A 72,089-nucleotide genomic window follows, 5' to 3' on the forward strand; every position below is an offset into this window, starting at 1 on the left:
AAGCTCACGACGGTTATGCATAATTTAGATGAAGGTAATCATTATTTCAAATGTAGCATAACTTTTGTCGTTGGAAATTATAAAAATCAATGGTACAATGTCTTAAAAATGCAGATTAAATTACAGCAGTTAGGGGAGTTGTCAGACAATCACATTTGACTTGAAATAATAAAAACTATTTTACGGATTTCGTTCTTTTAAACATAACACAAATGGAATATTTTTTTCAAAGAATCTCAATGTCATCTTATCATGAAACATGAAGATAATTTTCTGTACACCTTCCAATTACTGCTTCATAAGTACCATATAATATCAACAAATGGTCTTTAGTCCGTAAGCTTTAACGATGTGCTGTAACGTAATATGTACTCTCGAGGATATTAAACATATTCTACAAGCTTCGCCATTATCTGAAGAACAAAAATCGCTAGCTACAACTTCCAGTATGTCATAAAAAGCTTTCTCTTTCTTTATGATTAACATGGTTTGGAGTACTGTTATTTTCCTGAAAAATATATAATGTACATGATGTCTAATATAGCTACTACTAGCAGTAATTGTTCATAGGAGGCATGATAAAATGTGATTATGAAATCCATTATGATCATGGGGAAATACATTATATTTATGACTTCGATGCGTATATCTTTTATCATTCTGTTTTTTTTTATGATGACAATGTTTCCTTTGCCTTTTTAAATTTGTGTATATACTCTTGAATGATCATACTGGTAATAAATTTTAGCCATTTGAAAAGGTTTTCCTATTAATTTGGCTTTCACAAAAAGCATTTTCGGTTAACAAAATTTTGAATATTTGAAACACTAAGGATTTTCTACCCAGGAATAGATTACTGTAGATATATTTGGAAAATCTTTTACAAATATTTGGTCCTCAATGCTCTTCAACCTTGAACTTTATTTGGCATTTTTAACATTTTTTTTTAAAATTCGAGCGTCACTGATGAGTCTTTTGAAGACGAAACGCGCGTCTAACGTATAAATAAAATTTCAATCCTGGTATCTATGATGTTATTGAGTTTATTTGCAACCCAAAAATCTGAAGATGAATTTTCATTAAAACCCACCCGACACAATCGAGTAAAACACTATGTTTTAGCTCAACTCAATGATTATTAGAACGAAAACAAACTAGGCGTTATCTAAAAACATTATTTAAATTAACTGTATAAAAAGAATTTACTATCAAGTTCCCTGTTTTGTTCATATATGTATACAAGTTCATATACATCATTTGCTTTCACATTTTTGGGTTTGAGCATTTCTATAATAGTAAATCTAGAAAAGCGCCACGGACCCATCAAGTTAACAGAATTATATTTTCAGTTATAACCATACATTAATATACATAGATATGTATACTAATGAAGCCTTGGCTGTATCTCATTTTTGTTAAATCAATTTAATGAATGGTTTTATTCATGTACATAAACACTCACACCACATCTTCCTATATCTACATAAACGCCAGATGGTATTAATAAGCTCAGTTTCCATTCAACAAACCAATTCATTAGTGCAAATATGAATTAATACTTCATTTTATATTTTTCTGACATTTCAAGTTAAGCTAAGTTGTATATTTATATGTCTGTGTATGAAGTTTCGGTGATAATAAGACGAACCCACATTCTGTCCCAAAGCGGAAACTAATGAAGGTAAATTTGTGTTTTATTGCGGTCAGTCACATCAGAAGGAACGACAAATGACACTTGAGTAATGAATTGTCTGATTGTCTTTGTTTATTGATTGTATGAAATGCGACACTTCATTTGTTTTTCATTGTTTTGTCTTATTTACTCTATTGTCCAGTCTTATATCAGGAATTTAAGGTCAATTTTTACTGTCGCCGTATCATATTAGTTGTTTATTGTTCATTTGTAAAGTCAATTACTAATGGGATATTGGTTCTATCAAAATGGAACGATATTTCCAGCAGGACTTTCCCCCATGTGTTTTACAAAGCATCATATTGAACTTAGCGAAGACAGGAATTTTTAAAAGAGTTTGCATTGAATGCGAATGTAGATGTTTTATTTTAGATATATAAAAAAGGTCGTCTTTTCCTTTTAGTTTTCAAGCATGAATCTATCTTTTAGAAGGTACACACATGGAAATTCACTTAAAAAAAGTCTGCAGCATGCTGTCTGAATTAAAAATGTTCAAATTATGTGAATGACTTTAAATCGAAGCGGTCGTTTTGTTGTGAACGCATACTATGCAATTCTTGCATAAAAAACCCTCAAGGAATATTGAAATCAATCTGGACATATTCACTAGTTAAAGTGTGAACTTTGGGAAAAATAAAGTTTATTACTGTTCATAGTATTGTTTTTGCATGTCTCTTTGTACACTCTGATATTTTTCTACATTAAAAATAGTTATTAAAAAAATAGTTCTTCAATAATATGTTTGAATGCATTTTTGTAAATTTTCAACTGAACAATATTCCTATGTTCTGATAGCACAGTGCGTAATTTGTCTTTACTGTATCAGTTTAAGTTAGAGAAGAGATATTGGTCGAATAAACTGGGTATACATATATGGAACGCGATGTATTTAGTTTTCATTATTTCATATTGTGTACATTATCTATAATGTAAATCTCACCTTTCGTTTTTGGACTTCTCGTTCTCGATTTTTACAACGTTTTGAGAAGTATTCAAAAACACAAGCTATTGCTGCACAAACAATACCTCCCGATAAAATAAAGAAAACTCCTGCCACATTTTCAATTTGAAGTTCTGATGTTTCTTCTGCAGAGGGTTTAGTTACATCTGGACACGTTCGTCGTGGCCACCACCTGCAAAATCAAGTTGCTGTCAACAAGAATAATCTTTTTGCAACATAATCTTATCCTTTACTTTTTTGTCGAGGAGAAATTATACATATAACGAACAAATCGAGATTTAGCGAAAAGACATCATACGTTCGAAAATCAATGATAACAAAAGGACAAAGAAATTAGTTCCTTAATTTAACACTTTGCAATTTTATATAAAATAATAATAAAAATGTTGTCGAATATAATAATTGAACATGATAAATGGCATTTGATATGTCATCCTAGATTTTAATGGTTGCCTATGATAAGAAAAAATATGAAAATTAAATGTAAAATTAAAAGGCAAATTTTCCGATATCTTTAAACTGTTCTTCCTCTATGAACATGCCTCAAAAATTTAACATTTCGATGAGTTACAATATTGCATTTTGACTAATCTAATAATCCATACCTTCTCATTAACATTTGGTACGCAAGTTTAAGATTTTCCGAGTAAAACGATATTTTCGCGCAAACACATAAAGAATAAATAAGAAGGCGGAAATGGACATTTCTACTTTTCTGTTGTCATCAAAGCTGCACTTAGTGACTGAGGTATACTTAATGTTTCTCCAATGTTTGTGTTCTCAAGATTGTGCAATTTGATATTCTGCATGGACCAATCTTCAAAATTCCTGCTAATATCCAGTTGTCTTGCTTTTCTATTTGTTACCAGCAAGTGAACTAGATAAGCTTACGACTTTGTAAGTAAGCATGATTTTTTTCCTAACATAAATACAACCGCAGTAAAAAAGGACTTACTTGTTTTCAAGTTGATGCAATATACTTGCATCTCCTAATTTTAAAATTGCCATCGATAACTCTTCCCTGTATGTTGCTCCTGGTGGAACTCCAATTCCAAATCCTTTTGGATCAAAATGAGGTCCAATTTCCATAAATTCACAGTCTTTAATTGTCATATACTTATTAACAGCTGTATCCCAAAAGAATGCGTAATTCCCTTTTTTGACTTTGTTAAAACCAACACTTGTATTCGCAACCATTGATTCTTGAGGGTCTATTTCACTCATCTGTGCCCACATTTTTGCAAAATGTTCTATATCTGTATTTTTGAAAAATTGCATAATGCCACTATCTACAACAGTACCATATCTTATAGTAGTTTGTGATGCTAAATCTGTCACTGACTTTATGGGAGTATTTATTTTTTTCACAGTTAAAAAAGCTGCCAAATTGGCTGTATAAGAAGAAATTAAAATCAAAGCAAAAAACCACCAAGCACTTGTTAGTATTCGTCCTGGAAGTGTTGAGGGTGAAGCTTCTGTGCTACCCTGAAGTAAAGATCCAAACACAAACCAAAAACTTTCTTTAAATGATATGCCTGGCAAGTCTTTACTATGTGATGCTCCTACCTTTTCAAACATATATAATACAAGACTCACAACAACGAACGCACCGAATGTGCAGAACCACACTAAGGGATGTAAAGGATTTAAAAATTCAAAATAGGATCTCTCTGACATTGGTACTTTCATTAACACACTGATGTATCTAGTCATGAATGGTTTTGTAAAATCTACAGCTTCTTCCCTCAGAGAGTTTATACTAAGAGGAGCCACAGACATTGTTGCATTCTGAAATATAATAAACAATTTACTTGTTATGGCATTTCACGGTAAACCTAAATGTTATGTAAATTAACCCATCATGTAAACCAGCATGTAAAATGTATTCGCGTCGGACGCACGTTTCGTCTTTAAATGACTCATCAGTGACACTCGAATGAAAAAAATAAAAAAGCAAAATAAAGTACGAAGTTGAAGACCATTGAGGACTAAAACTTTCTGTTTTCTTTTGATGTAATCTACATCTGAGATAGAAAAGCCTAAGTATCTTTAAAATTCTAACGTTTGTAAACTGTTGATATACAATTATGACCATATAAACGATCATTCATGTCAACACTGAAATGATGACTACTAGGCTTGTGTAAATTATTGTCTATTCATTTTATGTCATATTTATTGACCCAGCATTTTTGACGTTAGCTTTTCCGCATTGATTTTGCATGAGTTATAGCAAATTCTTTGTGTTTTTTTCTCAATTATAATTTTGGAAACCGTGAATAATACTGCTGACATTTATAAAGTTCAATTGATTAAAAAAAAACAATACTAGCATATTCAACAGATGCATCAAAAGTTAAGTTTAAAGTTTGTATGACTGTTTAAGCCATGCAGAAGTGTAAAGTAAGTATTAGCTTTATTTTTTGTTGTTGAAATTGTTAACCAAGAAAAAGGAAAAAAAACACCACACAATTAGGATGCAGCACATTTGTATTTCCCTTTAAGAGAAACATTTGAAAAATAGTAGAAATAATAACATTGACGGTACCAATTTGACTGTTCGAGATACACATTTTGACACTTATTGTATCTTCAGTGATGTACGAGACAAATAAAACACTATCTATATTTAATGCAGAATTGGGAATTAACAGCAAAGGTATTGAAACAGTAGTTCAAATTACATTCTTTCAAACTCAATATCAGTAATCTATAATACATACCCCTTTTAAAAGTTCTCCAAGCATTCCATTCCATTCTCCATTTTTCTCTTTTGTCCCAAACTTGCCATCATGAACAAGGTAAATTTCAAATTCAAAGTGTAGCATATTGGCTATTTCTGTGATAAGGTCAACCGAATAGCCCTCAAATCTTTCATTGCCGCTATATTTTGCATGATCTTTTTTGTGCATGGTGAAAGGTTTTTCCTGTTAATATTATAAATATCAACTGTACAATTGTTATTTTGTGTTTAATATATCTACAACAGTTCTACGAATAACTAATTTTTATAAGAATTAAGATAGAATAGTTGTCTTTCTACAAAACTATTATATTAAGAAGATGTGATATGGCGATTACTTCTATACACTTTAAACTAAAAGACACAGAAATACATTTGAGTATTTATTTATCAGAGCCATTACGAGTTTGAACATTATCAACTTTCACATTCAATTCATTGTAAACAATTTGGAATATGCATATACAAATGTAGTCATTCAGCGTCAATAGTCTTGCATCAAAATATGCCTCTGTCCAGAAAGGGTTGATATTCTAATCAAATGATTAACGTCTTGCTAAAGCAATGTTTTTGTTAAAATTTAAACTATTTCGATTGCTTTTTTTACACGTTTAATATCTATTTGTAAGTTTTACATTAAATTTGAATAAATTGATTTTGCGAACTTAAAATAAATATATAAATTACATGTTTAGGGAATATGAACTCCAACTCAGACTATGGCAGTTGTTATCTAATATTTCGTTTCTATGTATGTTTCATTTTTGTTTGTTTTGTTGTTGCATTTCTTCTAAATCGTATTCCTCTTATAGTTGATATGTTTCCCTCGGTTTTAGTATGTAACCCGGATTTTAATTTCTCTCAATGAATTTATGAAATAATAACTCATTTGATGTTTCTAAAAATGACCTTTGATGTAATGTTTTTGAAATAAATAACTTCAAGAATATTTAGAGGAGATTAAAACTTTGATCTATAGAAACTTTATAATGATATTCACATTCAATCCGGTTCCCTCCACTCCTCATGCTTCTTTTTTTACAGTGGTCATTAATATTAGCTTTCGACATGACTATAATTGTAATAACAAGCATACTTTCTATCTTATTGTTATCAAAGGTACCAGGATTATAATTTAGTACGCCAGACGCGCGTTTCGTCTACATAAAATACTTATACATAACAAGTGCAATTTTAGTATACATTTAATTGCCATCATTCATATTTTACAAGTATTGGATACTGTAGACTTAGTCGATAAATGCTGATATAGATCTTAAAACAACATTCCTGTGGGAAGTTTATGTGCAAATACTAATTTCAATTTCCATTCATAAGTTACATTCTCTTGTTAGTAGTTCATATAATCAGTATGCAAATAGAATACATGACTCAAGACAATTCCCACTCACCTCAATCATGACTATTCTTGCTTTTCTTCCCCTCAAAGGAAATTGTGTCGTTTTATTTCCTCTTTCAATGTTTTCAGTCATTTGAAGTCTCGGAATAAACATTCCATCCTTGTAAGAAACCCAGCGACCAATCTGGAAATAAAATAGACAGATACTTTTGCACCAACTTTGACTTGTGATGTATGATGTTTATTCATGTTTGTTAAGATCATTATCATTATGCCAACTTACTTTACATATAAAATGAAGATGTCGGTTATACCGTATAGCGGGTTATTTTCGCGGGTGTAAAATTTCGCGATTTTCATTGAATAAGGTATACGAAAAATGTTGGCGGTTATTATTTTGGCGGATTCAACATTTTTAACATAACCCTTGCATGTACACTTTTAAATTGGCGGAATTTATTTTGGCGATTTTGTTCTATCCGCGAAAATAAGCGAAAATTTACACCCCGCGAAAATAATCCGCTATACGGTATACCAATTAGACCTCAAACCACGATACAAGCACACAGTTAGAATGCGCTTTTGTTAACATTTTGATAATGTGGCACCAGGTTTTGGTATCAGGATTATTGGGTTATCGAGGCTCTTACTTTGAACTAGTTTGGCTTTTTAACTATTTTGATCTGAGCGTCACTGACGAGTCTTATGTAGACGAAACACATGTCTGGCGTATCAAAGTATTAGTCATGTTCCCTTGATAACTATCAAAAACACTTGGGCGATGCCACTGCTGGTGGGCGTGTGGTCCCCGTTCGTATCACCATTCCAGTAGTCAGTCCTTTCTTATACCAGGCATATTTTACCTTAACCGTATTTGGCACCAATTTTTGGATTTTTAGATCCTCAATGCTTTCAAACTTTGTATTTATTTGACCTTCTAACTATATCTTAGCGTCACTGATGAGTCTTATGTTGACGAAACGTGCGTCTGGCGTATTAAATTATACGCCTGGTACCTTTGAGAACTATTATGCGTGCCAGCTAATCGGTGATAATGTTTTGTTGTCGAGGATAGAATATGTTCCTACCTCTTTGTTTCTTTAATCCATTGTAGTTATATTTCTTATAACTATGAATGTTCTATGGATATACAGCCAATACTATTTTCAATATCAACACTTTTCGCTGATTTTTAAATAACAGAACGCCATTAAAGTATATAGTTAAAAGAAGATGGTATGAGTGCCATTGAGACAACTCTAGATCCAAGTCACAATTTGTAAAAGTAAACTATTCTACGTCAAAGTACGGTCTTTAGCTACATATATATTATATAAATTTATTAACTGAATACTGACATTGTAGGATTAAGAAAGCATGATTACTTTTCAACGATTGATAAATTTCCGTACTCTAAATTTAAAAATACGTGAGAACAATGTATATAGTAATTGTGTGCCTCCATTGAGTGGATATATTGTTAATTTCTCAATTTTCTTAAGTGGAGATATTGGAATAAAAAAAAGCCAAAAAAACCAAAATCATATCAAATAATTTATAAATTTCGTGCACTTTAATGCCCTTTTTAACGATTTATTTGCTTCAGGAAAATATAAAACCCAAACAACAATGGACAAATAATGTAGTAATATCCAGCGAGTATTTAAACTAAATTGGAAATTGAAAGATATGCATAATATGACTTTGTTTTTTGGGGAGTTGGATCTTAGTTTTTAAAAAAGTTTCTATAAATACAGTTTTTGTCAAAAAGTACAAAATTAAAAAAAACAGTTATAAATCATTTAAGTGTCCAAACAATTAGTTTTTACCTTAAGCGTCTCAAACATCAAGTCTTTCTTTCGATAATCTGGCATAGTAGTATCTTCAGTTGTATATACATTGACTTCTTCTGCATCTCCAAATATAGACTTTAAATAAATCATATTAATAAATATATATTACGTTTGTATTTGTTCACCCTTGTCATGAAAACCCATCATCAAATGAAAATGAATAAACACCCTATTATCATTGTGTAAAAGTGATATTAAACCTTTTGAAAAACTTCATGGATTTATTGGTTCATTTTGTCAGGTCGGGGCCTTTTAAAGCCGACTATGGACATTCTCATGATTGAAGACCGTAAGTCCTATAATTGCTTACATCCACTTAATTTAAACGTTGGACCAAGGTTGATTCAATCATTCCGCATCTCCTTATATTTCTGTTACACTAAACGGTTGTAAATGCATATAAGTGTATCTAATTAGTTGAAGCCATAATGTCATCATTCTTTCCTTGATAACGAATTGGCAACAAAAGTAATGTTTTCTTGGTATAAGCAACTATTGTCAGACTGTTGAGCAAAAACTGCATACTGTTTAAGAGCACCACGAGTTAACCCATGAGTTCCTACTTTACACCTTTGCCACAGTTATGTTAATAACTTATTAACTATGCATCATATACTGCAAAACGTTGTGTAAAATTCAGAAATTTTCTAATTCAAATCGAGCTAATGAAGTTAAACCATTAACGTTTCTCCATTGCTTATTGATAAATCATGATCACTTCATTTCTTGTTGTATGCAGTTGCTTATACTGCATGTTGTTGAAAATCCTTGACGCTATAAGTAGAATATCAGAATTCTTTATTGACACACGAAAACACATATGAATGGGCATTGTAAAGCTCGTCAACCCGTAATATTGCAAATTACAATTTGAACTCTTACTATTGCAACAATTTGCAGGTGAAACGATATTTCTGTTACATACAATCGTGTTTTCTTGATACGGAGATTTGTTATAATCGTTAGTCTTCTAATGATGTTGAACCAATTGCACAATCCATTTTTACAATAGATTTTTTCTAAATTTTAACGGTATAACACACCACAGCAATTCAAAATATGCTTAGCCACAAAATATAATAAGCAAAACTAATAATACACATAATGGCTTAAAAACAAGAACTAAAGACGACTGAACACACAACCGATAACTTATATAAAAGAAATATTTTTGTTAGAATTAAATATAGGTAAATGTGCGAAGATAGACTATTGTGATACCTCTTAAACAGTATCGGTTTCTGTGTAATTCGAACAACAATTTTTTTTTATCATACCTATTATTTGAATCGGTAAGCTTTATATTATCTACTTATACATAGTTTTCATTTCCTTTATTTAAATTTGTGTTTTTGAAGATTCATTCTGTAATCTGTGTATTAGGCAAGTTATACAATTTTATGTCAAAACCAAAAATATGTTCAATCTAAAGTTTTCACTGTTAGGCGTTTTTACTGACAAAGCTCAAATTGTGTTGACGTTGTTGTCTTCAAATATTTTTTTTAACTTCCTCGCTGTTTTTTGAATGTTCAGTTTTTCGGGTAAACCATACGACATAAACTATGTATACATTATAACATACTAAAATAATTATCAAAGTTATGAGTATCTACTCTAGTTAGAAACAATTTATACAGACAACCAAAGCTATATAAACAAATAAGAGAAACAAATAATAATGCAAACTGCAAATAAAATGAAGTGCAACTAGTTATAGTTACCCGATGTTGAATGGACCCGTATCTGTTAAATACCTTTGTTTATTTTGAAAATATACGAGATTAACCTTTGAAAGACCAGAGAGATTGTAGGAGATCCGTTATTCGAGATTTAAAAACAAATGTCGAGCCCGCTGTGTACAATTATTGATTTGAAGTTCTTTTCTTTAAGTTTGAAATAGAAAATAATATATTACACAGGTAATCAGTCAACAATCTTTGTTTTAATCAAAATTTTAATAATCAATGAAGCTGTTCCATGAAAGAATGTTCATAAGACTGTCATATTTGTTATTACACAAATCATTCATCAAATTAACAACAAGATGTGTGGTATGTATACATTCGTCTTCGAAGAAACCACACTAAACAACATAACAAAAGGCTGAACATCTATTAGTTGCTACAATGGCACATGTAAAAAGTACCATGATAGTATGAAGACGTAGAGATCAAATCAATTTTTTATTATCATTATTAATTATTTTCGACTTGGAACATTAAATAACAAGAATTGTAATTTATAAATAAACATACATTAAGTTTAAACGAATCTTGAATCTTGAATATCGGATCTCAAATTGTTTTCTTGATCTTTTATATTTATATGCAAAATACATTAACATGTACTTATTCATAAAGACCTTTGTTGATTTGCACATGGTTTTTAATTTGTCTACTTAGTTTTTGCTTGAACATTATATCACATCTGCAACATTTTTCTGTACAAAATGATTACGTCGATTCGAAACTTTCAAAAAACTAACAGGAATTGTATTCCGTAAAACTAAAACAAAATACGTGCAAATCATGATAACGGAAACAATATTTGGCGTTAGCAAAACATCTAAATTAAGTAACATTTACCACTTGCTCAATGATGTTAGCTTTATTTCTATTAGTAACTCATTGAGTATAATAAGATGCAGCAATCTTGTAAAAGACAAAGTAAGCAAACTGAAGTCAGTATTCGAAAAGTAGCATGCCTTATTTAGTTTATCATATTCTGATATAAGATGAACACACGAAACATATCGACATCATATACAAGTATAAACATATGATCGTCCAATAAACAATTCCATAGAATTATACTATCAGGATAATAGCTATTCAAATAATGATATTTTAAACTATCGTAGTATATCGTCATACAATACCCATATTATATTCATCATACTTTATATAAATATATTCTGAAATAACAAACTGAGTTTTGTATTCAAGATTTATGCACACCCACGATCTACGGTTGTTTTACTTTGGAGTTGAAGACGTATTACAAAATATAAATGTTCAGAAAAAAGTGTTTTTGTCTTTCAAATTAGTGTTAGAATGGGTTGTCATTCTACTACACCATAACAATAAACATCTTTATACCAATAGAAAAGACAATACTTTGTTACGTTCCTTTTGATATGATCAATTAATCAAACACATTCTTATATAAACTTCAAGGAATTTTTTTTCTTTCTGGTAGTTAAATTTCAACTGATATGTACAATGTTCAAAAGAATGAACTTTTGAAAAGTGCAATAACATGGGCTAATTCTTTTTTTTTCACCCTTTGCTTGTCAGTGTCAAACTAAGAAGGTACCAAAAATATTTCTTATTCATTGAAACTCATTTGAAAAGTAATATTAAAGTTAGTGAACATATATGTTGGTGCGCCATTTTTTTTTAAGGTTTGAGTATATATGAAAATTTGGTAGGACACATGAGTTGATTTTTTAAGTACTCTTTTTATAAAGATGCTTTCCTGTTCAGAAAATGTAAAGCGTAACTTGATTTTATAAGGACGTAAATTCCGTCGTTTTCTACAAAATTATGAAGAAATCAAAAAGTACATAGTATTTGAATGTTATCAAATCGACATAATATGGTCAAAATAAATGTAAACATCACCTTATAAAGTTTGTGTTTATATACCCGTGTATCTTTCAAAGTTTTAATTCGAAAGTCAATATATTCTGCACTAACCAAATTACATACCTCTTTTAAACGATTCTTATACACAGAAACCTCTGTTAGTAATATAGTAAAATTGAAACGTTGTCCATCATTATCAAATGCAATGTGTCCGGTCATTCCTTCAAATGTTTCCTTAAACAAAACAAAAAAGTAATAAGTACTACATATATTATAATTAAATATGGCATATCTTTGATCATGTCAAATATATCGTGCTTTGATAGTATCTGTGTTATTACAAATTATTAACTTTTGCATGGCTTCGAAATTAAAATTGCGTGTGTAGCACAACTGGTAATGACTTAATAAGACAGCATTTCTTGTGTAGATCTCAGCTAGTCCACTATTTTAGATAATATCTCGAATTGAAGTACATTCTGCTTATCAGAATGTGTCTTCTTTTCTGAAGGTGCACGTAGCTTTCTATCAAGTGTAATTTAGTTTTGTAATTATCGTCATCAGCAACAGCACAAATTTTAATGCAGAACGCACTTCTGATAATATGTGTAATTAAATTATTACTGAAATTGATATCTTTATTAGATTTGTTCGTTTTATCTCTGTAAATTGTCTGCTTCTATTGCATCACTATGGTGTGTTCTTTAATGGGAGTTAATTTGAAAATCTTCACAACATGTCTTTACAGTTTCCAGGACATTACATAATTGAAATTCTGTTCTTTATTGCGTATTAGGAAAACTAGTTTCATTGAAATAAATTCCCGCTCATTTGGAGTATCGAGACTTGTATATGCAATAAGTACAGAAAACATGATATAAACATATACTAGTAAAAGCGAGTTATGATAAGATTGTTGTGTATGAATGCAAATTGATTGATGCCTTTTAAAAAAAGATAACTTGTGATGAATTTTCTTTTAAATGATAATATATCGTGGTTATTTGTTATAATTCCACCTTATGTAATAATGCTGTATTTTGATTGGATGAGAAACATGGTATTTTTCACCAATTTCTATATATTGCGATTTTCTTTTTTCTGCCGGGGTATTTGCCATTAGGGAATTCCATGTGCCGGGGTATTTGCTAGCAAATACCATGACAGATGGGAAATACCCTAGCAAATACCATGGCAGATGGGAATACCATGTCTAAAAATAAGTCAATGAATTTATGTCTATTCTAATATGACAAATTCATCGTCATTCTAAATATATGGTTCCAGATGACATATTTAGGATAAAAAGCATCATTATTGAATTTGGAGCGAATGACGTACAAATTCCGGGAATGACGTCATAATTAAAACTCAACGGAAAATAATTGTCAACCGGTTACATAAAACCGGAATCCACTTGTATTAAGCTTCACTGAAACTGATGAACAAAGTGTAGAAGTCAGCCGAGAATCAGGCTTATTATCATATAAAGGGAGATATATATACAGTCAGTGACTGTACATAAAAAAAAAATATGATAAGAAATAATATACGGTCTATGCAATTTGACTGCGCAAATAGCACAGCTGCAGTATATACAAAATTTACACATTCAAGTCGAAATTTTATATGATACCGGATTATAATAAACTTTCTGAAGTGGAACATTCAGTGGAATTAAACAATTATATCATGCTAACAAGGGGTATTTTCCAAAAATACCGGTTTCGAGGTAATCAAATTTCCCTCGCCTAACGGCTCTGGAAATTTGTACCTCTCAACCGGTATTTTTGGCAAATACCTCTTGTAAGCATGATATATTTGTATACTAGAATGGGCGAGATTTGTATACCAACTCGTGGTCATTAGCCATCAATATTTCAATGAGCATATAACAGAAATGTTTAAAAAGGATTAATAAAACACCTATTTGTTATTTATATATTTTTTAGAATAAAACCAACTCCGTATCTTTTCAGGTAAAATCACCACTTGATTGTAATGATGCAGTGCAAAATTATTATTGTGGAGTCGATTACTTCAACCTAAATTATATGATAAAATACGTTTTTTGCAATTGTCATTCATTTACCTGTTTGAGGATATTTATCATATCCTTTCTGATTCCTTGCACAGTGTTATTATCTAACCTTGGCACAGTTTGGTTAATGATATATAAAGCGTCAGTGGTTAAGGCAACGTTTAACTTTTCTTCCGGATGCTTTACACCATACACATGGCTGTTAAATTCCATCAAGCTAAATACTGTGTAATTAAATGTTATATCCTCAAATCCTTTGAAAATATGTACTAGCTGGTCGCCCTGAAATACGATTGATAATTTTTAAGTCATGTTAATGAAATTATCAGGTCTTAAAACACAAAGTTTAATAATGGAGGAATCCTGTCTATAATTTGTTACCTATATGATTGTTTCGCTTACATGAATCAATCAATTTAGTTTATTACATTACAATAAATGACAAAAAACATTTTTTTTTAAAAAGAAGTTTGCTAATTTTTTTAGCATCTAGTTCACTTGTCTCACAGTTTTCGTATTATTTCTAATAAAATGAATACAAATATATGACATAGATAGGTACCCCGTAAACGATATACAGAAATATAAGCAATTACGAGCAACACGATGCATACAAGAACACAAGTTCCTGTCCAACTGCTGGAATTCGTCATGTTTCCTATATTTTCAATGTTCAAAAGAGCTTTTAAAAATATAAACAAATCTTAATTAAGTATTTTAAAATATCACTTACAGGATCGTAAAAGAACCACTCATAAGGTATTGACATCATAGCAAGACTTCTCGCCTAAAGAGTAGAAAATAAATGCATTGTCATTATTTGTACGTAGTCATATTTTTTTGACATCATAGCAAGACTTCTCGCCTTTAAAATGAAACATAAAGACATTGCCATAATATGTATATCGTCTAATGAAAAAGCAGAATAATCAGAAAGCATATTAATGAATGTCTGTCAGAAAAGAAAACAATATTAAGCTATCTGCAATGTGACCTTTAAACGCTTTCAAAGATAAATTAGACAAAGTGCAATTCATTTCTTCACAAGATTATACATAATACATCACATTTTAAGTGACACATTCCAGGAAATACCTTAAGTAGTACAAATAATCAGCTGATGTAATTTCTTTAAGGATCTTTCTAGAGGACGCTAAAATGAAAGTAAATTGGCTGCTGTTGCTGGAAACAATTCTCATATGGACGTATTGTGCCATATTAGTGAGACTAATCATACAGTGATGTATGGTTACACTCTACAAAAGTCTCCAAAGGAATAAGGACTGTGTTGTTTTTATTTAATTGTAAGGATTGGAGACATAAATAACAAGGTTAAAACTTCACCAACATATATCTTTTTATTGTTATCACATTGAAAAGCCTGTGCCTATTATCCAATTATATTTTACGTTTTCTGTAGATATATAAAATTTACTTAGGATTAACTGTTATTTGCTTCGTCTTAACTAGGATTTTTATAAATAAAATATATTCATATATGCAGCCTCATTTAAAAAAAAATAATTAAGCTTCCTGTTTTTATGGTTTTAAGGATTTCCTAGTATGTCGTATCTTTAATCTAGTTTAAGCATACAAGCATACAACATGTGTTTTTCTGGGTAACATTATTTTTTATTAAATTGAAACTTTCGCTATATTTACTCCTTGAAGTACACACAAGAGTAAACATTTTGATATCATTTCCTTTCGTTTCATTTTCTTGAATGAATTTCCTTTCGTTTCATTTTCTTGAATAATTGTATAATTAAACAAAATAGACGCCAATAAACAATGTACTAAGAAACCATCTGAAACATTCTGAATGATACTAGATGATGTCTCCAGTTAATGGCCAGAAGGCTATTGATTGTCCTTGTTATTGTACTTCAGAAGGCTTAGTCTTCGTACATACTGGCAGAATATTAGGAAAGTACCATGTGGCCAATAAAATATAGCAATCCATTTACCCAAATTACAGAAATTTTCTGCGTTAATATAGGGCTTCAAACTTAATTTAAGAAATAAATGAGACAGGCAAGATTTGTTCAAGACACATAAACACACTTAAATGCTAACGCTTGTGTTGTTAGTATGGTAATCTACCAATCTACGCTCGTCAATAAAATTAATAAGACATAAAAGCAATTTGTTCTTACATCTGAAAGAAAGGATTTGACGTCTTGTACATTTTTATCTATTGCATTTTACCAATAATTTCAAGCAATCTGATCAAAGTTTCTAAGTTTGAAATTAAAATGAACATTAACGAGTTTTTCAGACTTCTGTGAGGTAAGTTTGGGCTAATTTGAAACTAAGACTAATGTGAGACAATCAGTTGTTGTGTGCCTGGTAACGGTTTTAATAATATATTTTTTTCAAGGACGTTTCAAGGACGTTTGAAGAAACTATTGAGAAAAAATGTTGACCATTTAATTAAATACTTTTAAGATAGGATAACGGGTACGGTTAACCGCAAATAGAATAAACGAAGTTGAAAATTGTGATCTGAAATATGACGAAAAATCTAATTTGAAGCTAAGAATAAATATTTCAAGGACGTTTCAATGACGTTTGAAGAAAAACAATTGAGTGTTAAACTAAACATGGAAATTTTGACCATTTAATTAATTACGGTTAAGATAGGATAACGTCTACGGTTAATTGAAAAATGAATAAATCAAGTTAAAAATCTTTAATATAACGAAAAAATATTTTTAATAATGACTATAATAGGAATTCGATAATTATAATGATAGATTGGTGAATAGGTATCTTTTCAGAACTAGTAAACATTAGGTTCAACTTTTCATAAGGTTTAAGCTACATCTGACAAGCTAAGAAAAAAATAATTTGGTACTAAAAATATAAATACTTTTCTGAGAAGTATCTTTTAATTTTGGTTAAATAAAAATATTTGAGAACAAGATTTGATATTATAGGAAAAAAATAAAACAATTGCTTTCAAGTATGAAATAAATATTTTAGGTAGTTAAAAAACCCTTTTCTGATGACTATATATTCTAAGCAATTATTTATGTATTTAAGTACTGACGCTGGTAGTTTACCTGCTCTAAAATCTGATATGTGTTATTTCTATTACAAAATATAATGCTGGTTTGAACAAATGCAATCCTCATATGTACAAGATGGTCTCGGATCTGTTCGTCTGTACCTACAGAATCAACACGCCAGGATTTTACCATCAAGTCATGATTTGAAAGTAATTTTTCAAGCATATCTACCCCTGAAAATATACAAAATTATTGTTATGACAGATATCTCATGGAATATAGAAAGACACATAATGCAAGATAAAGGAAATACGTTTACAGAGGCGTAGTTGCCAGAAAAAATGAAAATGAATATCCTCGCAAATCATTCTTATGATGTATCTGATACACATTGAAATGCCACACTTTAAGGCATAACTATGGAAATTCAATGTCTTATTAACAGCTGCAATGACATTCAGCAACAAAACTGTAAAAACAATGTTTTTTCATTGTAAGTACAATCAATAAGGTTATCTAGTATAATGTGGAATATATGTGAATGAGACGTCAACACAGAGAGCGCAAATGAATTTAATCATCAAACTGGAATCAATAATTTATAGGCCTTCATACCTGTAGCATTCTTTGTGACAACATCATCAGACAAAACTTCATGCATTTTGTAGTTGTTGATATCGTTATCATCACTAGATATTTACTTTCTGACATCATACACTAACTATCAATATTTATTTGTTTGCACTTCATGCGTTAGAAAATAAACCATTTGATAATTGGTCGTATTCTAATTATCACAGCTTCATCACAACTTACTGCAAAGTCGTAATGACATTTGTGACCCTTACAAATGAGGTGCAAAGTATAATTCATCATAATAAATTATACCTAGATAATTGAATACCTTATCATCATCGTTTTAATATGTCTATGGGTTAACAAAAACAAATCTAGTATTTTGAAAGAGGGTTCACCAAAACAACATTTGGATAAGTACTCGTAAAAAGACTGTACCTTATTTACATATGTATATTGTTCCACGAGTCACCCTATCACCCATGCATGTTACTGTGAAGATGATAGTTTCAGACATTCGGATGTTATTTGCAATTGTCATTTTCTATTTTGACGGTTAATGTTATCAAATTATTCATAAATAACACCTCTCTTAATAAGATTATAAGATTTTAATTTTAAATAGAAAGAAAAAAGAATAACCATTTCAAAGCGCACGAAAAGTTCGCAAAAACTAAAACATTAGTACACTATCATTCCCGTATTTCCATCCAAAGCTTGTTTAACCATACCTTTTCATTAAATTAAATTGGCATGGTGTGTTCATCTTTAAGAATTTAACTAATTGTAGGATTCTATCTGTTTAAACTATGTATCAAATATAGATATTAGATTATCCTTAAATGTTGTTGTTTTTGGGAGAAAAAAAAACCCGAACCATTGATATATTTGTAGGGAATGAACAGTGACGGAATAGAATAAAGCATTTTTTCGTTTACTCTTTATTCAAATCCCTAGCAATTTTAGAATAGTCAATGTGTTTTCTGTGCATGTGAACATCTTACCTCGGTCATCATCATAGAACAGACTAACTTTATCCCACTGATAATACCCTATCAAATCTAACATGGCTGAACTAAAGTCTGATAACGTAGGTAGTAACTGGAATGTTGAACGGAGTCGTCGCCCATGTTGGTCAGAGGTCAAGGCTAAATAAGGAATTTCTAATTTTTCTGTTACAACAGCGATAGAATCATCAAAGGGTCCTATCACTATGTGGATATCGTTCTTAATTAACAGTTCCATTACTGAAAATAGTAATTTCAAATACAATAAAACATATGATAGATAAAATTATTTCAAGATATACAAACACAACTAGGAATATAGCAAAATTTAATTGAAATTCATAAAAAAAGAATCAATAGTATATTTGTATGTACAAGACTTGTGCCTGGAGTAATATTCATTAGTTGAATGCCAAATAAGATACTAAGTATGATAGCCTTGCAAACGAAACATTTCAATACATTTTGCCAAATACGACTAAAGCCATCTATGTGGATAGATAAATATCGATTACATAAAGTTTTTTAACAGGAAAAAAAATACATAAAAGAGAAGTATCAGTAATAATGCATGTCAATAAAGAAGAGTTGACTACTAGGCTGGTGATATCCTGGCAACGAAACGAAACGTCAAATTTCAATAAACTGTATTTACTGTTTACAAATTTTAGAATTTTTTGAAATACTAAGGCTTTTCTACCTCAGGCATAGATAACCTTAGCTGTATATGGCAAAACTTTTAGGAAATTTGGTCCTCAATGCTCTTCAACTTCGTACTTTAATTGGCCTTTTTAACTGGTTTTGGATTCGAGCGTCACTGATGAGTCTTTTGTAGACGAAACGCGCGTCTGGCGTATAAACTAAATTTAGCCCTGATATATATGATGAGTTTATATTCAGTAAACGCATGATCGGAAAACACATGTTAAAGATAAACTTCATCAGGTTTACTTTAAACAAAAAGTATCAACAGTTAAAATGATAAAATGTTGGATAGTTTTAAAAAATTAACCAAACGGAAGGTATCAGAAAACTATTTGAAAGTTTAGTTTTGCTGTGCAATCTTAAATTTATCATAGTAATATAATTTTAATAGAAATTTTATACACACAAAAACAAAGATATGATAATGCAAACTCTTCTTTTCACTTTAAAATCTTTGTTTTGGTTAATCTGAAAAATATGTAGGTTAAAACATCGTTCAGATGTGCACATGACATGTGAATATGTAAGATGCTATGATGCTTATCTGCATACTTTCCAAAAATGCAAACAACAAAATTTATCTGAGTCCACGGACAATTCAAAAAGCAAATTCAAATGGCAAAATCAAAAGCGCAAACACATTAAAAGCAAACGGAAAACAACTGTCAATTTCCAGACTTATATAGGCAGTTCCTTATGTAGAAAATGGTGGATTAAACCTGTTTTATAGCTAGCGTAACCTCTCACTTATATGACAGTTGCATAAAATTCCATTACATTGACAACACTTTTTGCAGAAATATTGTCATGTATGTTGCCTTAAGGCTTTAATCCTTCTGCAATAATGCAAAAAATATTTCATTGTAACCTATAATTAGAAACAACTTTGAATTATCTGTTATAATAGAAAAGGATAATCTTGGTGCATCTTTTGTTAGTGCAAAGGGAAACTGCATATTTTTTCTATAAATTAGTATGCATCTACAGCCCATATCTAATCCCGTCGAACTAAGATGCTAAGCTACACGTAACACGACATAGCTTATCTTCAGCTAATATATGGATCCTCTTACGAATTAATGATAAAGCAGGCATTTTCAAAAACATCCTTATTTTCATAACCATGCTTTTCTAATAACAATCATCGACAGGATTCATATGTGAATTTTTAAAACTAAAAAGAATAATTCCTATTGATATTTATCATCTTGAGCCTTACACATAAAGTAAGGACTACATTTTTGACTAAACATGGCTGTTGGGTAAATCTCATTATGACAAAAACAAAAAGACATGATTAGGAAACCATACATCGACGTTTTTGAAAGACTCCAAATATTCATAAATACCCACAGAAAGCCTTAAATTGCTTATTAACGGTCTTGACAAAATTGTTATTAAATCCAAAGAATGCGACCAAATACAAGTACAAAATAACACCAAAATATCAAATATATGTTTGTTTTGTTTCTTATGAAACCACGGACATTCGTAAAATCATGGTTGCCACCATGAGGAGGTATTGCTTAATGTGGCTTAGGTGTCACAAAATTCCTTGTAGCAATAAGAAACATAAAGAATTGTCAAAAGCCACAGCATCAACTACTTACGAAATCCATAAAATACAAGGCGATGAATACTATTAAAACTATCAAATCAATGAAAAACAAACAAAGCCTTGGCAAAATAAAACGAAACTTGGTGATTTTAATTAGTTTTGGAAGTAGTCAATCCTTTTATTACCTAAACCTTTACTAAATTTTGAATTATTTATTGAATATCATAACAATGTTCAAATCCAGGTTTCAAGGATGATAAAGATAATCTGCAGATTAATATAAGAAAAAGAAAGCAAAATTCTTTGGATCACTTACATTTTGTCATTTTATCGTACTGTGATCTGTATGTCTTCACTTTAAGGGGTAAAACTGTATAAGAGACTGTAAGAGGGTAGTATGCTGTAACGTTGTCTATGGAATTGTCCTTTGATGGTACGATACCTGTAATAATATATAACAAAAAGATGCAGATAAAATTTCAAAGACAATTTATATATACTGTGTCGATGTATAAAAAGGGGGGATATTAAACCAATGCGGAATCGTATGTTTTGAAGGTCTATCTTAAAAAATGCCTGTACCAAATCAAGAATATAACAGTTGTTTTTCATTCGTTTGATTCTGTACTCTTTTGATTTTGCAATTTGATTATGGACTTTCCTTTTTGAGTGTTCCTCTAAGCTCAGTATTTTTGTGATTTTACTTTTTGAATCGATATAAGTTTGATGAATCGTTATATTACACCAATCATTATTAGGTAAACATCTGTCTGCTTCAATGTTTGTAGACTATACACATATAAATATAATATGTTGATGTGTAAGAGGGAAGAGAAGATAGCAACGGGATAGCATATGGATTATATCCACACAATTTTAGTAAAACGTTGTATAAAAACAACTCTTCATTGTGTTAACATCTGCATTCTTGAAATTTTCCAAAGCGGTATAGATGTGCTTTTTAAATGGGTTCTAATGATAAAACATCAATTTCGTTAGATAAAGATTTTAAAGATTAATTAATATCCCTTCACGACATTTTATACCTTTTTTAAAAGCATTACGGAATGATAGTCCAAACAAAAGATTATTTATATATATAATATGAGGATACATGTATAATGCTTCATCAAGATAAAGAGTGTTTTTTACGTATCTCATTTTTTTTTATCCCAAATTCATGTATTTGGTTTTGATTTTATATTTGTTATTCTCATCGAATTTTTTCTAATGCTTCGTTTCCGTGTGTGTTACATTTTTTTGTTGTGTCGTTGCTCTCCTCTTATATTTAATGCGTTTCCCTCAGTTTTAGTTTGTTACCCCCATTTTCTTTTTTGCCCATAGATTTACGAGTTTTGAACAGCAGTATACTACTGTTGCCTTTACTTTACAGCATACCTTGTAATTGATTATACTACATACGTATGATTGATTCAAACACTTGATTTTTGTTACTATAAGATTGTTAAGTTTAATTTGGGAATTGTAAAAAAAAGAATGTTGATGGAATTCAAATACGTTTTGAACATGTTGAACTGTTATTCTTCAGTTTTGACAGAACAGAGCTGTTAGGATGTCCTATAGATATAAAAACTGAGTTATGGTTGAACCAACGACTATGATCGCATGAAATACGTGGGATTCTATACTTGAAAGGTTTATCATATCAATCTTTCAGAATCACTACACCCGGATACATTTCTTCGATGTGTAACTGTGTGAAATATTGAATAGTCATTTATGTGCCTCTGGGGTTTCTTTTGTAAATTACAAAAGGAACGAATCATTAGAAATTCATTGAAATGCAACTAATTTAAAGTTATCTTATGGGAGATTTAGGTAAATCTATTGAATTTCAAAACTCATAATAATACAACACATTGAACCGCTAATATGAAATATGCAAATTTCGAATTATAATAATTATTTTATATGATCTGTTATCTCAAGTTCTATAAATTATAGGCAACACTAGTTTACTGATGTACAGCTCTCGTGCATATACAATCAAATACAACCAAACAAACTCAGGGACTCGCGTGCCTTTCAAATAAACTAACTATAGATATCAGGATTGAAATTTTACGTTTACACCAGAGGCTGGTTTCGTCTACAAAAGATTAGTGACGCTCGTAAAGATCTAACTCGAAAGCGTTTCAACTTTGTCTTTTACTTCACGTGTATAACCTGTAGTTTAAAATCAGTCAAAATGTAACAACCGGGAATAAGAAAGGAACTCAATCGTAAATTGATTACTTATTCTGTCATCTATAAATTTGAGACACATTTTTTTAATACAGATTAAGGTTACTTGATAAACATGATTTTCAATCCGTGACATCTATTAGGAATAACATACTTTTAGATCTATACGAATTATTCCAGAAGCATTAATTCCAGGATAGCTTAAAAAGGTTTTTATTATAGATGATTTTTACTCGATTTGATTTTTAACTTCTAGTACTAATTTTTTAGAATGTAGATAAATTTAGATTCATCGGTTTATTATTATTCTTATCAGAAAAATCACATATAAAAGCTGCCTCTTAACAAATTCATTGTTTATTTCAAGGCATGCACTTATAAATTTCTTTGTCCGAAAACTCCGCAGAGCGAAAGGGTCAGATAATTAGTATTGTTATACATTTCGACACACAAAATATAAAATACGGATAGGATTTGAGAACTGAAATGTATTCAGAAAATACATGATGCATCATAATTATATTCTCATTTTTGTTTATGTAAAAAACAATGTTTATTTATCTTTGTTTTTCAATTTTACATTTAATAAAGTAATTATTGATATCAGCTATGCTCTTAAAATATCCCGTTAGAACTGATCAGAAACAGCCATATCAACTGTTGATATAAAACTCGAGCATTCAGATATCCGAGATAAATTTACAAAATAATAACTTGATTTTGTATGATCAAACATACTGTCAATAACATATGTTCCGCTATAGTTACAAATTAAACATATAACCAGTAATTTGTATAACAAAACAACTTAAGATAGAAATGCAAGTAGGCGAGTTGCATGTCAAACCATCCTTGTTTAATATTAACATGCATCACCATATGTTTCATCAGTTTAATTAAATGTAACCAGCAGTGTTGTATAGAAAATGCATTCAAAATAACATGTGGTTTTATTTTTGCAATGAGACAACTATGCACCAGGGACCAAATGACGTTAATGATAGAAATTCAATGTCATCGTATGGCCCTCAAAATTAGCAAATCCCATACCACTTGTTTGTTTTCCGCAACGGCACTAGTCAAGAGTACAGTCATTACATTATATAAGTTAAACTTGCACTGTCAAATAGCTGAATAACATGATCAAAAGACTAATAAATATAGCAATACTCAATACTGAAATAAGGTGATATGGCATGATTAGTTATGAAACAACCATATATTAGGGTCCAAATGAAGTGGATGTATGAGCAATGCTTAAGGTCAACTTACCGCCTTTAACAAGAGGAAATCGGATGCCATTTAGTCGACCAAAAAAGGCCCCGAAATTAAAAAATGTGAACCATTTCAAGCAAGAAAACCAATTACCTAATTTATGACAAAAAAAATCCATCAAAAAACAAATATGACAGACAGAAACCACCAACAAACACTGATTTACAGGCTCAATAAAAGTCTTCGATTTAAGTGGTGACTGCTTTCCAGTTTATCATTAAAAAGAGAAATAAAAATCATTTGTAAATTTATTTATTCTACCAGTACGGTAATATAATGTTTTGATTATTCAATCAAATGTGATTTTCATTTGCCATTTAATCAAATACAGAATATATATATAAAATTATTCGGAAAATGTTTAGACTATTTGACTTAGATAAAGTTGAAACGCATACAAGCAGAAATGATTTTAAACAGTACAAAACATATGACTTCCATGTCCACATCATTTCGTGCCATAAACAAATTTGAAAGAATTAGTAATGTCGATCATACTCATCTTCAACATCAATCCTTATTCCTTCATTGAATCTTCATAAAATAGAAAATAAATAACGCAATTTTTTGACTCCATAGCTTATAAAATTGAGAAACGAAATGGGGAATGTGTCAAAGAGACAACAACCCGACCAAATAAAAAAAAAAAAAAAACCAACAACAGCTGAAGTTCACCAACAGGTCTTCAATGTAGCGAGAAATTCCCGCACCCGGAGGCGTCTTTCAGCTGGCCCCTAAACAAATATATACTAGTTCAGTGATAATGAACGCCATACTAATTTCCAAATTGTACACAAGAAACTAAAATTAAAATAATACAAGACTAACAAAGGGCAGAGGCTCCTGACTTGGAACAGGCGCAAAAATGCTTAAACTCTTTGACAAAAAGAACAAAACTTAATATAAATGCGGATGGACCAACATAGATGAAAAGAATGATTACATGACAACTTAGATCACTACAGACACTTCAAATACATCGTGATGGTATGAGCCATATTTGACGAAAGCAATACCCCCCTTGTACAGAGAGTGCTTTTGTAAACTACAGTTTAACAATTTGCAATCAATACACTAAAAATGTAACCTTAAATATGATAGTTGTTGTCCATTCCATTGGTTTGTTTAAACTTCTGATTTTGGCAATCAATTATGGACTTTCCATTATGAATTTTCCTTGGAGTTCTGTATTTGTGTGATTTTACTTTTTTTAGACTGCACCAAAAGAATTCTATGTACTCAATATCAAATTTTAGTGTCACAGGATAGAGATAGATCAATACTTCTGCTCTACAAAATAAACTATTAATTAGCGGATGGTTTTAAATTGTTTCATCGTCATTTATATTTCTGCAATCATCATCCTTTTATGTTTTCTAATATAAATGTTATTACGTAATAGTAAACATGACTGAATACAAATAAGCCTGATGCCAAATGAAAGTTTGTTTAAACTTATGTCTAGTTCAAACTGTTCATATTACAATATTAAGGATGATCTACATTGAAGCTTTGATAATTAGAAGTAGAGATAATTTCTATAAAATTCTGTTTCATCACAGAGATATTATACACTTTTGTATGTGAACGAAACAAAAATATTTTCAAAAATGAAATCAATGTCATACAAAGAAACAAAAGCAGTTAATATCTTTATATGCCATGAGTTAATTAAAGGAAAATTAAACGCATGCTCAACCATTTATTGTTAAAAAGGTATGGCTGATTTCCTCTGTATTTATTTCACCTTGCGTCATATTCAAAAAGCATTCGCATGTTTCTTTTTTTTAACGGTATAATGCGTTTAAAAACAAAAATGGATTATTTTTAGATATGCAGAATGAGGATTAAAACACTTTTCATCGATACCTGACTTATAATTTAGTACGTTAGACTAGTATTTCCTCTTTTACATTCCCGACTATGCCGTTTAAATAAATATTCTAAACGGCCAAATAAATATAGGAAGTAAAATAGCATTGCAATCTTGTGTAGGTCATATATGCCCTGTGATAGAAAACATTTGTGTTTCAACTGCAATATTATTGATAGATTTTGGCAAATTTATCGAACCTGTCTTCAACACCAAGATAAAGCGTATAATTATAATATGAAGTTATGAATACATGAATTGTTCTTATTGTCTTACAATCAAACATTTTTACGTTAGAATTAACCCAACCATGTGCGTGTCAGTGTAAGGATTCGGTACAAGTACTTGAAATCTTTCAATTCTTTATGGGTGGATTTAACTTAGATCAATAAAATCGAAAAAATAAAAAAAGCAATGAATGAGGTTGTTAAATTTGATATATGCTTTTTTGTGTTTCCTTTTTGAATATTTGTTTGTTTATATTGTGTTTAAATATCATTTGCAAAGTGCACTTTTATAGTGTTTTTAAAAACTTTGATTAAGTACCTTGATTATTCAATATATTATATGTAATGCACAGATTATATCGATTTATCATTCTTCATTAGAGTTATAAAATCATGACATTGAATTATGTAACCATTTCAAACAAGTATAATTATACATTCCAGAAAAAAAAACCGTTCGAGTGAAATCTGCATATCAGTACAAAAGTTCTTTCTGTGTTTCCAACAAACCTCTTTTCATCTGTGCATCTTTTTACAAACCTGGATCTCATTAGATTATACATTGCATTTGCGAATGTAGCTGTTTAGGAAATGACAAATTTGAATGATTTGTTGCACTAAGAGGCTAAGGCTGCTTCAAATCCTTTTTTCTTTCAAGCATGTTGATCAATGTAAATTTTCTAAGCCTTCTTACAGTACGATGTTGGCCGCTAAATTATTTTGTTTCAAAAGCTTATTTATTTTCACGTTGTGTCACTGCAATTCACGGACTTATCGGGCAAAGGTAATTTCCTTGATTGTATTTATGCCAACATGCTTTAATTGTAAAGCAGGTTTCCTTGTCTTTTGTAGATTGAATGAGTATATAGTTTGTTGATATTGTTAAAGTAATGCGCAAAACGATTTCCAAATACATACAAACAGTGATTTTCTTAAAACAACAATATATATTTGATCTGAAAATTACTTTCTTTACCCTATCAAATATTGTAAAACAAACGGGAAAAAGATACGTCTTCTTTAATTAATATGTTGGGCAAAAAAGGGATTTTACAGTTTCTTATTATTCGTAATCAAATACTAGATTATATTCCAACAAAAGCACTTATAGCTATCGTAATAATTTCTTGTGATAAATATATCTGTGTTAAAAATCGATAAAACCTGATATGTTATAACAGGCTTTGCGTTTTTACTGCTCGTTTAGCTAAATTGGTTAACGTTTCCATACAGACACAATTTGAGCGTAGATATTTCAGAACAATTTTCATGTCTGTTTTTGAAAGAAAATCTCTTCTTTCTATGACTTAAAAGAATTGTATGGTTGTTCGAATATTCAATCGATTCAACGTCAATAATAAAATATACTTATTATTTCATTCGTGTTTTGTCGTCAATAATTATATGCAAGGCGGTTGCTTTGGTTGTAGAGTCTTAATCAAAATATTAAGTTCATAATAAAAAAAACTTGGACAAATATGAACCGCACTACAATCATATGGATACACTATGCTAATATACCTTGATACATAATATGATACTATATTGAATTAATCTGATATTGATAAATCGCTCTTCAGAATTAGTCAATTTGATTGATAGATAGATTTTTCATCTATGATAGTCATTAACTAACAAGAAAGTGCAACGTTTTAAAAAAATCGAACATGACACTCACTGACAGCTATATATAGTCCCTCATTATTATAAACAGCTTTTCCCTAAAATCCTATGTCAAAGAAGATCCAACAGCTATTTATTTCGGTGTAGGAAAAAAATCCTCTATTTTGTCACTAGTTTGCCCATTTAAAAAAGTCTTTTTTAAACTTCGACATAAAAAATATCAAAAATTGTTTAGAGAAACTTTATATGCGAAATTATACCAATTTAACTCTATCAAAGCGGTTCTACAGAAAGAAAAGAATTACCAATAACACAATACTTCATAATTATACCGTATTTAACTGATAGAACTTAATCATTGGCCGTATACATCATGTTTTTTTTCTAATCTTACTATTTTCATCTTCAATAACGAGTAAATTTGATTCGTCACAAACATGAATGAAGACGCACGATTGTAATAGATTGTAAAATAATATTATGATCATGGATGAAGGTAAAACAAAACAAAAATGATTGCTGATTTCACGTCATTCGAATACCATTGGAAAGATGTCTCATTGTCATTCATACCACATCTCTGTAATTGTATATATATATAATACCGTAGAAGCCATATAAAGAAAAGGAAATAAAGAAACATAAAGGTCGTGTTTCAAACGGAAAATAAGATAAACTAATACATTCGGAATATAAAGATAAGAAGATGTGTTATGATTACGAATGAGACGACCATCCACAAGAGTCCAAACTCCAAATAACTTTGAGGTTAGCAATTAGATGTTAACCGTACGTTCTTCAACAATACGCAATGGATTTACGATCGTTAATTCATTACCATTTCTAAAAATGTATTTAGCCATAAGGAGAATTTGAAGACCATTTTTCTTTTTCTTTTTTATCATAGTTCGATTTATAAATAATATTATGATATGAAACTGATGTAAAATTACACTATTAATTAGATTTCTGCAAGTGTAATCATACTATCACATTACATCTTTATACTTTATATGATAACATGCAGTTACAATTTTGATCAATGTACAACAATTGTATTCACGATGCAACCTTTTAGAAATAGTTTATTCACTGAAAATTCGACTTAAAACCAATAAAAGGAGATGTGGGACCCATTTTTGTCTCATGATTACCGTGAGAATTCTTTTGTTTAGTGGGAATTTATAGACACAGAGAAGCCATATTTTCCTGTTTAATTAAACGTTAACGGTGCAGGTTGATAGATTTCAGTGGTATATCAAAACTCGCGATTTCTTCGCAACAATATTGCGTTTCATAGAGTTGTCTGAAAGTTAAATCACAGTTTGTTTATGAAAAAAGGTTTTCGTGGACCTATTTTTAAAAGGTTTAAAAAAAAGTAAAATCACAAAATTACTGAACTTAGAGGAAAATCAATTCGGAAAGTCCATAATCCCATGGCAAAATCAAATAACAAAACGCATCAAAAACGAATGGACAAGAACTGTCATATTCCTGACTTGGTATAGGCATTTTCAAATGTAGAAAATGGTGGATTAAACCTAGTTATAATGCGCTAACCCTCTCACTTCAGCCTTTCAGATCTCTATGACATTTTTAAAAGAGCGTCAACGTTATTCCCCATTTTGATACCAATCACTTGACTGAGTACTCATTTATCAAAAAAGAATAAAAGAGAAAATAAAACATTAATGGTTTTAATAATCTTTCCAACAAACACGTAATATTTTGTTTTTACCAATACTGAATCGAATCTAGAGACGTTTCAAATCTCCAGGAACTGTTGTATTCAATGCATTTTACCCAATTTTTACATTCTATATTCAATTATAAAAGTATCGTCGGCATACTAGTTGAATTCCATCTGCGTATTAACTTCATGTCTAGTATTGTCTGTTTGCAGAAACAGCAATAACCAGTTAAAAAGATATAAAGGGTTACTTAAGTGTATATGATATTCGTTCATTTAACACTTATAAAAATATACATATTTTTGCCTTCGGTTCTAATTTCTTTTCATTATGTTTGAACGGACTTCAATTCCATATTTAAAACTCATAAGTCGAACATCAGCTCACAACACAAGGAAACTGATCAAAAATTCCGTTTACCATGTTGTCATATAAATGAGAATAGAAATGGGGAATGCTTGTCATTTTGATATGTATATTAATAAATCGTTTTTACAAAAACGATGAATTATTAAAAAAAAATGAGGATTTTCTACCCTGGAATAGATTTGGCTGAACCTTTCAGAATCTTGGGTCCTCGATGTTATTCAACTGCATACTTTATCTTTTAACCTTTTTGGTTCGAACATCGCTGATTAATCTTTTAAAGATGGATAAAGAAAACAGTAGTATAACGCTGTTCGAACGTCAGGAATCAATTCAGAGAAGAAAAAAATCCGGGTTACGCTCTAAAACAGGAGGAAACACATCAACTATGAGAAGAAAACAACTAAACAACAGAAACACTGAAGTGCATAAAAAACGACAATGCAACAGCCACAGAAACGAAATATTAGATAACAATCGCCATTTTCCTGACTTGGCACACGACGTTTAAAGAAAATATGGTGGGTTGAACCTGGTTTTGTGGCTAGTCAACATCGCGCTTTTATGGCATTGTTAAATTAAACACTTAAATTACAACATCACGTGACAGGACAACATAACAAATAAATCCAAGAACATTCAAAACGCGCGCCTGGGTTACCAAATAATAGGCTAATCTATTATGTATCGATAACTTCTAATCTCATGTATGTTTCAAGTCAATTCTTAATTGAAAACGTTTTGATGTTTATATTTTAGAAATAATGACATTTTCTTGTCTGTCGTGAAATAAAACCGGTAAAACGCGTCCAATGTATCTTTTAACAGAAATAACCAAACAATTATGAAAAGCCGACTATGAAACACCATATAGCTTTGACAGCATGGTTTGCTGAAGAAAAGGGATCTTCAGTATAAAGATAAAAAATCTAGCATTCTATGTAGCATAGCTGCCTGACCTTTACATATTATGTGTTACAAACGCCTGCGTTAAACAGTTAAATTAAATAAATCTGTCATTTTCACTTTCTATACTATGTAAAAAAGCAGTAGACATTTTTTCATTCGTTATTATATAATTTCTTGATTATTTGAAGTCAAATGATTACGAGTTATAACTAACGTGCAAATTATAACTTCAATTATCTTTGACATAGACAAATGAAATAATAATTGATGTAAAACGAGAGAAAACGATTTACAATTGAAAAAAAATCATACAATTACCACAGTGTAGTTCCTAATTGTGAGATCCTAAAATCTAAAAACCGATGTTTGGAATAATTAAAAAAAGTTATGACAAATGTAAAATCTTCGTTATTAAGGAATTTTGTTGACTTTCGAATTGCAATAAGACAAATGATAGAACTGATTTGATTTCTCAAGTTTTATTGATAATCTGTCAAAGTTTGTCTTGATTGCAAATTGCCTTTCGTTACACCATCATTATTTCAAGCATTCTAAAATATAATTGGGTGTCAATACCGTTAAGGAAGTTGAACCCAAATGTTACATCACATCTTAGTATTTTCTATATCGTTTTTGTTCAAGCAATTCCGTTAGCTGTAATCTTATTATTGACAAGAATTTTCTATTTTTCTGTTAGAACTATTTGAATTCTCATTTTTCCTATGGTAAAACAGTACAAACTTGTTATGTTGATACCTGTTCAAAGTTTCCAGTACAACTTAAGAAAAACATTATAAAAATTCAGTTTTTAAAAAGTCAGATTATACTTGGCAGGATATTCACACATCCCCGAAACAGATCTGCTTTGCGCGGGGGAAATTCTGACTGAGAAATGAAAGGGTTGTTCTCTTAGCAATACTGATATTTGAAACATAAAATGTCTAAACACTAGTAAAGATATCTTGTTGTTTCGCCTGCAACAATTAATAGTACAGTTTAGTCAACCAAGAAAGTTGAATTAAGGTGGTACCCAACACTTTAACTAAAATTAATTTGGCTCGTTTAATTTTCTTTAAATTTTGACAAAGTATTTACTTTGTCCTTAAGACAAAAATATAAAAATTTAAAAAAAAAAAGAACCAACTGTTGAATCAGAAAAATTACACTGGTTATATAGCAGTTTGACAAACACTTATTTTGATCATTGAGAAGCTTAATATTCCCTTCACAACATAACGTAATCAAAACGTTTAGCTGATTTTACAGAGTTGTCTCCCTGTAGTGTTAGGTACCACCTTAAGCACAGGTAAAAAAAAATGCTAATACAATAAAATTGAGAATGGAAATAAGGAATGTGTCAAAGAGACAACAACCCGACCATAGAAAAAACAATAGCGGAAGGTCACGAACAGGTCTTCAATGTAGCGAGAAATAATACAAGTTCATATTCCCGCATATCTAATGGTTAAAGTCAATAAAATTACAACAAAATAATGTAATATTTTGTCATTTTAACCTATATGTTAGAAACAAATCAATAATCATAGACTGTTACATATGTCTCATGTCGATACTGTTGGTATGAAGCCAGGGAACAGCACTCATCATAGGTCTAGCAACAATCAAAGAAGTTGAACTTCTAATTCATAGACCAATAGCTATAAAGACAATGCAAATGTAGCAATTACCCTAATTTTGACCTTCTAATGAGTTTTAGTAGTAGGAATGTGTAAAACTATTGTAAATATGTCCTACGAGACGCGTTTATTCGAAAGGAGTGATGCATAATACTCCTATGGCTAGTTAGCAGATCACTCCTTTAGATTTACATGATTCGTTATTAGCAAAGTCGCCAATTTCTTATTTCGCCGAGCTTGCTCTTTACATTGCACTATGCATTAAAAGCCCGTGCGTTTTTTAAGCATTACAGGTTCATTTTTTATATTATCTTCGTTGTAAATATGTTCAGTTCCCAGTTTTTATATTTTATTTTTTGACTCGCAGACTTATTCAGTTAGAGTTTTTTTTCTTATGTGGGCTCGCCCATCGCATATTTAATTTGACAAACGTCGGTCTATGGCCACCAGCATGTATAAATATGTCGACTGTGTTTACATTAGATACAAACAATAGTACATAATCAACTGTTATTTAATCAAATACTGTTTATTTTATTACAAATCCTGCATACATTTGATGGTTATTCCTGATGGTGCAATTATCCATCAAATGTTATCTTCTCTCTCGATCTAGTACGATTTACTGAATATGAATCCATCAAAATGACTTTATGATGCGTTAATAATGTAATATGATAATCCATTTCTATTCAATATTTGTTCACAGATTCCGAATGATGTATATTTGAAAAAAAAACCAACATTCCACTCACATACTGATAAAATGAAAGGCTGAGAATGGAATTTATAAGGAAAACTTTTGAAGATATATATGTATATGGGTATAAATGGACATGATAGGAGACATTTGAACTGATCTCTTTTTAAATGTGTGAATATAAATGATGGGTACAGACGATTTAAACAGCTATCAATCTGTGAGTGGGAAAAGAAATGGTAGGGGGAGATGTTTGAACAGATCTCTTTTTGAATGTGTGAATAAAAAGATGGGAGGGGAGGAATTAAACAGATACGCCTTCGTATAGTGCATGGTAACGATAGAAGAAAATGTGAACTGACATCACTTAGTGTGTGTGCAAGGGGAGGGAGATTTGAACAAAAGTTTTTTTGTATGTGTGAATATCTATGCTAAAAAAATAAGGTTTGGACAAATATCTTTGTTTGTGAGAAGATTAAAAATGATATCTTATATAATAGAAGATTTGAACAGCTGAATGGAAATGATAGGGAGAACAATGTGAATAGATTACTCTTTGTTTGTGTAAATATTAATGATATCCCTCCGTATGCGTGCATAAAAACGACGAAAGACGATGTTAACATAAATAATTTTGTGTGTGGCATGAAAATATTAGCAGATTTGAACAAATATCTCTGTGTGTGTATGAAATGATATGAAAGAAGGTTTGGACAGATATTTTTTTAAGTTTGAATGAAAACGAACGAAGATATGAACATACTTCACTCCGTATGTGTGAATGGGAATGAGCGGAAAATATTTGAACAAAGATCTCTGTGGGTGTGAATGCAAACGGTAGGTGATTTGAACAGATTTTTATCTGTATGGGTGAATATAAATGATAAGAGAAGAAGGTTCCAACAGATATCTCCCTGTGTGTAGTACATGCAAACGATGATAGTTGAGAGAAGATTCATACAGATATCTTTTTGTATTTGTGAATGATAGCACTAGAAGAATTAAACAGCTATATATATGTGTGTGTGGGAATGAAAATGATAGGAGAAGAGATTTGAACAGATATCTCTTTGTATGTGGGAATTTAAATGATAAGAGAAAGCGGTTTGGACAGATATCTCTCTGTCTGTGTATACATGCTAATGATAGGAGAGGATTTTAACAAATATCTTTTTGTATTTGTAAATGAAAATAATAGAAGGTTTGCACATATATCTCTATGTGTGTGTCAATGTCAATAGTAGAAGATTGGAACATATATCTCTTTGTGTTTTAATTAAACGATAGATGAAGATTTGAATCGAATGTCTCTGTACGTGTGAATCTAAATGATGGAAAGAAAACTCACTGCAGGATTGAAAGGAGAATCATGTAAAGTTGCATTTTTTTCTAGATTTACCGGACAACCAGTAATTACGGGTTTAAAAGTTATGCGTCAATAAAAACATTCATGTAGTCAATCTAACGAATAGTTTCATGTGTTTCTTCGAGTATCTTCCAAAAGCTTGATGATCCGAGAAAACCACCATTTCAATCATTGAATGCAAAGACGAGGAACTAATGTGCTGCAAATTTCGTGAATTTGTAGGTGAAATTATTAGATCTTTCGTTTTTGTTTTCTTCCTTTGTTTTCTTTGACTTCTTTTGCGTTAAACTTTACTCACTATTTCCAGAAGTATCGTGTTATTTTTTTTTTTTTCATTTACATATTGTCTGTTCAAACTCTGTGCGATTTAAAACAGAGACATACAATATAAAAAGCAGAATCTTGTCTATCGTGTTTTATCTTTGATTTTATTGGCACTGTTGTTTTGCTTTCTAATTGAGAATTTGTTCCATTCATTTGTCTTTGATATCTAACTTTGTCTAGTAATAGAGGAGATAATGCAATGCATGTATTATAGTATATAAAAACATTGAAATATCATTTTAGCATTCGACATAAGAACAATTGTGATTGTGTGCATGGTTAAATATTATAGTTTAAACAACAAATATCTATTGAGAATGTATTATTTTAGCTTCCATGCATTGAGTCTTTTGCCAATATGGAATTAACTGTTCAAACAGTTGATGATTGATTAAAAATGTAAAATTTTAAATTCAAACATTCTATGTTGATAAAGATAGAGAACTTTCAATGCCAGTTAATGGTTTTGACTCAATGAGTAATGTGTTTATTTTTCAAATGTTGACTTAGCTAATGATGTAATTAAAATAACGAAAAGCAATAAAAAATAAAATAAAACCATTATCCCTTTTCAAAAAGTAAGAAGGTCCAATAAAGGATATGTCTGCATTACCAGTACATGTACTATGATGAATCAGATATGGGCTGAATGGTTTAACATTTGTAACTATTGGGCGTTTAATGGCTTTCTGTTTGGTGTTAGCCAAGGCTATGTGTTGAAGTACGTACAATCGTTTTGTGTTCTATTTGAATAAAAATAAATGCGAACCAATTCTCAATGAGATAACAAAGCAAGAGTGCCAATAAAATCAAAGACAATAAAAATCTAAACAATAAACAAGATTCTGCATTTAATGTCATATGGTACCCTGTTTTAACAACAGAAGATGGGTTCCACTCCTTGGTCGGGTTAATGTCTCTTTGACACATTACCTATTTCCATTCTCAAATTCATTTTAATTTTACGAATAAGGTTAACTCGTTGAACAACATATTTATCAAACATTTATATGGTATAGTTAGGGTTAGGGTAATCGGTGCGAACCTATATATGACCAATAGTTACTTTAATGCCGCTACAAGGCAGGTTGAGAACTCGCATCCGCAAAGTGGAAAGCGATTGCAAAACTTGTTTCCTAATCCACTATAAATAAATATGTTCAAACTAACTAACTACTTCAATTAACGTCATTTGAACTCGAGTGGTGGATGGTTGCCACCTTAGCGGATACGTCGTATCTAACCTGTATTTTATAAGTAAAAAAAACTCTTTTTGACAACACATATTATAATACGTATATATAGATAAGTACTTGACAAATATGTGCATAGATTTTACAGTTGCAGATAGAAAACGCGTCAATGGACTTTAGTCACTTAAAATCGACAATTCAATGAACATGCATATTGATAAAGAATTAAAATACTGGTTCAAACTATTAATTTATTGGGTTCACAGCTGCGAATACAATAGTACTATTTTACTTGTTTATTCGAATGTCAATTTACTGCATGTTCTATTATTCATTGTGTCTGAACTTAAATTCTTTCTGTCTCAATTACTTTTTATAGTACATAATCGTTAATATATTGTTATAATATAACTTTTAATGAAATTGCTGTAGCTGTTTGAACAATTTCAAATTTTCAGTTCAAATATTACTTATAGACATGTTACTGAGTTAAAAGTTAAAAATCATTACGATTCCAATTATTTTACATCAATGTGCATGGTGATATCAAGTTAAACATTAATTAGATTCAGTTAATTACTCCCATTCTGTCCAAATACCTGTGTCTACATTCGAGTATATTGAGTCAATCGAAAAGACATATATATTTTTAAAAATGCAAAAATCTGAATACTGATTTATTCACCACTGATGCTACATGTGGACTAGGATCTGCTTTACCACTTTCGTGACCCGGTTTCTTGGTGTGGTTCTTGTTGCTCAGTCTACATTTTTATGTTGTTTTTTATATATTGTTTGCTATGGCTTTTGTAAGTTTATTTTCGACTTATGAGTTTGATGTTCATTTGTTATATTATGCCCCTCTCAATAAAAAGTAAAGTAATGGAATATTTTTATAATATAACATGTTGTACCTGGGGGTATAGATATTTAAAACCTAACTTCTTCAATTTAGGTGTTCTCGTATTAGGTGTCTGCAGTTGTACTATATCTATCATCTAAATGAAGGATCATGTTTTGAGAGTGTAACGCTTCTGGCAAACACATAACCATCATTGCTTCATAGTAGGCTTATATATATTACCGAAACAAATACTTAAAATCCGTATCATGTCTCTGTCATATATTTCGTGTTATAGTGAGTATTTTGATCATTCATGCAATCATGCATTCAGTTAATATTTAAGAAATGCAAGCACTTATAAGTTAACATGTAACATACGTTGTGATATTTGATATTATAATAAATTCAAACACGATAACTACTAAATCCCCAATAATCGCTTCAATTTGTTTATTTAAGGATTAATTTACAGACTAAACAAAAAGCACTTAACATTTTCTATCACAGCTTTCGAAATAATAATCTCTTTATAATCAGTTGAACAACAATATGTTGTGTTAAATGTCAGATAAGTTTTGTTGAAAGGTTATTGTCAGAATTTAGTTAATAAATATCTTGTCATTCTTGTCTTAAACACAAAGCGAAAACATGAGAACACATTACACGGAGTCAACCATGAGAAAAAACGGCACAACACAAGTGTCACTGTACCAAGTCAGGGATATGAAAAATGTTATCCATTCGTTTGATGTGTTTGGACTTTTGATTTTGCCATTTGATTTTGGACTTTCCTTTTTGAATTTCCCTCGAAGTTCAGTATTTTGTTTACGAATTGGTTGACCAAACGACGCGTCGGTGTCACAACTGACTAGCGACATGTTTCCGCGGTCTTTGATTTATTTAAAGAATGGCTGTTATATTTTTTATATCAATTTGGTGCACACTGAATAACGTTTTTATCTAACGGGTTATTTAACAGTGTGCACCACATTATTTTATGTTATTTCGAATAGACAGAAAAAAATATTATTTTTTATAATTTTATTCTAAATTAGATTTTAAACCGTCAAAACACATGAAAAAAACATTGATGACGTCATGGTCACATGACTTAATTAGGTATATGGGGTGATAACAAAATAACGTCAGCGAACAAAAGACGCGTTACATCTAAAATTAAATTATATCCCTATAGTCATCTGTAAATTTACCAATTGTGTTCTATATTCAATTGTGTTCTTACTCTTTTTAACGATTTACGAGCTTTGAATCTCAGTAAACTACTGTCGCCGCTTTCATTTGTCTCTATGAAAAAATAACTGAGTTTGACACATTTTATCAAACTGAATGAAAAATAGGTTTAGCTGGTCTTTCTCGTTGAAACTGAATATTCATTATTGTCCCTCTTGTCAAAACTAAACAGCTTCATCCTTTGTCCACATGGAACAAGTACCAGAAAGTCTAACCTAGAAATACTTAAACAAATGTACTGTGACTAGTCTAGAAAGTCTGATATTGAAATAATTTAATAATTGCACAGGGACTAAAGAGATAGAACCAGCTAGTGATGGAGCAACTGATAAGACATCTGACGTAAGCCAATATAGCTATATATGTATACAAAATATATGTGTATATGGATTAGCAATGTTATTTCTGTATTGACGTATGAGTTTAGGGTTATTATATATATATAGATATCATAAAGTTTTATAAGGATTTTCGTTAAGAACTGAAACGGGAAAATCATTGACATTTTTTCTAGACTTGAGACGTAGCCATGTACATTATGTTGTACGTTGACATGATTCAGGTGTACAAATAAGAAAGTTTAAGGGATAGTTATCCAACGCCAGATTTACAAATGCTCCACTAACTTATTTTGAATCCTCTGAAAAAAATATTACCTAAAATGCTAGTAGGAAAAATGTTATAGTGACACGAGACGATTTGACCAAGTTTTTCTTCTTCTCAGTTTTTTTAAATTATATTGACCATTTTTTCTTATATCTGACAACTTAGATTACATGATTAAAGCTCATGAAAATTAACCATCTGCTTCCATGACATTAAATGAAAATAATCTCGCTTCAGAGAGAAGATATTTACAAATGTTTGTGTAAACACATAAAATATATAGAAAGCATCTCTTTGTTCATAATTGTACAGATTTAATGCTTCAAGTCCAGTCTGCAATATCTAAATATTATGATTTTATACTTTTAGCCTAACTATTTATTATCTTAGGGTTATGATCTATTAAGATCAGCAATGTTAACTCCAGACACAATTTATTTATATAGTTCACAAGTTAACGTGCTTATCATGTACTAGTATACATAAAACAAAAGTCAGAATGCACATAACTTGGAATTAACACTCCAGGGATTTTTTCTTTGATTATTTTTGTATAATCTAAAACCATGATAATCAATTAAGCTATGAAATCTAACTTGTAAAATATTCATGATGACAGAAATAACACATAAAGTACTTTCTATACAGCAGAAGTCAACACATGTATTTAATTCAATTTGTCGAGGATTATATTCTTTATAACTTCTGCATGAAATCGATTATAATTTTGAAATTGAAATGACAATTCAAATTGAAGTCTGTTACGTATTTAAAATATATGTAAATAAAAATATATCGATAATTGCAACTTGTATTAAAATAGAGAGATAAAATAAAGTTAATATTATTTCTAACCAATTTTTCTATGTAGGTATTCAGCAGCTATTTAAAAAAAAAGCAACAGGTCACGTGCTAATAAATCAGAAACATCAAATAGCACGAGCCAATTAATAATAAAAAAAAGTCATCAACTTACCTATGTTTAAGGTAAAGTGTTGATCTGATGCAGTCATAAAATGACATAAAGTCAACAACAATATCACTATGCTCTTCATCTTCAGTTAATTATAATTCTTCAGTTATCATCTTGTCAAAAACGAAAGTAACATAGTCCTCCTTCATTTAAATGTTAATTTGTTAATTGTCAAGTTTTTATCATGGTAGTATCTGTTGTAACTGACGAGTAATGATGATTTAGTCTGGATAGCTCTACGGTCGATGTAATGGTCGATACTAACACACAGTCGGACATATAGTAGTCAGCTTGTTAAATGTTAGGATTATAATAATGAAGTTTTATTTGTTAAAATAAGATGAAAGACCAATCAGAAAATTATATTTTCAACTGCAGTCACTATCCAGGGATTAAGTAATTAGAGTTGTGGCGACTTGATCAATAATTCAAAAAAATATTCTATAGATTTTATCTTCTGTATTTTATATAATTTATCTCTCTGTGTAAAATAAATATGCGCTTGGGATATTTATTTTATCATGAATGTTCATTACATTGTATTTACCGTTAATGAAGTATTGTTTCTGGGTCATTTGTCAAATTCAATTAATAAATGTACTATTATTATTTTTTTCATTTTGTAAATCGTGTTTTCTATTTCTTTTTGCATTTGTCAATGTTTAGTTTTTGTTTCATAGCTATTTATTTGCTTGCAAAAAGGATATAGGATATTTTATTCATTATCAATATAGTTTTTCTACGGTAACTTATGAATTTCTTACTAGCGGTAGCCTGCATGAATGAAAAAAAAATGTAGGTCAAATTATAAAATTTAGGACTGATCCCTTTCAAAAAGAGAGAGAGTAATTATTACAAAAAAAAAACCCCAAATAAATGCTTATATAGATTCTAAATAACGATGTTCGCTTCTCTGTTTAAAAGTAACAAGCCAGACGCGCGTTTCGTCTACAAAAGACAAATCAGTGACGCTCGAATCAAAACAAGTTTATAAGGCGAAAATAAAATATTTTTTAGTACTGTCTGATTGAATATGAAACATACTGTATCAAGTTTATTCGGACATACCAAATAATATGATGACAATAATTATAAATATGTATGAATTAGTCAGTGTTCTTTTTTTGCAGTCAATATTAATTGAAATACATTTTTTTAGAATAACACGAATTTGGGAGTATCAAAAAAGAGGTGGTTGACGCTTCTGACGGACTCCTGTAGGATACCAATCGTGAAGTCGGCAGCGGTTTTAAAGATGCATGATTTGAATGGTACTTTTATTTCAGTTTATAATCTGTTAATAGTCATAAAGGGAAGTTAGGCAAAATAGTATCCCTTGACTTATTACCGGCTGTGTACTACCATAAGCAACACGACGGGTTCCACATGCGCAATCTAATTAAAACCGATCTCTCATCGCTCCCGCTTTCTGATATGTCGCGTGGGAGATCTAACGAAACCCGTTTTGAGGTCACATGTGAGGGAACTAGAAGTAATGAATTTATAATAATATGCAAACGAGTTGACGAACTATTAATAAGTCCACGCGACATATAAAAAAACGGGAGCGGTAAAAGAACGGTTTTTATTTAGATTGCCACATGTGGAGCAGGATCTGCTTACCCTTCCAATGCATATGAGATTACCTCTAGTTTTTTGTTGGGTTGGTGTTACTCAGTCTTTAGTTTTCTATGGTATGTTTTTTTGTAATATTGTTTGTCTGTTTGCATTTTCATTTTTTACCAGTGTCATTGTCAATCTATTTCCGACTTACGAGTTTGAATGTTCCTTGCCTTTCTTTTACAATTCTAAATCTTGTCGAGACTTATATGCTGATATTGCACAAGGGCATGCTTTTTTTCTTGTATGTATGGCGACTTTAAACAAAATACCTTTGTGGTGTACAATTACTAATTGATAATGTTTATAAGATACCTTTTTTTTTATAACAATAACCTATTATAAAATGATTATTAACGAGTACACTTAAATCAAAATTACTACTTTACCAATTTTATCTCGAGTTTGTTTATGCCCAATACCAATCTGACGAGCCAAGACGTTTTAACCAAGTTCCACAGTTTGTTATTATATTGCACAACTTTTCCATGGTATCGGCAGGGTCCCCCACATTTTAGTTTTCTTAAAATTTTCCATCACATGTAAACCTAAGTAAATAAGGCGAAGCACATACCGTGATAGTAACGACACATTGCAGTGGACTTTATACCAATCATATGGACCTATAGTTGTTGAATTCTGTGTCATTTTGGAGAGTTGTCTCATTGGCAATCATACCACATCTTCTTTTTTATATTTGCTAAACAACAATTAAAACTCTTCATATTTTATATAAGCTTTGGATTTCAAATATTTTGACCACGAGCATCACTGAAGAGACATGTATTGGCGAAATGCGCATCTGGTGCATGAAAAATTGGTACCGTTAATGTTATTATAGAATATGTATTTGAATATGTTTCTCAAGACTAGTAGGCAACTTACTTTTACTCTTCCTTAGAAGGGAGGGGTTATCAGAAGGAAGGAATTGCATGCAGAAGCAAAGACAGATTTGTACCATCCCGCAAATGCAATTATAGTTAAAATAATTCTACATTTATAGTGATTTCATAATTTTCTTTTTCGTGGATAAATGACTTATATCTACTGTTTTCTGCCCAAAATAGTTATTTATGTTGAAAAAATTTAAAGAATTGTAAAATCAAACTGATCTCCAGCCAAATTTTTGTTCTTATTTAAATTTCAGCACGAAAATAGCAATATAAGTTGTTTTTCGTCAATTTGTATTATTATTCGACTTATGGTTTTCATTGCCCCCCTTTGTAGCTCCTTTTTCTAAAAATGTGTTAGTATGCACAATGTATTAAAGGGTTAAAACAAATAATGTTACCACAAAAAATTAAAACGATGAAGAGATAGCGCCAATTTTCTGAGTTTGTTTATACAGGATTATTTTCTAAGAATCCTTCTGTATTTACTTACTATTTGAGTCACATATTTACTTAATGCTTTCACTACGGGGCGCCGAATGGGACTCTTGTGGTTTTGTACTCAAAATTCAATTTTGTACGGACAAAAGTGACTTTTGTTCAACAAAAATGAGTTCAGTTTAACAAAATTTGTATCATACTACAAATTTGAAATTTTGTCATACAAAATTATCTATCAGCGGACAAAAGTCACTTTTGTCATGACAAAATTCATTTTTGTTACACAGACTTGACTTTTGTTACCTAATTTGAAAATTGAGTGACAAAAGTCAATTTTGTATTTGAATTAGTTTAGTTTGGTTTCTGTGAACTAATTTGCATACAAAATCGACTTTTGTTACACAAAATTGACTTTTGTTACACAAAAATTACTTTTGTTACACAAAATTGACTTTTGTTACACAAAATTGACTTTTGTTACACAAAATTGACTTTTGTTACACAAAATTGACTTTTGTTACACAAAATTAACAAAATTGAATTTTGTCTCAACAAAATTGACAAAATTGACTTTTGTCTCAACAAAATTGACAAAATTGAATTTTGTCTCAACAAAATTAACAAAATTGAATTTTGTCTCAACAAAATTAACAAAATTGAATTTTGTCTCAACAAAATTGATTTTTGTCTCACGAAAGTCAATTTTGTCTCACGAAAGTCAATTTTGTCTCATAAAAGTCAATTTTGTTGTTACAAAATTGAATTTTGTCATCACAAAAATGAATTTTGTCATCACAAAAATGAATTTTGTCGTCACAAAATTGACTTTTGTCTCAACAAAATTGACAAAATTGACTTTTGTCTCAACAAAATTGACAAAATTGACTTTTGTCTCAACAAAATTAACAAAATTGACTTTTGTCTCAACAAAATTTACAAAATTGACTTTTGTCTCAACAAAATTAACAAAATTGACTTTTGTCTCAACAAAAATGACAAAATTGAATTTTGTCTCAACAAAAATGACAAAATTGAATTTTGTCTCAACAAAAATGACAAAAGTCAATTTTGGCTCACAAAAGTCAATTTTGTCTCACAAAAGTCAATTTTGTCTCACAAAAGTCAATTTTGTCTCACGAAAGTCAATTTTGTCTCACAAAAGTCAATTTAGTCTCACAAAAGTTAATTTTGTTTCACAAAAGTCAATTTTGTCTCACAAAATTGAATCTTACCGTACACAATTGACTTTTGTGATTTAATTTCCATATCAGGTAACAAAAGTCAATTTTGTATGCAAATATGTTTATATTTGCATACCTTTAAGACAAAATTGACTTTTGTCATGACAAATATGAATTTTGTCTACAAAAAATAATTTTGTCATGACAAAAATGAATTTTGTCTGCACAAATGAATTTTGTCATGACAAAAATGAATTTTGTCATCACAAAATTGAAGTTCTCACAAAACAAGTCTGTAGCACATAGTTTTGTAAGACAAAAATGATTTTGTTATGACAGAATTGAATTTTGTACAAAATCACAAGAGTCCCATTCGGCGCCCCGTATTCACGACATGTAAGTCTATTTCCGGGCATGTGACTAAATTTTAAATGTGTGAAATGCATGAAAACAAGCAGGTTTGATAGAATTTGTGATTTTTTTTTTATCAAATCCATATTTCTATGAATTCGATTTTTTTTTAGTAATTCTATTTTTTCACTTTCAGATTAAAAATAATTAATTTTTGTTTACGATGTTTTTCGATGCAAATTTTCTCAAAAACACGAAAATTTCAAAGTTTATCTGTAACAGCAATATGCAGCACCGAATAATAATTTGATAGTATTAATGTTATGTAATTGTTGAATCTTTTAAAGACTCTTTCATATAAAAAAAAAAGAAGATGTGGTATGATTGTCAATGAGACAACTCTCCACAAGAGACCAAAATGACACAGCATTTAACAACTATAGGTCACCGTACGGCTTTCAACAATGAGCAAAGCCCATACCTGTATTCCAGTAGGATTTCTTAATTAACTTTAATTTTTCGAACTTGTGAGTGAAATACATACAAGGAGAACAGCCCTTTCCTCTTGATTTGTCAGTATACAGTGAATACAGTTATGTTTTGAGCTGAAACAAAGACTGTAATTCCCCTAGGCAAAGCTTTTTTTATAACAAGATTTTTTTTTTAATTCAAGCTAAACTTAAATTAATATGAACCACTGGAGTTGTTTCAAAATGTCAGAATCAATATATTAACTTGCTATGATTGACTTTCCCTTTTCTCTAATATTTACTTTGCTTTTATCTTCTCTAATATCTTCATGAAGATGTGAAAGTTTAATTTAATAAAGCGTTGAAATGCTATAGATTTATCCCTTCAATTCATTTCCTGTCAATTGTTTAAGAAATTGTCGTTTTACGTACGATGCAATTTAGCTTGTTTTGTTCACCATTGAAAACATTTTTTATGTCGGGATGAACTTAAAATTGGTTTTCAGCATTCAATCAGGTTTATTTGAGAGTTCTTAATTCCTATGTCATTCGAAAATCGATATTTAAAATCAGATTCATTAAACTAAATGTGCTGACCAGGTCAATTCGCAATGGGTTGTCACCAATATTCAAACAAAAGATTTTTATCGTATTTTTTTTGTAATTCCGTTTATTTATTTTTGGACCATTAAGCTGTTTACACACAATCAATTCGATTCTATCTGTTGTTTGTCTTTGGAATTCAACCATTTGATGAGAAATCAAAATGGATGCCCCATGCCGTCATAATTTTAAAATACGTAACAACTCATATATAGTCATTTATACCGTTCATAGGGACAATAGAATAATAGAAGCCAAATTATTGACAGTTAAAAGCTGTTTGAATTGTCTGATCCAATAGTCTATTTTAAAATTTTTAATGATTTAAAGCTGTCGGTACAGTCACTTGCCATTTTGTATTCAAGCAACGATTCATCGCTATGGCAAATATCACTTTTTTGAAAAATACAAACGATTTAAAAATTGAATTCTAAAAATTCATTCATAGAAGTGTTCCCCTGGTTTAATGTTTTGCCTTTTCTTAAATAAACTGCCTTTTGTTGAATTAGTCGTTTTGAACTTTGTTTCCTTGATTTTTTCCCCCAAACAAAACTTTTAAAAGAAACCGCAAAAAAAAACCCGACATGTTTACATTTATTTGGACTTCCACACAAAGACACTTTTCTGTTTGAAAACGAAGCATTGCATTGATATATTAAGTCAGGTTTCCTTAAAAAAAACTCTGCTTGAATTCGTTTGTTCTTCAAATTAAATTAGAGAGCATATACATTTACCACATAATTGCAACTCACCATTTAAACAGACTGCATTTTCACACATAAACATATGTAACTTAATGCTTATGGTAACATTATTCTAATAACTTAATTTTTACAATTTACAAGTTGTAACGGACAAGAAAATCTAAAAATTTTAAATCTTAAATGTTTTGTGGATTTGACTTTTTACATTGGGGCTCTCAATGTGCTCAATAAAGCTTATTGCTAAACAAAAATCAGACCTATTCATTTATACAGGTGAAGAATGTTGATTCATATAAAAATTATATAAAAATACAACACTTTACGAATTTCATGAGTCCGAAGTGTTTTACTGGATTAATCTTCTTCAGGAACGCATAAAGCAAAATATTTAGCAGCCAATGATACTATATAGTATATAAATACATAAACACATGAAGAGCTATAAGATCAAAAAGGATATAAACTAATCGCAGTTTTTATCATCATGTATAAAAAAGAAAATAATGTGGTATGGTTGCCAATAGGACCACTTTCCACAAGAGACCAAATGACGCAGAAGTTACCATGTATAAGTTTAGTTTAAACATATTTTATTTGCTGAATTAAAGAAAAATGGTTTAGACGCAAGTAAATCATACCCATGTATAAGTCACCGTACGGACCAAATTCATTATCATACTAGGATAATTTAAGTAAATTGACGACCATCGGGGACTGATACTCCACTAGTAGTAGTATCGACCCAATGCGAGAAAGGAACATGTGTATCTTAACTATTTGTATGCCCCATTTATGGCCATAATGTTTTCTGGTCTGTGGGTAAGTCCGTCTGTTCGTTAGTCCGTTCGTTCGTTCCTTCATTCGTCCGTCCGTTTTTGAAAATATACTTTGTCAAACACCATTTAAGAGAGAGAAAAATGCTCAGCAAAGGGACGTATATTTTGATGACAAGTGGTTCAGAGTCCTGCAAATATTGCAGGAAGCATTGATAGCGGTCATATAATTTTATCTTAATATTAAAATCAAATTTTGTGAAATAAATTGTAAAACTAATAAACATCTTTTCTATAGTGTGTGTCTACATTAACATTTCCCCCCATTTATAATGTTTTCCTTACTTCATTCAAAGTACATCATTATATCATAACAAATGAATTCATTGTAAACAGGTTAATGTGTTGTCAATAGGGTTCATCCAAGTCACACGAGATGTTGCAGTTTTCTTAAAAGTAATTATACGAGAAGAGTTGGTTACAATGACATCATTACAGTATTTTCCTAAATCTTCCAATAAGGAAATGAACTCCTCTGAATATTTTTTTGTGTGTCTTAAAAGTTTCTAGTCATTATGTTCTTTGCTAATTTCTCATTTCTCTCTGCATACGACTAACATTTACTTTGCTTGATCTAGATCTTTCTATCGGTATATTATTGATTGCTGGGCTGATTGATGAATTGCTTTTTAACCCACAGCAACAATGATCTATATTACATGCATATCTAGGTCAATAAAGATTACTAATGGTATGTGGTATCCCTTAATTCTTACTATCTATGAGTAGCACGACAGATTACAGATGTGGAGCAGGGTATGAATATTTATCCGACACACACGAGATCTCTAGTTTTTTTGTTTGTTTTCGAGTTTCGCATTTGTTTATTTGTTTATGTACTGTTTTATGACTATTTGTATTTTCGTCGTTTTTCTATTTCCAATGATTTATCGATTGTTCTTCGATTTCTGATGTTTTGTTGTCCCATTGGTATCTGTGGCCTTTTATTATAATGACATCATAAGTATTTCCCTAAATCTTCCAATAAGGAAATGAACTCCTCTGAATATTTTTTTGTGTATCTCAAAAGTTTCTAGTCATTATGTTCTTTGCTAATTTCTCATTTCTCCCTGCATACGACTAAAATTTACTTTGCTTGATCTAGAGTCATCCTAGACCACACGGTAATTATTAGCAGAAAGATATACATGTAGCACACTACTCAAACACATTGTTTTGAATCCGAAGTAACAAATTATTATATATCTAAATGTCATGTAATTAGCGGAGAAACAATGAATGTAGACCCCAGTAGGCATGTGATAGAACAAAATTTGACATAAACCACCAACGTTGTGAGAATAACACGGCAGGTAAAATTATCAGGTGAAACATAGGCTTATTAAAATATTGAAAACAACACTTTATTAATTTCTTGCGTCCGAAGCGCTTTTCTGGATTTACCTTCATCAGGAACGCTCAAAGCCAAACATGAATCATTTCAAATTGGTTGAGACAAAGAATAATAAAATTGAGAATGGAAATGGGGAATGTGTTAAAGAGACAACAACCCGACCATAGAACAGAAAACAGCAATAGATTTTCAATGCAGCGAGAAAATCCCGCACCCGGAGACGTCCTCCTGCTGGCCCCTAAACAAGTATCTAAAAAAATACTAGTTCAGTGATAATGGACGTCATACCAAACTCCGAATTATACACAAGAAACTAAAATTAAAAACAACACTGCTTTCAGTACGTAGAACAAGAACTTAGACATTACAAATACACTGTATCACCGTGCATCAAGTCTTGCAGTAACGAAACACTAGCATATAGGGGAATTTTTCCCTGGGATCTCAACTCATTAGTTTTGTATCGATCCAACGTTACACGTAGCCGTCTAAGAGCATCCCTCTGATTTATGTGTGTTTTAACGCCATTAGTGTTATCGAGGTCAAAAGATTGACAAACGAAATTTGTTTGATTGTTAGTGTTACACGTCACTGCTAGCGACCCCGACCCTATCAATGATGCGGACGAAGAGAGTACAAGAAAAAATTGCTGAGTCCAACGAATTTATAACGAAAGGGGATCTTACTCACAACCGAGAACCAAACACAAGTCCTTTTACAGAGTTATCGTTGCTATAAAGACATCACTATTGACGTTTTTTTTTCCGGTAAAATACAAAAGGGCTAATTGTTCGGTGCCGTTTTAGCAGCTCTCAGAATACACTATAAAGTATTTCTAAAACCGAGAACTGAACGCCATTAAAACTCAATTAGATATAATTTGGTTAATACAGCCTAACTTAGAATTGAAGTGCTTTCGTAATTAGATCAAAACGTCGCGTCGTTAATATCATATGGATATATTTATCCAACTTGTGTGTGAAGTTCTACTTAAAAAATCAAATATGGATTATGGTATACCGTAGTGACCTAGAAGCCAATCTTCATTGGCATAATATTTTGTCTTTAAAAGTCAAAAAATTCGTAATAAAAGAAATATTTGAAACTTAGCGTGTCTCTAATGACAGAAATGAACGTTAAAACCATGCGCAAAAAAGAATCTCAGATATTTAACGATACTTAATTGTTTGTTGAAAAAACTATTCCTTTCTAAGTGTTGAAATTACGGCTTCAATTTTCTGCTTTAATTTCCAATCCAATTTCGGCAAGAATTCAATTTTAATTCCATGTAGTAAGAAGAGCGTACTGCTGAAGGCTTAATCTTGTACTTTACTTGGAGGAGGAAATATTTCCATTACTGATGATAAATGATCAAATACGAAACTAAGGATCAATATCAAATTCTTACTTCTCAATTTACTTGTTACTTTATCTTTCCCCTAAGGTACCGAACTCCGTACCCTTCAAATTAAGATGTGACAAGGAAATGAAAATCTTTTGCGTAATTAATCAGAAAGAAAAGATATCCCTTGGGGTCTGTTATTATCCAATGATACAAATGTATTTTATTATTGAAGTTGTTGATACATTGTAATTTACAAACTAGAAGACAGAATTGATGGAATAATCTAGTTATTGTCAAAAACATGTTATATTTGCCGTACAAACTGACAATAGGTGTCGCGATTAAAAGATCGAAATTTTATTTAAAAACGCTATCTACATTTTGTATTTTAACCGGAGTAAATTGATCGAATCTAGGCTGGTATCAAACGTTGTTTTCCCCCATTTTGTGATCTAACGCGACAGTTCATTCATTTATATTTTACATGATACAATTAAGAACTAATCTTATTGGCATGATTCTAAACACCAGGAACGAGACGCTAGTGTTACGACACTTAAACAGAAAGGATGAGGTGAACAGACTGTGTTTCTGTACCTCCGCATACATAACGTTTTCCGACATTGTTTAAAATATTTGAATGTAAAACGTTACAGTTCTTCTTTTTCTTTCATACGCCTGAATTGTTTGATTAATTTTTGTTCTCTCCAAAGTTCAAATTGTCAATATTCAATACCATTATCTAATGCATGATTATAGGTAGATAAAATACACAAGCCATATAACAAAGGAATCAATTTCCGACCCATTATATAGGTCTTGTCCTCAGTTGTAATAGATTTCTACGACTGAGGACAGCAAAATTAAAAGACGGTCAGCTTAGCAGAAAATAGATTGGAAAAGAAAACAAAGTAGACAATTGATACATCATATCATATCATCTAAAGTGTTTTCTCAAAATAACATTTATCAATCGCTTACCGGCATATATAGAGTCAATATTATCTCTTATCTACAGCGTATAGGCTATTGACGCTTGACAAAGAATCGTAAATTACTTCATTGTTCATAGATGAAGTTTGAAATATTGCATTTCAAAAGACCAATACAAATGTATAGTTGTCATGATCAGTTAGAAGTAATGTCCTTTTGTTTAACAAAATAGCTTTGACACATTGCCTTTTTAACAGAGAAAAACGATAATACTTATGGTAAATATTTCGTTGAAATCTCAGTTTAAAATTAATTATCACGGATAAACGTCAACAGATTCTCTGACATATGCTTACATTTGTAGATCGATGTTTGTGATATTTTCTTTTAATACAAGACGTTTTCAAAATTTCATTTAATAAATATCAAGCTGAATTCAAAAAGACCAAAATTAACTTTGAATAAAAAGTAAAATCACAAAAATACTGAACGTAGAGGAAAATCAATTCGGAAAGTCCATAATCATAAGATACAATCCGTGTTCTTTTTTGCAGTAATTATTTTCTTTAAGAAGGTGATTCAAAGATAGTTTTCCGACAGTCATATAACTAGACCAAATCATAAACGATTAAAGAGTTTCTTCAAAGACTTTCACTTTTCTGCTGGGTATTTTGAAGATCTATCTTCAGACTGCTTAACCGCAATAACGGTTCATTTTACTCAACTCATTTATCTCATCATATATAAACCATATCGTCTTTCATTATTGTCTATCTTGAATGTTTGATCGCCTCTTTTTCTTTGATTTATCATGCTGATATTCTATATATATTTATACATATAAAGTAACAGCAGATAAAATATATACAAACATCAATAAATATTTCATACGGCGATTTTGTCAGGATTAGAAATCCTTAAAATCTTACAAACTGAACATGGTTTTAAGATGAAAAGATATATCTGTTTATTATGTAATCCTCTAAGTCACGCAGTCTAGTATTTTATACACAAATTTAAGGGAACTAAAATCAATTTTCTCGTACATGAATAGCCTAAGATTGTAAGGTGGACTTGGCCGTATGATATATTTGTTGCAGTGTCAACATTGTTCCAAATCTACTCCAATCTGAAGGCATGGATGTTTTCTGAAATGTGTTTAGTATAGAGTGGTTGGTTAAGTATAACAATTCCTGATATTGGTATAAAGGGAAAACAAACACAATGATTGAAAGAGACGAGTCACGATGCTTATGGATTTGAAGCAACATAAACAGATTTTGTAACGAGTACAATTAAGTTTGTGAAATCGCTTAAAAGTCATATCAAATGATAATACTAGTAACGGAAAATGAGCCCAAATTTCAGTGTATTCATTGCTGCACCCAGCCATATAATGATTTTAAAAACAACACGTGAACACTGACATTTGACCAAATTTCATTCTACCAATAGCTGCTGAATATGCTACATTGATTTTTAAATGATGGACACTAAAATCAATAGGATTGTTCTCTTTCCATGGGAAAATAACTAGCCAATTTGATAAACTTTAGAAAAATTTACTGGAGACCGAAATTTTGACGCCAGTACGCCTAGAAAACTGAACGTTCAAACACTTGGACGGTCTTCATCATATCTCAAGCCGAATTTGACTTCGCAACACCATCGTTTAAACTCTTGGATTTATAATTCTCAGGCCCGAACAAGTGACCGAAATCGATGTTCCTATTGGTTTCCATAGTTTCAATGCTGAGCACACGTGCAATCGATCTTTAACTGAGGTTACATCATAGATCGCATGCATTAATTTGTTATGATAAATACAATTTTACTTTCAATAATTATGACAAAGAGATTATGACATAGTTAGGCATATAAATTCCAATATTTTGATAATTTACGACCTCCTATCAGACTCACGGCTAAACTGATGTCTTCCGATGATATATATTTGTTTTTTAAAATTATATCAGAGCTGGAAAACAGGCAGTGTCTGGTAAACTTTGTTATGTCTTTTTTCCACTTTTGGGCTTTGTGATACCTGCTTCTCTTTGAGTTATGTTGAATGCATATATATCATACGATATAGGCATCCGTCTTACGCATGCTGGTATTGATATATTGTCCTTTCTTTTTGAGTTCCATTTTTATGTCGTACACCACAGATCTGATGGTATTCATATCGAAGCTGTTTATATAGTTACATGATTGAATACATAGGCTTCACAAAAATCCGTACAAACAACTGCAAATTGCCGACTCATCTGCATGTTCGACTACCAAATTTTCCGTTGGATTGACAAATATTCTGTCCGCCGTGAAAGAAGGGTCCTCAAAAATTCTGTGATACTGTTTACTCGCGTAGTGGTATTAATTGCATGTGCATAAAAAAACTCTAAATAAATGATGGATGATTTCAATCATTTCTGAAATTAGAAATATCAATTAGTTTGTTTTTTCAACCCTTTAAACCACCATTCCCCATGTGTAATTGAACACCAAAATGTCGAAAAGGAAAAATCCACAATACTTTTCAACATAACATTTGTAGATTTTTTTTCAAATTGTTGGCATTCCTTTAGAAATTGATTTGCGCCGTTTTTGCAGACCTATTCTTTTTTTTTTATATGAATTGGAGTTCCTTCAGACACTGGTAAAAAAAATCCAAGAAGATCAAAGAAGCCATGTGATTTGACTGCACATTCAGATGAATTGATGATGTTCTTTCCCTTTACAATCCAAAAATTTGTGATTGGGTTCCACTGGTTTATCCACAGGAGTTGTAATTAAAGAAACAACAGACACGGATTCTTCCGCCTTATTTTTTAGACCTATACCACAAATACAACATACACGGTCATCTCAGTACCAGAATCTATGACAAACGAGACGACTTTAATTGTGCAATTGTCAGTTTCCCCCACCGTAGTAGCAATATACCAACTTCAACTGCACATGGGATAAACATTTCCAATCTTTTTCGGTATATTCAAAGAGCATGCAGCTCCCACTCAGATTTTGTAAAACCTCATCAAGTGTCTGGGCAGAAAGTTGACGAACCAGTGGTATGTTAAAGAACGTTTCGTCCTTTCTCTAAACGAATTAATCAGAAGGTACTTGTTGATAAATATTTCGTATCAACTTTCACAAATAATATGCGATGGTCTTGAAGTATAGATTGTTGGTACTGACGTTGTTTATTATCTTACTAATGTGTTAAAGTATTTTTTTATTTGTCTTTATGAATATATTACTTTCACAGTTTAGGCTGTTTTTGGTGATATTCATTCAACTTATAAATCCCGTCATTGCGTTATTGTTCTATGGTAAAATATTTGTATTCGTGTCTGTCATTTTTATAAATGTGCATTGTATGTATGCCTTGTATGTTTCATTGTTACATGACGCGGCTCTGTACGTATACATTCTGTCATTGCGTTATTGTGCTATGGTTATTTTTATTTTGTATTCTTGTCTGCCATTTTTGCTAATGTGTTTTTGTCTATATGCCTTTTTGTGTTATAGTGATACATATTTATTTGTTTTCAATACATTGATTACGATTATAAGACAATGTTAGCTGATGTACCCCTAATATTGACATTTTTACCTATTATGTCTGTTTATAGTTCACACATCGTTGTAAATATAATGCAACTTCATTTTACTGTCATACAATAGTTATCAAAAAGGTGTGCCAAATACGGCTAAGGTAATCTTTGCCTTGGATAAGAAAATGCTTATTTTTTCGTAAAATTCAAAGTTTTGTAAATAGGAAATTTATAAAAATGACCACAGTCATTATTGAAATTCATGTCAACACCGAAATGTTAACTACTGTTGACATATAAGTGAGAGGTTTAGCAAGCTATAAAACCAGGTTAAATCCACCATTTTCTACCTAAGAAAATGCCTGTACAATGTTAGGGATATGACTGTTGTTATCTGTTCGTTTGATGTGTTTGGAACCTTTGTTTCTGCCATTTGATTAGGGGTTTTTGTTTTGACTTTTCCTCGAAGTTCAGTTTTTGTTTGATTTAACTTTTCATACTTAAAAGCCGAAACACATTAAACATTATTTTAACCATTAACGAAAAGACATATCCTGTTTAAGTTAATTCCAAAAGGTATATGTTATATTCATTATTTATTGTATGTTAGCGTTCCCATGATAATGTTGTACCACACAAGTCTTCAACAAAACATCCGGAACTACAAATGTCAACTTTGCATGAGGGAATTGGCCATTTATTTCTAGTAAAATAATATGGTTGGAAGAAAACGAGATCAATTAAGGTTCTGAGGCGCAGCGATAGCCCAAAACAATTATCGAATATTTAGATGTTATCGCCAGCTCGGACAAAACAAAATAGAAAACCACTGATAAATCATCTAGAAACAATTTGTATCCATAATTTATCAACTTAGGTGGACAGGTCAGTAGAAGGTCAGTTTCAATCTACTCCTTCGTAATTATATTTGCATTTAATCATTTGCGACAACAAAATGTATAGCTTATGAATGATTAATATAAACAATTATATGGACTAACTACAGTAATTAGAAATACTCCAAAAGTTATCACATGGTAGATCAAAGCACTAAAAAACGAATAAAAATAACAATAATTTAAAAAAAAAACATTAAATAAACCCATCTTTGAATAAATAAAATATTTTCAGTTTATTTCAATGACACACTTTTGGCCAGGGATATTTTTAAGAGTTATTGTTTTGTTTATATGAGTAATTCATTATCGACTTTGCCTGTTTGGATTTTTGGTAAGTCAATATTTTTTCATTTTAATTTTTCAGTATGTAAATTAAATTCAAAAAGTATGTTTAACACAGCATGAAGACATATTTTGTTTATTGCAATTGAAAAACAAAGCACCTGATGTATATTTCTCAATCTAATACTGACTGTTCAATGCTACCGGCCGCAGGGTTGACTATCATTGCATGCTTACATCCATTTTATTTAAACTTTGGTGGGTTGGTGTATCATTTGCAATCATACCACATCCCTTTATTTCTATCTTTAAACATTAAAACAACTAATCTCAAACTTTATTAAAAAATGTTACTACATTAATCAAAAATATCATCTGTCATTTCTTATACCGTAAGTCAATAACATGATCAATGCTACAGTATAAATAAAGCGGCCAGTCACCATGATTATCTGTTTATAACGCTAAATTGTATTTATACATGAATACAAATGTAGTAGATATTATATTATACAGTGAGCGGAGCTAATGTAGCGATCCATTGATGCTCCTTGCATGACACTTGATGGTCGACTGATGACACTTGTTATCAGAGAAATGGAATAGAAGCTGAATTCATCAAAATTATATTTCTGGTTGAGTTGTTTGATTGGTTATCCTTATATATGATCAACATTGACCGAGCATCGACTGTAAATGAAATATTGTTGAGAAAATTAAAAGTAAACAACATTATTTTATGTGTATAATATTTGCGTGGGTTAATATATCCGAAACATATTTCGATTCATTTATCATGTTCATCGACTGAGGTTAAAGCGTTGGAATTACGAACACCAATAAACGAACAGTAACTCTTTTACACAACCACGCCAAACTCTCATACACAGTGGTGGTTTAAAAACAACACCTGCTAAAATTAAATGTTATTATAGTTCATTTTCTTTTAGCATGTGGGCGACACTTTTATTTTCAGATTTAGCATAGAGTTAAAGACTGTATTACACATTTCTTTAACTGCAAAATTCTTATTATGTAACAGCTACTTTTATGGTACTCAGTATTAATCATTATAAATGACATCGCATAGTTAATCCATCTGGGACTTTCTATTTTATAACATTTCAAATTATATAAGTAACAAAGTGAGTATAATTAAGAAAAGACATGGCACAATGGCATAAAACGTCAATGAGACAACAACCCAATGAAACAAGCTGGAAATTTATACTTACTACATGTACTACACATATGTTGTTACTTAAAAGGCTGAAAATCATAGATTACATTTGTTAAAACGTGATGCATTTGTGAAGCGTACATGTAGATGCATGGTGATTGTATTTTTGGAATACATAAAGATGGTTATTGATGAAACCTATGTATTTTCAAGTTTTATCTTTCTGGTCTAAATTTGTGACAAGTATTCCCTACAATTGAAGCTTGCACTTTATAACAATATTTGATGCAGAGTTTTACTTCTTGACTGAAGCTGTGAATTGCAAAAAACATTCATATCCATTTAGTTGTAGTACAAAGCACTTGAATTGTGATTTTTCTTTATTAGTATTGCAAATCTATAACCAATTTTCATTACACTGTCACTATTTCTATTAACTTTTCTTGTCGAACTTACAAACAATAATTAGTGTCACTTTGCAGATTTCCTATATCTTCACCAGCATTGAATGACTGTCTACATATACAAAAGTGAACATGACTTTATGTTTAAGTAGCGTACAATTTCCTTGCAATAAAGTAACGGAGATTAATTATCAAGGAAATGTCTGGTCCGACAACAAATAATGAATGCATGACTCCGATTCTCGTAAACTGCAATGCAGTACTTTTAGAAGGCATAAAACGACAATGTCTTATACATAAACAAATATTACAACAATAAAACAAAAACAAAGCAAATAGCGAATGACAGACTCTGATTCGCGTAAACAACAATACAGTACGTTAAGCAGACAACAAGAACATCAATGCATACCACATAGTAGTAATTTTATTTTGGATGTAACGCGTCTTCTAATTGGCTGACCTTATTCAGTTATCAGCCCATAGACATAATGTAGTCATGTGACCGTGACGTCATCAACGTTTTTTCATGGTTTTCTAAGGTTAAAAATGGAATTTAGAATTAAATTATAAGAAATGACAGTAATATTTTTCTGTCTATTGGAAATAACATTAAAAAAAAGATAGAAAACATATTACAGTCATTTCTTAAATAAGATGACACTCCATCCAAATCACAGTTTACAAAAGTAAACCATTATAGATCAAACATTCAAACATGTATTACAATAAAAATACATAAACAAAATATAAAACAAACAAAAAATACAATTTGAAAACAAATACTGAAGGACTGACTCTGAGAATCGTAAGATGCAGTACAGAAATTTAAGCAGGTATACAAATAGCGATGACAAAAACATGAACAAATATTGCACACATAAAAAAAACACAAATCATAAAACAAACATAGATTGAATGACTGACTCATATTCTTATAAACTGCAATACAGATCGTAAGAAGGTATGCAGGGGAATGTTTTAAATATAAACAAATAATGCAATAATGAAACTAAAGCAAGTCAAAACAAAATAAATCAAATAACGAATAACTGAATCTGATACTCGTAAATAGTACCATGATTATAATATAATTCGCTAGACGCGATTTTCGTCTACAAAAGACTCAACAGTGACGCTCATATCAAAATAGTTAAAGAACCAAACAAGTACAAAATTGAAGAGCATTGAGGACCCAAATTCCCCAAAAATGTGAAATGTACGGCTAAGGTAATATATTCCTGGGATACGAAAATCCTTAGTTTTTCGAAAAATCTAAGTTTTGTTATAGGTATCGTTTTGAAATTACCATATAATTGACATTCGTGTCAGCACTGAAGTGCTGCAGTACAGTACTTTTAGAAGGAATAAAAAGGCAAAAGAAAACATTCATATGTATTACAATAATAAAACGTAAGTAAATAAAGATTGACTGACTTTGATTCTTGTAAGCAGTAGAGCAAGTTACGTAGAGTAGGTGTAACACATAAACATACATAACAATTATAAAAAAATAAATAATGACTCTGATTCTTTAAACCTGCAATGCAGAATATTTAGCAGGTATAAAATGGCAATGTCTTAATCATTAATAAGTATTGCAATGACCAAACAAAACATATTTCAAATGTTTGACTGTAATTCTCCTAAGCTGCAGTACAGAAATGTTAGCAGGTATAAAACAACGTTTAAAACATAAACAAATATTGCAATAATGAATTAACACAAAACAAAACAAATAGCTATTGACTGACTCTGTAAGCATCAGTACAAGTTACATAAAGAAGATACAAAGAAATGCAATGTCTTATACAATAGCATATACTACAAGAATTAAACAAATACAAAACCTAAAACAAAACAAATATTGAATGACCGGCTCTGATTCTTGAAAACTGCAATGCAATACTTTTAGGAAGTATAAGAAGGATATGCATAAAACATAAACACATATTTTGCTATAATGAAAAAAAAAAAAAAGCAATGAAAATTATATATGACTGACTCTGATACTCTTAAGCTGCAGTGCAAAACTTTCAGCAAGCATTCATTGACCATAAAAAGCGGTGTATAAACCATAATCATGTATTACAACAATAAAACAAATCCAAAATATAAAACAGAACACACAGTTTAAACATACATATTTATATTGGTTTGTAAAACAAGTTTTTATGTTTCGAGATCTTCAAGGGTGTCTTTTACGTACAAGATAAAATGCTCTCTCTGAACACCGGTCAGTCATTTATCGTCCACTTCCGTGTGACTGTCATTGTGTCTGGAGACAATACTAGCAAATGGTGTCATGGGAGAGACAAATATGAAGTACCTGACATTTTTCCCCGGAACAGGGATCTGACCAGGAACCTTTTTGGTTGAACAAATAAGGTACGACTTACTATTATTGTCGTAAACTGTAATACAAGTACGGTACGGTTAACAGATGTGAAAAATACGATGTATTGAGCGTACTAATACAAAATGCTAATAAGAACACATTGATTGTAAAATACTATTAAGATGCCTAGCACTGCGTAAAACAAAGCGTAAAATTTAAACAGCACCTAGGAAAAACAAGTCTTTTAAAAAGGGAAACTATTGAAAAGGGAACATTGCTCTGCGGAACTTATATCACGGAACTTAGCTAAACAAATGATAAAACATCCTTAGTGAAACCATATACCCTTCAAGTCAACATTCAATTAGCCTTTACGACTCTGCACACAGTGTCAAGTCTTCAGGTTTTAGTATGTATGTTGGTGATGGATTTGTGGACAGTTTCAACAAAATGGAAAATCAAATCAAAATGACCAGACACAAAACATAAACCAAGTTAAAACTTAACCCGCATAGGCTCTACACGTCGACCAGATTTCAAGGGTTGAAAAGTTTTAATGTATCTGTAGGATATTGTCTTTCGGCAGATTTTTTCATTTTCAAAATATATTCTATTACCAAGACAAAATGGTTAAAAGCACGATGAACAATCATTTATAAAGAATGATGAAATAATTTATTTTGTAGATATTAAACTGGCCATGAGCAAAAATGTAGGAAGTCTAAACAGTTTACATTGATCTGCCAAAGTATAAAACCTGGTGTCGATAAGTTATTAATTCATATAAATGGAAATTATATTATCTAATAAAAGACCATTGATTCTGGTGTCGATCATAATTTACTATTAATATTAACCCAGATCCATATATCCAATATGTTTACAAAGCTATCTAATTACGTCAATGTTTTATACGATAAACAGGAGGCATACTTTCTTTGTTTATGATTGATAGTATATGGCATTAAAAGGCGTACGGCCACTCAGAAAAGATTTTAAAGTCATTGAAGGCATACGTTTTCTCAGAAAAGATTTTAAAGTCGTTAAAGGCGTACGTTCACTCAAGGCATACGTTCACTCAGAAAAGATTTAAAAGTCACAAAAAGGCATACGTTCACTCAAGGCATACGTTCACTCAGGAAGGAGTTTTAAGTCATTAAACACCACACATTCACTCAGGAAGGGTTTTGAAGCATTTTAAAAAGGAATACTTCTATTGAGGATATATTTTATAGTTTCTGATAGAGCAAATTGTAGAAAGTTAAAAAAAACATGGAATTAATAAAATTATGTTCTATCTTAGACTTTTAATTTATAATACATCCTTTTTCGTTTAGAACATTTGATTTTTATCATTTCTTGAATTAAACAGTATTTTGTTTAATTTTCCGTACCAGCTGTGTTATTGCGATGTGGTTTCTTTAAAAAAAAAAAGGCTTGAATAATCAATTACAGTCACTTTTGATAGATCGGACGTTATTAATCTTCAGGTTTTTTTCTATGATATGCTTCTTTTCCTGTTACAATAAATCAGATTTACACTGATTCCGATAAAAGGAAATACTAAGAAAGGATATTTTTGATCGAGTTACAGTTGTTGAGTTTACTAGATTGATAATCCAGCAGACTTAGTATTTAAAAAAATATTTACAGTTAAGGTGGTATTGGTGTCTTCTGCCATCTTGGATTATAAACAGAGAATCTAAGGTCCAGATTTTAAATCAAGTTAGCAAAATATGATGCAGGAAAGCATATATATATTAATCTGTTTTTCATTTAAAGAATTCGTTTATAAGAATATAACTTATAAATATTTATATTTTTAAGTGTAGAATATTTTTGATTGTTTTTTTTAAAAAGAACTAAATTGGCATTTTAAGGGGAGGTAACTCTAAAACAGTGCACTTTCTGAAGGAATCTACATGAAATTTTTCCATTAAGTATTTTAGACAGAAAAAACGTACGGTGACCCTGTCTTTTCTTTTGATATTCTCAAAAAAATATCTGAAAGCTATCTTTTCCTAATTTATTTTACAATTCTATCATATTGTTTAGTTTCTAATCACAAAATGATATTTTTCCTGTACAATCCATACACAATGTGTTATTTTGTTACAACCTGTGCCTTGAGAAGATGCGCGGTGACCTATCACTTTTTAGTATATTTTTGGACATATATCAAAAGATACTAAGTTTTGGCAAAGTATGAACAAATTCTATCATTTTTATTTTAGACTCCCATACCACCTTAATTTATCAATGATAGTTCGTGTCAACACAGAGGTTTTGACTATTGTGGTGGTGTACCCTCTGGGAATAAAAACCCCAAACAGCAGTGGTATCTACTTACTACTGTTGCATTTATTTATAGGAGTTAAAATGTTTTTTTTAATATATGAAGCTGTTTTAGTCAAATTGTAGTTGCTAGCATGTTGTTCTTTGATGCAGCGAATTTCATGTTTCTAGTTTAAATACATTTCCTTTCTTCAATTTACATAAATTTCAATTGTATTAATCTCTATGCGTACAAGAAGACTCAACGTTAGTTTGTCAATGTTGAAAAGATATTTTGATATACAATAAAATCATCATAGATACCATGATTAAAATTTTGTATTTGCCCCAGACGCACGTTCCGTCCGCAAAATACTCCTCAGTTCTAAGCTGGTGATACCTTGGCGATCAAAAAAATCCACCACCACTGGTATTGACACAGTAAAAGTAAATAAACTTATCATAGATACCAAGCAATAGAGTAACATGAAGGAATCGAAAAATCTTAAAGCGGAGCGAACGTTCAAATGTAAGCTTCCAAATAATAATGTATCGCACGATAGGTGAATCCAGCCAAAGGAAAAATCTCCGTGACATATTTTTTTCAATAAAGGGTCATGTATAATGTCGATGAATCATCGGCTTAAAACTGTCCATCCCCCGGAATTTTGTAATTTTGAAGTAGTAAGTTCACTGTGTCTAAACCACAACGGCAAAATTTGTTCGGACTCGATGGTATCTAACATCCGGCACAATTTCGGAACATAAATAGGCAGAAGAAAGCTAGGTTTCTCAGTATTTTCTTATTTGTTTTATGATATCAAAGAATATATATACATATACAACTATTTTCTATTGTGATATGCAATATTTTCTACAATCGTTCTATATTAATGGAGAAATAAGTAAAAATGCACGCCAAAATGACGAATTAAGTGAACCTTGCCTCGAAATTGTTTAATTTCTCGTTAAATTGTTCACATTGTACGGATAGAAAGGTACGGGAAGATAGATACTGACACGGAGATTGCAAAACTTGTTTTTAGGAACATCTCAATTCTTGTATTTTTGAGAATGGATCTAAAGAAATTGGTCATGTCGAAATGGAACTGGCCGGTTTCGTCAATATTTACAACCCGGTTTGGTCATATATTTCATAATGTATAACCCGATTTGGTTAAATAAAAAAAACATAATCGCATTGCATTATAATTGATAATGTCACTTCAGTGTTAAAAAGGGAGTTTGTGAACGAGTCGTTGGAAAACAAGTTCTTTCACAGGACAACAGCTTATTATTTATATTATTAGTCTCAGATTCAAAGAAAGAATAACCAAACACTAGAATTCTTACTCTGATAGAACATAAATAATTTTAATTTTACCTCGCATTCAAAAAATTTTTAACAGCAGAATAGATAGAAACGAAGGTTATAATGCAAATTTAGGTTAAAGATCTCAAATATGCATTTTCTATTTGATTTATGGAAAATATGTTTCAACTAAAAATTAGAGTTAAACTTTACGGTCTTAAAAAATTGAAACACACAATTGATATGTGATGTTCTCGTACAATAGGATGGACACCTTTATAAGTAATCTAATCATTCTATATTTGTAATCTTTTCTATGATCGTTAAAAATATATCTTCTTAAGGAGAAACGTTGGTGATAAGACAATTGTATATATTATGCATGCATAATCGACATCGGAAATGAATGTTTATAGGAAGAAAAGGATTACAACTACCATGCATCAAGTGGGGTCGGGGGGGGGGGGGTGGGGTGGTGGTGTGCAATCTATAGATCTTCTAGATTTGCTACATATCTTATAAAGTGTATATCGAATTAAAATATTGTAAGAAATAAGAAAACAGGGACACCCGCGAAATCGGATTATGTGAGTTTGATTGTGTTTATTATAAACATTCTCATCGATATTTTTAAACAAGCGACACTAAGTGATTCGAATTCATAGCGTTTTGAACTCTTTGTATAAAGCTGCATATGTCAAAAGTTAGAAGGTTTGACTGTAAGATATACAAGTATGGTACACAGATCTAATGATTTTCCCCCCTATTTGCCATATGTCCATTGCCCTTGCGCTTGACCTCATTTCTATATTATTTTTCCTTCGACCATAGACCTTCATCATAAATTGAATTGCGACCATTTAAGCATTTGTGACATGTCAGTGCGTACACTTAAATATAAATAATATGTCTTTTTTTATTATTGAAAAAAAAACGCCAGTGAAATTGTTTGTTATGTCCGATTCGGTTCGTGAAATTTGAATTTTTCAGTTGTTACACTTTTTTTTAAATTCAAGAACCGTCTACGGTGTAATTTTGTTTGGAATTCTTGATTGTTTTCAGCTCACTTGCCCGACAGAAAAAGTATTTTTTTTTCATCACTTGGCACCGGTCGACCGTCGTTCATTATCTTTCAATACATTTTTTTACATAAATGTTCACATCAAAAAATTACTAGGCTGCATTTAACAAACCTTATTTAAAATTATATGTCTTTTTTAATTATAATTAGTGTATCAAGTTTTAAAAAGTTTACTGTGATCCCGCTTGTCAATCAAGATGGCCTGCATGGCTTAGAAATAAACAAAGGGGGGCATGCAAGTGCATGATGTCAATTATTTAAAAACAGACATAAACATAGACAATTGGAAAAGTCCAGCAGATGATTCTCTTCAAAATGTAAAGCTCTACCATTTGTCCATTTACTATAAAATTCTCACAAAAGTTCTTAAAGGAGTTATTGCATTGCCCTTAAAGACGAATTTGAAATTCTTTTTATAAGTTTCTATTTATTATTTTCAAAAATATATATATATGAAAGTCATATAGCAAAAATGACTTAGGAAGTCAAGAAGATATACAAATAAATCGACTTGGCCGATATCCTAAAAAAACTTATTGACCTTTATTTAAGATTTTTTTTTTCATTTCATTGCGTTGTTAAACGCCCGTCACAATTTTGACAGGACGTATTTTTGTATACATCCGTCTGTCCGTCCGTCCGTTCCTCCATCTATGAGTCATTTTGTCCGTCAATCTTTCTATCCGTGTATCCTTCTGTCCAGCGTAAACATGTCGCACCGTTACTTGAGAACAGCTTATCTAGTTTTCATAAATCCTAACAAAGTTATTTCTTGAAATAGTCAAACGATATGTAAACCTTTTAGTGAAAATCAAATTAAATCTTTTTTGAGTCACAGAACTTTGTAAATCCAAGTAAATCAGGAGTGTGTTTTTTTCACATGTCGTGCCATATCTCAAAACGATTTATCATTATTACATCAAACTTAACACACTTCTTAAAAATATAAATTTTAATTTCTGCATACTTTTTAATGATGTTTTAACTTTTTTTTATTAAGCGTTAACTAGGATTTTGTTTGTTTAAAAAGGGGGGGGGTCACATATTGCGATGCATCTCAAAACCTATATTAAAAAATATCATAATGTTAATGTTAAAAAAAATATTTAGATATCAGTGTTTGCAATTGAGTATTTATATTCCATTTAAAATCAGTTTGAAGATCAGTGAAATAACGGATACGCCTTTAATTAGGAAAATATGTAGTACTATAATTACCTATGTAAATAAATGTAAACACGCCAATTTTACTTTATAATAAATATATATTTAAATTCTTTCCAAAGACAATGTTCAGATCCGTGTTAACGTTGCTTTTCATAATTGTTGGTTTTAAAAAAATATATAAAAAACCGGGTGATATAGATAGACGAAACCGTGTGATTGTGTAAAAACAACAATGACGAAACCGGTGTATTTTACTTTGACATGACCCATTTCTTTCGTCCTATACACACAAGTACAGGTATTGAGATGTTCATAATGACTAGTTTTGCAATCTCCGTGTCAATATCTATCTTCCCGTACCTTTCTTTCCGTACAGTGTGAACAATTTAACGAGAAATTAAACAATTTCGAGGCAAGGTTCACTCAATTCGTCATTTTGGTGTGCATTTTTACCTTTTTCTCCGTTAATATAGAACGGTTGTAGAAAATATTGCATATCACAATAGAAAACAGTAGTATATGTATATATATTCTCCGATATCATAAAAAAAATAAGAAAATAAGGAGAAACCTATCTTGTTTCTGTCAATTGATGTTCCGTTATTGTGTCGGATGTTAGATTCCATCAAGTCCGATGAAGTTTTGCCGGTGTGGTTTAGACACAGTGAAGTTTCTTAGTTGATTTTCAACATTATTTTTTTTCACAAAAAAATTGATATCATATAGTTAACACAATTTGCATCAAAAGATGTGATTTAAGCAGTATATCAACACACTTGCTTGATGTTGTCACGTTATATATACGTTTTGATTTATAGTATACATCGAAATATTTTTGAAAAATACCTTTCAAATCCTTTAGTTTGATGGAAAACATGCAAGGTTTGTATATTCGTATGATTACAAAATGATCCGATGGTATAACGTCCACCTTTAAAAGCAGATGGCTTTTAAAATGTATTATTGTTTCAGGTTTGTACTGATATTTTACACCAAATAAAGGTCAAACATTAACAATTTTCTTCTTTCAACTGACACATTGTGTCTGATCACTAGTGAGTCTATGATAGTTTGAATATGTTCCGACTACAGCCTGGTCTCAAAGGAAAAGCATTGTCATATAGTAAGATATTAATCAGACAAAGTATAATAACTTGTACAAACTCTTAACGACTTTAACAGTAGCTAATTAGCTTCACTGATTTTTGCTGTATACATTGATTTATTTTTTAAAACTTAATGTTTGTATAGGCATCAATTAAAGAGATATTCAAATATTTCCCCTCAATTTATATATTTGCCAATAGTAACCATAATACAATGACAAACCTTCCAGCGAATTCATTTGTTGTGGTGTTATAGACCTGGCGTGGGTTGTTACGAATTGCAAAAAAAACCAAAAACGTCGCTACAAGCAAGATTAGTTTGACGAATTTCCAACATTGGAATTTACACATCCTTAAATTGACCATTTTCGTATGGTTTATTTTTTTTGTGTTTTCTTGAGACCTTTGAAAAAATATAAATTATGACAAAAAATATTGTAGTCAAGTAAATTTTTCTACTCTTCACTAGATTTTCGTGACTTTCGTTTGATCAATGTACTTATTCCAAGAATGTTGTTGTTACGAGATTGGATCGGTTTTAATTCAAAGAAGTCTACACAATTACACAATCAATTCAATAATAAAATCATATAAAATATATGCTTTCAAATCATATCATTTCCAAACGTTCGAAGAAATAAAAGTGCATTTGTGCAAAAAAAAAAATAAAAAAAAATGCATTATTGGTTTCATCTTTTAAAGTACTTTATAATTAACAGTATACAGAACGCAAGTTTTTGGTTAAATATTCTATACATTCAAGACATGGCTATGAATGCAGTATTCAGAAAACAGTTAATTGAACAGTAATGACCCATCTTTAATTTACTAGTGTCTAATACCATTAATGTAAATATCTGTTTTAGCTCGGCCTCTAATACGGTCTACAACTAATCTTTTAGTGTTACAAGCACATAGCTCCCTATCCCATCTAATTTAACATAAAGGATACATCAGATACAGTTAAATCTGTCGAACAACTGGACTTACATAAAAAATTGACAATGATGGTCGGCTGAAAACAAATCTTTACGCCAAAAGTGATAATTTCATATTCCCAATTGCGAACTTTCGATTTCTGTGCTGCAACATTCCAATAGCGCCTGCATATGGAGTATATATCTCCCAGCTGATACGATATTCCAGGACATCCCAGCATTATTTCCTGTCAAAAGGTTGCTGCTCATTATGAGACAACTAAACAAATAGTTCCATACCGAGAAATTAAAATCATACCTTTGTACAGTTTACGGGCGTTATCACGAGTAAGTTAACAGTTATTTCATATCTGTTTTACGGAGGACAACGAATATTTTCCAAGTGTCGTCCAGTTGTGTTTGGAGTTCTGTGGTTTGTCTATTTGCATTTTTTTAAGCGATGAAGTTGTCAGTGAATTTTCGATTTATGAGTTTTTGTCGCTTTGATATCTCACGCCTTTTTCTTTATCTTATACCAAAGATCTTATCATTAACTATTGTAATTAAGCATATGATAATGTCGGTAGTAACTAGTTTTCAAATGTTAAATACTTCATTATATTCTAATTCAGTTACAGTCTCTTTGTACGTTCATTTATCTTGTATTTGAATTGATATGTATAGTGTGGTCAAATATGCAAAAATTCCATTCCTTATAAATGCGGCTTATCTTGTATTTGTATAACTAATGATTTGAGACTACTTTCATTCCACCAAGGAAAATCACAATATTAACATATGCATTTTAACGTTAAATCGTATTACTTTTCAGTTTTATCTTAAATCAATCTTTAGTCAGCTGCCAATTTGAATGTATAATCATTTAATTAATTATGTAATTATAGTAAACTGAGAGAGAATTTATCTAAGACAAAGTTGATGTTTATATATTATTTGTTTTTGCTGTAACGTTCAGACATTGTTAATGCTCCGAAACGTGTTATGTATTGAGTTAAAAACACAAAACCGATCATTGAAGTCCAAGAGCTTCCACTGCAAGCTAACATAATTGTATTTCATTCTGAATCTGTAACGTATGTAATTGCTTGCGCATATAGTTTTGTAAGTTCGTTCTAGTCAACTTTAAAAATTTATTTTACGGTATTTTTTATCATTTATGGAGATAAGTTCTCATTTAACCGGATTGACAGATGTATTGTGGATACAATTTACTTGTATTTAAATGATTACAATTTTTTAGCATTATGTCATTTATTTTGTAGGTGCTTGTTACTGTCATTGAGGAAATCAATCGTTTTGGACTCTTTATTGAAATTCAATGTCAAAACATAAATAAAACTGGTTGGTGTGCCATCTCAATCCCTTTGGTTTTGTATGTACTATTCATCACACAGAAATTATATATGCTTTATATTTGTGTGAATAAAGTAAAACAAAAAATATAATTAACCAAACCAGCGAACGACTGTTGAGAAACTAACCTTGAAAACAATTTTGAAAATAAGATTTGTGGTTACATGACATATTACAAGAAAAAAACAACTGCGAGGACAATACACCTTATCGCTATTTATCCGCCATTACTGGATTTCACACAGGTTCCCGTAAAATTTGGCGTCATAATACAAAATATCTGACGCCACAATGGAAAAGTGATTGTTGTATGTGTCAAAAGTTCAAGCGGCCGGGTCAGCCGGGATTATCGATAAGATGTACTGAAAACGGAAAGTCCGTCATCAACAGCTCAAACACACAAAACGAATGGATAACAACTGTAATATTCCTAACTTGGTACAAGCATTATAAATCTTTGAAATGAGCATAAAGAGTGAATAGTGATACAAATCGTCCATACATTAAAACCTCCTAATACTCTGCAACAAGATGTGTAACAATTGAATAGTATACCTTTTTTATGTTTCTTTTTAAATTGCAAATCACTGAACAATTTGTATTGTTATGTCGAAATTATAAGTGATCGAATTTGTTGTTTCAACTTATTATGAAATCAAACATTGTAATGTTTAACCTGTAGTGCATTTAACATTTAAATTTTTGAAAATAATAAGTTTCTTTTGAAACTGAAATAATTGAGTAAAATTGATAAAAGCCGAATGCGGAACAAAAAAATGTTTTTGTACGATTTTGAGGCAACTGTTTTATATTCATTTTAAATATGCGTGCATATTGACCAACCATCAGTTTTCAATGCTGTCTGCGTACTAATGTACTAAGTCTCAGCTTAGTTTTCTCTCATGAATTCTTCCTTTATGAATTTTCTCTACAACATAGCGTTTATTTTCTATTTTAGCATATGATGATCTTGAGATTATCTTTTAAGATAGTCATATCGAAATAAAAAAGTCTTTATAAACTCATAGCTTTTATTTCAAAGAACTGTGTATGTTACAGATATGTCCCATTTGGCATTGATAAACAATCGAGCCTGTAAAATTAATAAGAAATTAACTGGAATGTTTCAAAGCACGTGCACCAGCTGGTAAACAACTAGTACGACATACATCGTGTAATTTATCTCTGTTAACAAACTTTTAAAAACTGCTTCAAAATACCGCCAAAGTTCTTGACAAAAACAAGACAAAACCCACCTGACATCATGCATTCACGATCGAAGTTTTCACGTCTAAATTCACAAAACTTAGAATTTTTGAAATAATAAGGCTTTTCTACCTCAGGAATAGACTACCTTAGCTGTTTCCATCAAACCTTTAAGGAGTCTTTGATCCTCAATGCCCTTTAACTTGGTACTTTATTTGGCCTTTATAACTTTTTGTAATTAGAACATCACTGAAGAGTTTTTTGGCAGACGAAATTGTTAAAGAAATAGATATTTTCATTTGTTACTGTTTGAAAATAGTCACCTAACTTCCTGTTATAATACACACTTCTGTGTTATCTAAAATCATGCACCAATGTTTGTGTCCATTAACACGTTAGCTATCAATGCACATCAGTAGAATATTTTACATTCGATTATCTTTTAGATAAATACGGGAAAATGTATACAATAAAATGAGCAGAGGAAGATTGTATTGATAATGATCAAAAGTTTAATTTGTTTTACATAATTTGAAGAAAAAAAGGTAATGACAATCTGAAGAAAGAGCAAGGAAATCAAACGAACAAGTAAGATTACCCGCATAAACACTACAGATAACTTATTTGAGAATTCGAAAATAGATTAAGGAAGATGTGGTATGAGTGTAACAATTTAAAAAAAAGTAAACCATTATAAATCAAGGTACGGCCTTCAATATGGTTCAATATCCTGTACTAAACAACGCTATGCACCCTTGCCGGTCGTTAATGGCGAACTTAATTCATTCACATATTCTTTTCTTATTAGAATTGCAGGGTCGGCTCGATGCCTGATGATGTTAAGTATGCCATTAAATATTTACAAGAAAATATTCATACACCTGTGTTATTTCTGGTTATGTCGTCAAAATCTAACTGACTGAATATATTAGGTACATTTGTAATCGGGTTAGCAAACCAACATGTGATGATAACCGTTATATGTGACCCGCAATGACATTTCCAGGCTTATGGAGGTAAACGTCATAATGCGAAAACGTCGATGTAAAGTTACGTAACGTAATCGGAGCACCTGTTATTGAATGTTCAATTTGTTTAACTCATAAACTTATCTTAAATTGTTCTTTTCTTTAAGAACTTGAATATTATTTCGAATATGTAAACAAAATATTTTTTACGAACAATATTTAATCATGCGGGATAAAATAGAATTTATAATTCCCGTGTATAGATTTGCGACATGAATGATTTACACAACTTGTAGCTTTGATGTTTACAACTTTGTTCTTTATCATTGAAAGGGCTTTCAGATGCGAATTTAGGGGAGGCGTCCGACCCCCCCCCCCCTTTTGGGAAAAAAACTTGGTTGCTTATATAGGGAATCGCTGGAGCGTGACTGGAGCGGGCCCCGTCTTAGGTCAGTCAGTGGGCCCCCACTTATGAAAATTTCTAGATCCGCCACTGGCTTTGGTTGTTATCTATAAATTATAGTATCATTGCAGATAAATCGTAAAAATAAAATAGTAGCGAAGGACTATAAAATGCGTAAATTAATTGTCTGTCCCGTATTAATTTTGAGCTCCAGGTTCTCATCAAGGGGGACTACTTAGGTTAAACTATTTTAAGACAACAAACGAAAATGTAAACAAAGAAGACAAAATATATTTTGTACACACGTACATACTTTGAAGATGAAAATGAATTTACAAGTGCACTGTGTCTAACCACACCGGCAAAATTTGTTCGGACTCGATGGTATCTAACATTGATGGAACATCAATAGACAGAAGAAAGATATGTTTCTCCTTATTTTCTAATTTTTTTAATGATATCAAAGAATATATATACCTATACAAATATTTTGAATTTCTATTGTGATAAGCAATATTTTCTACAACCGTTTCGATATTTTTTAATGGAGAAATAAGTAAAAATGCACGTCAAAATGACGAATTGAGTGAACCTTGACTCGAAATTGTTTAATTTCTCGTTAAATTGTTCACATTGTACGGAAAGAAAGGAAGATAGATACTGACATGGAGATTACAAAACTTGTCATTTTAAGCATCTCGATACTTGTATTTCTGAGTATGGAACGAAAGAAATAGGTCA

At 30.7% G+C, this 72,089-nt stretch overlaps 1 protein-coding gene across 2 annotated transcripts; it reads right to left on the minus strand.

Annotated features, from left to right (window-relative positions):
* Positions 1–211: 211 nt before the first annotated feature.
* Positions 212–40,453, minus strand: LOC134697435 (glutamate receptor ionotropic, kainate 3-like). 2 transcript variants are annotated; one of them, XM_063559714.1, is made up of 14 exons: positions 40,162–40,453; positions 21,412–21,537; positions 18,830–19,072; positions 17,304–17,482; positions 14,972–15,025; positions 14,290–14,520; positions 12,321–12,431; positions 10,332–10,364; positions 8,587–8,685; positions 6,810–6,941; positions 5,378–5,581; positions 3,610–4,442; positions 2,634–2,826; positions 212–508 (listed from the first exon to the last, which is right to left on the minus strand). In XM_063559714.1, the coding sequence occupies exons 1-14, from the start codon at positions 40,238–40,240 to the stop codon at positions 452–454; spliced, it is 2,574 nt and encodes an 857-aa protein (XP_063415784.1). In that variant the 5' UTR covers positions 40,241–40,453; the 3' UTR covers positions 212–451. The 2 variants fall into 2 exon arrangements, with proteins under 2 accessions (XP_063415784.1, XP_063415785.1); XM_063559715.1 differs by lacking the exon at positions 10,332–10,364.
* Positions 40,454–72,089: the final 31,636 nt, after the last annotated feature.

This window comes from Mytilus trossulus, chromosome 14 (genome assembly GCF_036588685.1).
Source record: "Mytilus trossulus isolate FHL-02 chromosome 14, PNRI_Mtr1.1.1.hap1, whole genome shotgun sequence".
In the NCBI taxonomy this organism is placed as follows: Eukaryota; Metazoa; Mollusca; class Bivalvia; order Mytilida; family Mytilidae; genus Mytilus; species Mytilus trossulus.

Excerpts from the sequence above, each read along its gene's own strand:
- LOC134697435 (XM_063559714.1), bottom strand. The coding sequence starts at position 40,240 with ATGAAGAGCATAGTGATATTGTTGTTGACTTTATGTCATTTTATGACT. Across the intron at positions 21,538-40,161 it reads ACACTTTACCTTAAACATAG|GTATCGTACCATCAAAGGAC; the intron begins GTAAGTTGATGA and ends ATATTATTACAG. Across the intron at positions 14,521-14,971 it reads AGTGGTTCTTTTACGATCCT|GGCGACCAGCTAGTACATAT; the intron begins GTAAGTGATATT and ends ATCGTATTTCAG.